Genomic DNA, 60948 nt, shown 5'->3' with positions numbered 1-60948 from the left:
CCCGACCCAACAGCACACTCCGCCCACCGTCTACCGTCACCGCAACCGAGGCGGCAGCGCCAGACCGGAGGGCGGAGCCGCCAGATCTTCGCGCGAGATTAGCCACGCGAATTCCCAGAAAGCCTCAGGCAAATCTTAATAGCAGCCAGGAAGCCGGTTTAGGGCGGAAGGGTGGGCGGGGCTAGGCCAGATATTTAGCGGCACTGGAGGCCACGCCCCAAATCGGAAGTGACGGAAACGAGCTAGCGCGTCGAAGATACCTCTATGGTTTTCCTCCCGTGCTTGAGTCGGGAAATGGCCGCTGTGTAGTTACAACGGAGATAAGTCCCGGGAACCGTGCTTTCGGCGTTTCAGGTAGGCCTCATGCTGCATTCAAATCACTCAAAGGGCAGTAAATACCGAGGATGAGTGAATTATTGTTGAATCTTTTGTGGGTGGTGACGGGTTGGCGGCTACAGGAGGACCCAGGAGACGTTTCGCCGTTATTTATGCGTTTCCCCGTCAGATCTTCTCAGGTTTTCGAGGCACTACAGGTCGAAAAGGTGGGGGGTGGGGTGAGTAGCGAGAACGGTGCGCGCGCGCGCGCGGTTGCGAACCTGGCTCGAAACCCAGAGACCGCGCGGCCTTTCCCTGCGCGTGCGCACATCTCCCTCTTCAACCCTTCCCCCATTTCCTCGGCCCGGACCCTTGCGCGCGCCCGACTGAAAGCTCTCCCGGCGCACGCGCGCTTCCTTCTTTCTCCGCCTACGGCTCCTGAGGCCGCTGGAGGTGCAGCTTGTGTTCGCTTCTTATTGGCTGGGATCGCCACCTTTCTTTCCAGGCTTTGGGCTTTGATAAGACAGCTATGACCTGCAGCAAAGTGCGTTGGGTAGGTTGACTCCTTTCTGCGTCGTCTTTAAACTCCTCTTTCCCGGTTTCACGCTACCCATCGGTTTACGCCTCGTTTTTTAAAATTCGGTTCTGTTCTGGGAACGTGTTCAGCTGTCCCCGTCACTGATCCCGGTATCTGCCTCCCGCCCTCGGTGTCGCGGGACAGTTTTCTCCGAGGTTAATCTTCCTGGATCGCCTTGGAAACCCACTGTATTTTTAAGCGAACCTGCACTCTTGACCCTTAAAGAGTTGGTGCCTGGTTACTGTTTCCTAGCATGGGGAGCAGGCCTTAGCTGATGGATCCAAGAGTAGCCCTGTCACACCCGGTCCCAAAAGGCAGTTCTCCAGTAGTACAAGCGAAACCACGTCCTTTTTTCGGCAAGTGATTCAGGTCTTTTGTCGTGTCAGAAATGTTGCATCCATGGTAGGTAGACGGTGGGATAAATGGGTGGGAGTGGTGAGCTAAAGTTAGGGACTTTGCCCTCATTTTAAGTCCATAAGTTGGCTTTCTTTACTTTGAAGACCTAACTTATTAGAATCAAGCAGCAGTACTACTGGCAACTACTTTTCTACGTCAAACTTTTTTTTTTTTTTTTTTTAAGCGTTTTAGATTGGAAAACTTAGGACTAAAGTTGAAGGCAGATGTAACCCAAACTGACGTTAGAGATGTGTTCAGACACATCTTTTTGCAGCAGCGCCTTTTACTGTTTCTCTGGTATTAAAAAGTAAGCCAAAATTCCTTAATCTTCGTGTAAATTGTCATTCCGTTGGACTTTAGTTGGAATGGGGCTACTGTTTAGACAGTAAAGGATCTTTACATAGGAAAAGCTGCTACAAGTTTGTTTGCATTTTTATGTGATTCTAGCCAATTGAGGATAATTTGATGAGAAGGATTGTGTGTCTAAACTCATAGCTGAACAACCCAAAGTTGAAAGGTGGCTTATAGCCATCTTGTTTTAAGGATCCCAGTTTACACTGTAACGTTGTGGTAAACTTGGAATCGCCCTCCATTTAGGTAATTAAAATGGTGGCATGGGATATTTTTAGCTAGAGCTAATTCTTATAAGAACAATAGTACTTTAGGACTTGGAGACAGATCTGTAAAACACCCTTGATAGGCTCAGGTCTAGTTGAATTTAACTAGCTGTATTAGATTTAACTGTATTCAGAAGACTTGTAGAAATAGAAGTCTCTTCAGTTCTATATAGAGCTTTGGATTGGGAGTTTCCGGAAACTACATTCATGTGTGTGTTTATTTATTTTGAGAGAGAGTGTGTGAGAGAGTGCTCTCAGTTGAGCGGGGGAGCGGCTGTGAGAGGATGAGAGAGAATCCCAAGTAGGTTCCATGCTGTCAGTGCAGAGCCCTACTCAAGGGTCTCATGAACACTGAAATCATGACCTGAGCCAAAATCAAGAATTGGTTGCCCAACTGACCGAGCTACCCAGGCGCCCCTCAAAAGTGCATTCAAAACTATTAGTTGAACAGTAGCTGAATTCCACTGTGTAATTTGCAGTGAGTTATTGACAAAGAAGTAGGTAAGGGAATCTAGAAGCCCAACGTATCTCTGGGTAGTAAGTGTACATGGTTAGGTTATACTTCTAGGTTATGGATTTGTTCCTTTTTCACACACAGCTTCTTACATAGTGGTCATTCGTGTGTTATTTCAGGGTCTTAAGCTTTGATTTTTTTTTTTGCCCCAGGACTGGAAAAAAAGAAAAAAACTAGTCTACAGATGTTAAGGTAGTAATAATTGTAGCCTACATTTGTATAATATTTTGTGGAGTTTTCAAACTTGATCTAATATTTTCCCACTTAGGTTAGAGACCAGGAAGGTAGAAAACTTACTTAAGGCTCCATGAACCAGGGAGTGGCACAGCCTGATCTAGAATGCAGGTATTTTTCTCATTTCCATGCTCTCTTTTTTTTTTTTTAAAGCAGGATGACAAAAGTGGACAAAGAACTAAAAACTTGTGACTAAATCATTTTTCAAAACCTTGCATTTATTATTTATTTATTTATTTATTTATTTAATGTTTATTTTTGAGAGAGAGAGAGAGAGTGCGAGCAAGGGAGGGGCAGAGAGAGAGGGAGATACAGAATCTAAAGCAGGTTCCAGGCTCTGAGCTGTCAGCATAGAGCCCAACGTGGGGCTCGAACCCACGAACTGTGAGGTCATGACCTGAGCCAAAGTCGGACGTTTAGCCCACTGAGCCACCCAGGCACCCCTCAGAAGCTTTTAATTATGGAAATTTTCAAGCACAAAAGCAGAGAAAATAGTGAACTCCGATGTTCTCGTTATTTAAGTTTAGCAATTAGCCATTTACCAATTCTAATATTATTTACTTATCTTTATTTGGAGTTTTTTAAAGCAAAATTCTCGTTATTTTGTTCCACATTTATAATGTTGATTAATGCTGTATCAAAAATATTATTTTTACAAGAATCATTTGAAGTAAAATTAGTGGATAACCTGTAGGTAAAGCTGTCACAAGCCAGGTTTAACAATAATGATAGCTAACATTTGAGTGCATAAGCTAACATTTGAGTGCATACCGTGTGCTAAAGGTTAGGCTGTTTACATTTATTCAGTTTGTGTAACATTAAACCTATGAGTTAGTACCATTATTAGCCTTATTTTATACCTGTGGAAGTTAAAGCTGAAGGCGAGTAAGGTAACTTGACCAGTGTTGGGCATCTAGCTAATGGTCAAGTCAGATTTTTGAACCTAGTCTATTGGAATAATAGTGTTAGGATATAATTTTTAGCGTTATTAAAGATGTGAGTAGCAATAATTTGTATCACAATTTGGAAGCCAAACTCCCTGAATCTGCTAAAATGAAGACTTGGTTCAAATATGCTTGATTGGGTTATCTAAAGAATCCATTTTGGGGGCGCGTCAGTGTTGTTGAACTCCATTGTCTGCTCTTTTCATTATTTGTGTTCTAGCTGATCATAATGTATTGCATAAAAGGTACACTTTGTTAAGGTATTTAAGAACTTTAAACATAAAGCTTGACTTACTCTCTTACATTCCTCACTGGTTGGTGAATCAGTTGGAAAAATGCATAAAGCAATTTATTCCCTATCTCTTTTTACATTTCTTTTTCTGATGTTAGTAAGTGATCTAAGGTTGTAATAAAGGGATGATTGATTTGGCATTTTGAATTCTATATATAGGTTATGGCCACATCAAGCACCTGTCAGTATATTGGAGAGAGCACAGGAGTTGGAATCAGGAGGTCTGGGTTAAATTTTGGATTAACCATTTTACACTCTGTGACCATAGGCATCCAAAAATGGCAAACTAATCTCTTGTTTTCTCTCCCAAACTTGCACATCACCCAGATGTTTGAGCCCAAAACTGAGAATTTAGGACCGCGGTTTTCTTTTTTCCCCCCTTCTTCTCTCTGATCCACACCAACAACCTGTGAACAAGTACTGGTTGACTGCACTTCCAAACTAGATTCTGGGCTTCTTTTTTCTAGCTTTATTGCTACTATCTTTTCCAGGTAACCAATTATATTGAATTTCAGCCTTGTAATTTATCTCCTTGATCTCTCCCTGTTGTTCATGCTGTTCACAGCAGCCATCTTAAAACGTGAATGCGATGCTGTGACTTCCCTGATTGCGGAGCCTTCCCAATATATTTAGATTTTACTCCGGCCTTCTTACTAGATGCAGTTTGCTCTGGTCCTTTCCTGCCTTTTCTACTTTATCTCACATCCTCTCCTCTCACAGTGCCTCAACTTAGTGTTCTTTCTGTCCTGAATTTGCCAAGTTTGTGTCTTCTGCCTAGAATGCTGTTCTTTCTGTGGAACCTTGAAATGTCCCTTGAATTTAACCTTAATGTTAGGGCCCAAGAACCCATTTTTGTAGTCCTTTATACTTCCTAACACATCATGTTCTGGGTTTTTCCCCCTCTCCCTTTCTTTCTTGTGAACATAATTTCCAAGGGAATAGGAAACTTAATGTTTCACTTAAAGTACACTATTTCCAGTGCTGGAATAATAGTACCTGGCATGTAATAGGCACCTTGTAAATTCAGATGAATTCTAAAAGTTTAGAGTTCTCTTAATTTGAGAGAAGAGGTTATGAGATTATGAGCATTAAGTGAGATGATTTTATTTAAGGTCACCTAGCATAATTCTTAAGTTGGTACTTAAGATGTCTTTGCTATGATTTGTTGATTTCTGTTCTTCACTAGTTAGTTTTTGGGGAGCAGGCACCTCTGCCATAGTCATGTTTCCCATAAAACTAGCACAGTGCTTTGTACATAGATTTTCATTAAAAAAAAGAATTCGCTGAGCTGACTATAGTCTTTGTACTGACTATGTTAAATATTAATGTTAAATGTTAAATATATTTTTCATTAAATATTATATATTAAATAGTATTAAATATATTATGTGTCATGCTTCACATATGATTTTTGAATTCTTGATATGGGTACTTGAATATACTTATAGATCGTGAACAAGAATATGTATCTATTAGTAAAACAGCCTTCAGCCCTTCCTCCCTTTATTATTTCTAGTGTATATTTTCTTGGAATTTCAAAAAAAAAATCATGACTTGGAGTAAAGAGGGATTTGGCAGTTGACTTTTTCTTCAGATATGCAGAAATTAAAATTAGCCTTTTAGAAATGTTTAGGGAAAGTGTTAACTAAAATGAGTCTTGTATCACTTCCAGTAATGAATCAGTAGTGTTGGACTTAGAAGGTCCAGAGTAAAGTTTCATACCAATACATCAATTTAGAAGATTAGAGTTTTTCTCTGCCCCCCCCCCCCACGGGATTCGATATTTTTAAAACTAAACATGCATGTACTTTAGAAATCCTTTTGTTTTTGTATCCAGTCTTGTATTTTTATTGTATTTTATTTATGTTTTTCTTAATTACTAAGTTCCTGTTCTTTGTAGATTGAACCTCAAATCTCTTAATTTTCCCAGCGGTAGGGCCATGGGTATTTAGGGGACAATATTCTTAACTTTTTTTAAAGTTTATTTATTTATTTAAAAAAAAATTTTTTTTTTCAACCTTTATTTATTTTTGGGACAGAGAGAGACAGAGCATGAACAGGGGAGGGGCAGAGAGAGAGGGAGACACAGAATCCGAAACAGGCTCCAGGCTCTGAGCCATCAGCCCAGAGCCTGACGCGGGGCTCGAACTCACGGACCGCGAGATCGTGACCTGGCTGAAGTCGGACGCTTAACCGACTGCGCCACCCAGGCGCCCCTAAAGTTTATTTATTTTGAGAGAGAGATGGAGAGGGAGTGGCGGAGAGAGGGAGAATCCCATGCAGGCTCTGCAGTGGCAGCACAGAGTCCAATGTGGGGCTCAAACCCACGAACCCCACCAACCTTGAGATCACGACCTGAGCTGAAATCAAGAGTCAGATGCTTAACCAACTAAGCCACCCAGGCACCCTAGGGGACAACATTGTTGATTGACCAGTTTAATTTTATCATTTCTTTTCCTTTGTATTTCTACTTTCATTGCATTTTTTATTGGATCTTTGGTAAGATTCACAGATTTTCATATTTATGTATATTTTTTTCATTAAAAGTGGTTTATGAATTTGTTGATTTTAGGCATGTATCAATCTTGTATTCTTTAGTTTCTGCTCCCTTCATGTTTTTTTTGAATGTCCTATGCACATGATTGGTAATCACTGAATGTTATTTATAAAGCTAACTTTTTCAGTATTGATAACTGCTTAATATTTTGTGCAAAATTTAAATTTATTTGTGTAGTAATAGTAAATTAGGAACAGTATTGGCTTTTATTAGATACTTGTTTCATTTACAAGTTGTTCTTTTGTACGTGTATTAAAATGCTTTTAGGTACAGAGCTAGGATTACTGTGATAGCTGTTCATATGAATTTTAGAAACCTGTTTCAAATGAAATTGTAGAAAGGAAGTGGCCAAAAGAGAATAAAGATTAAGATAAGTAGCAAAACATTAAACTCATAGTTTCGGTAAGTTAAGAGCATTATGAATACTAATAACCAATAGATGACATGTTTTGCTATTCCAAGAGTACCATATTTGGCATTATATTAGCCACTTTGAAATTTTTTTGATAGGATAACAGCATAGCTTCTGTTTTCTAAAGCTCAAATTGCTATCATTAAAATTCAAGTATTTAAAAAGTAAAGTGCTGTCAGTTTCATGGTGCACATCTGCATTCTGATTAAAACAAAAAAAATTTCTTAAGCTTTTATGGTCAAAAGTTTATTTCCTAAATCAGTCTCCCTTTCCCTAAAATCATTAGTGCCTTTATTGAGAGTTTATTTCACTGCCTAATATGATTGATTGTTGTGAAAAGTGGGTATTTTAATTTACCATAAATCAAACTCCTTGTGTGTGTTTTTTTTTTTTTTAATCTTTGCTAGGAATTTGAATTCAGAGTTTAATTTCTCAGAACGTTTTCTCCAGGAAGAATTTTAACAACATCTCAAAGACTTCACTTGACTGCTTAATCCTGCATAAAACCCAAGGTAAATAGCATTCTTTTTTCTAGTTTTCAGTTTTAGTTTGAGAAAATGTGACTACCTAATTCATAATTCTGTCTGAGTGATTAAAAGTGATGTAGTTTGAAGCTTTTGTGGTATTTGTTTTGGTGGCTTGAATGAAGTAAGCCAGATTTTAAAAGTTTTATGAGAAAGATTCTCTATCTTCTGCCTCTGTGTTGTGTGCCTGCTTCCATTTTTATACATCAATTTAAAGACTCAGAACACAAAGCCGTTTAAAAATAACAAAATAACTCCTTCCCTTATGCATATAAGAGAAATTCTATAACTTTTTAACACTTTTGCACTGATGTTAATTAAAGTTGATTGTATTACTTGTGTCAACTCATTTAGTACTCAGTACAACCACGAGGAAGGTAGTATCTTTACATATGCCTTTTTATGAGAAGATAGAGGTGATGTTTGTGTATTTGAGGATAGTTATGTTTTATTTTGAGATAAATATATATATTTGAAACCCTGAATTTGTTATTTTTTTAAATGTTTATTTTTGAGAGAGCACATGAGAGTGGGGTTGGGGGCAGAAAGGGGGGACAGAGGAGGATCCGAAGTGGGCTTCGTACTGACAGCAGCAAGCCCATTGTGGAACTTGAACTCACAAACCATGAGATCGTGACCTGAGCTGATGAAGTCGGACACGTAACCGACTAAGCCTCCCAAGTGCCCTGTCATTTGTTTTTTGATGAAGTATATGCAGATATGATGGTTGCTTTTTCTGTAATTCAACTCAGCGTTAGCACTTATAAATATTATTTCATAATACTGAGCAGAGCCTAGGTAGGTAAAGTTAAATGCCTTCAAAAATATTGGGTTGTAAGAGAATTGGAGGCTGTTGCAAGTTTAGTGAGTCAATTTTTATGGAAACAATGATTTCGGTAATAAGTTAGTTGAAATTTGGAAATAGTTATAGCATAAACAAACTTGGGGGGGCACATATACTTGGGAGGTACACATATAGGTTTAATTTTGTGAGTAGATTTCCTAAATCGTTTCGTCTTATTATGATTTCTGTACCCAATGAGGTCTGATTATTCCATTAGATATTAATGCAATATTAGAAAAAGTTAGAATACTTGTGCCCAACTTCTCTCTTTCTTGTAGTTCCACTGTCTTTTTTTGCAGCAATCTTTACAGTCCATTGACTTACCAGAGGGCTACAGGGTGAACTAGCATTGTCACATAAGTCCATTTTTCTAATGTAGTCATGCAGCATTATATGCATGGAGTGGTTAATTTAGTCCCATTTTAAGGCCATAAAGCACTTAGGATGACAGTCGCTAGGTTTATTATTATTATTATTATTATTGTTATTATTATTATTTTTAGTATTATGCCACTTGTGTTTTGTTTCAGGTTCCTTATCTGTAATACTGTGATACTTATCTTTTTTACAGGAGAGGTAGGCATTTGTATTGGTCATGGAATAACCTCTAACATGCTGCTGCAGTCTGATATTACTTTCTGGCTTCTGCAGCTGCTTCCTTTTTGAATTAAGGCATGTAGGTGCTGTTGTATCTACAATATATAGTACCTGTTATGCAGGTGAAGATATAGTTTTAGTCAGGGATAATTGTCTCAGTATTCATTTGAAAATGATGAGTAAGATCCTGGGGCGCCTGGATGGCTCAGTCGGTTGAGCGTCAGACTTCAGCTCAGGTCATGGTCTTGCAGTTCGTGAATTCAAGCCCCGTGTCAGGCTCTGTGCTAACAAACAGCTCAGAGCCTGGAGCCTGCTTCGGATTCTGTCTCTCTCTCTTTCTCTCCCTCCCCCCCCCTCCCCTCTCTCTCCCCCCTCCCCTGCTCATGCCCTGCCTCTCTCTGTCTCTCAAAAATTAATAAATGTTTAAAAAAAAGTTAAAAAAAAAAGAAACAATGATGAGTAAGATCCTTAGAGAAACTTGTGCCTTGTAAAATTCAATTTGTCTTCTGTGAAACTTCTTTAATTGAATGGTAGTTTTTTTGTTTTGTTTTTTTGTTTTTTTACTTTTTTGCTCTCTTATTGACTAGGAGAAAAGAAATGGGTCGCTCCAATTCTAGATCACATTCTTCGAGATCAAAGTCTAGATCACAGTCTAGTTCTCGATCAAGATCAAGATCACATTCTAGAAAGAAGAGATACAGGTGAATTCCTGTGTTTTTAATTCTTTTAATAATGATAGTCGTATTGGTTGATGTTCATGGAGTGCTTGCTATATTTAGACACAATGCTAAAGTCATTAATATATTCTCAAATAACCCTGTGAAATGAATCCATCTACCTTCATTGTAGAGTTGGGGAAATGAGAATTGTTTAGGTTGCAAGCTAGTAAATGGCAGAGCTTAGGTTTGATTTCAGTTAGTCTGACTTCAGATCTCAGATTCTTATTATACTGTACATGTATGGTAGATTTCTTTGAATTTACATTAAGAGATGAATAATGGGAGAACTATTTGACAGTAAATCATCTTTGCATATTATTTCATAGTTTCTCATTATTTCTGATTCTGATGTCTCAATATTATGTGTGCATTTGGCCAGTAGTATGTCATTGATGAGTATTTTTCCATGCCATTAAATATTCTTTTACTGTTTTACTATAAGTACCTGAATAACTTTTCTGTAATTTGTTTAGTATGTCCTGCTGTTAGGTATATCCATTTTTTCCCTTTTTTGTGTGCCTTCATTCCTAAGGCCTTTACTTTATTCTTTCAGTATTTACCTTAGTAATGAAACTTTGTTCATTGAAAACAGTAAACTTTACTTTTGTATAAATGAGAGGGGTTTTTTTTTTCGTATACATTTTTGGTTTGGACTATTTACATGTTATTTTCAACCAGAAGTATTTAGAACGGTAGAATAGAATAGTTTGTTTTTCTTACATTGATATTTATTTCATTTTTAGTTCTAGGTCTCGTTCCAGGACATACTCAAGATCTCGTAGTAGAGATCGTATTTATTCTAGAGATTATCGTCGAGATTACAGAAATAATAGAGGAATGAGACGGCCTTATGGGTACAGAGGAAGGGGCAGAGGGTATTATCAAGGAGGAGGAGGTAGATACCATCGAGGTGGTTATAGACCTGTCTGGAATAGAAGACACTCTAGGAGTCCTAGACGAGGTCGTTCACGTTCCAGGAGTCCAAAAAGAAGATCCGTTTCTTCTCAAAGATCCCGAAGCAGATCTCGCCGGTCATATAGATCTTCTAGGTCTCCAAGATCATCCTCTTCTCGTTCTTCATCCCCATATAGCAAATCTCCTGTCTCTAAAAGACGAGGGTCTCAGGAAAAACAAACCAAAAAAGCTGAAGGGGAGCCCCAAGAAGAGAGTCCTTTGAAAAGTAAATCACAGGAGGAACCGAAAGATACATTTGAACATGATCCATCTGAATCTATTGATGAGTTTAACAAATCATCAGCCACATCTGGTGATATTTGGCCTGGCCTTTCAGCCTATGATAACAGTCCCAGATCTCCTCATAGTCCTTCACCGATCGCTACACCACCTAGTCAGAGTTCGTCTTGCTCTGATGCCCCCATGCTCAGTACAGTTCACTCTGCAAAAAACACCCCCTCTCAGCATTCACATTCCATTCAGCATAGTCCTGAAAGATCTGGGTCTGGTTCTGTTGGAAATGGATCTAGTCGGTACAGTCCTTCTCAGAATAGTCCAATTCATCATATCCCTTCACGAAGAAGCCCTGCAAAGACAATCACACCACAGAATGCTCCAAGAGATGAGGCTAGGGGACGTTCTTCATTTTATCCTGATGGTGGAGATCAGGAAACTGCAAAGACAGGAAAATTCTTGAAAAGGTAAACGCTAAAGTCTTTAGATTATAATATTAATAGTTGTGTTCTTTGGATTCTGTTTGGGTATATAAGACTTACAATTGCATTGTTTTTACTCCTGACTTTTATAATTCCAAGTGGTTTTTACTACATTTGGTTAACTTTGGAAATTAAGTGTTTTAATAGAAGCTAATTTATATTTCTTTTCAATTTTAATCCATTTTCAGTCAGTCTAGAATTAATGTAAACAAAAAAATGTAGTAACATAAAGCATAACTAATAGTTATGTTGTAACAACTTAATTTTGTGTTAGAGCATTGAAAGCTTATTTTGTTTTCTTCACCATTATAACGTGGCCTATGTGAATAATAGTTACAGTACGTGCTCTTACTTTTGTGGTATTCTACATGCAACTGCCAATTCTTAATAAATCTGACTATAGAAAAGCTAATTATTTCTTGATCTAGTAACCTTTGAAATCTACTTTGTTTAAATTCTGATTTCAAGCATTGCCGAAGAGTTGCTAAAAAACTCAGTGAAAATTGGTTGCTAAATGTAGTTTGAGAAAATAGAACAGGCATGCTATTTATGGCATATTGCTGTATAACTTAGAATAAAATTTTTTATTGAACTAATACAGTTTCTACTTAGTATTGCCAGAAATCATTTTCTGCAGCAGAGTAGATGTGAAATATTTTGTGATTCACTTAGAGTATTAAATAATACTACTAAGTTTACTTTTGTGAATTCATTTCTTTTAGTAGGGAAGTGTAATAGTCTGAAATTTTGAGTATAATTATATGTAGAGTTCTGATAGATAGGTACATTGTTTATTAGTGGTTCTTAGCCTCAAAAATTAAAGTGTTGCATGTTATAGAATTTCTGGAATTGGATTTGTTCGTGCAGAATTGTGGCTATGACTAGAACAGGTTTTTGAGAGTGCTGTATGGCTGCTTTTAATGTTTTTTTAAAAGTAGAATTATGAAAAACAGTTTTCGGTGGTTTTTTTTTCCTCTTATTACTGGTCCTGCGATGTTGGGCAACATGTAGAAGTATACAAGTGATCCACAGTGAATGCAACCTAGAGTTACCATCCTCTTCTCTGCTTATTCACAGGTTCACAGATGAAGAGTCTAGAGTATTCCTGCTTGATAGGGGTAATACCAGGGATAAAGAGGCTCCAAAGGAGAAAGGATCAGAGAAAGGGAGGGCAGAGGGAGAATGGGAAGATCAGGAAGCTCTAGATTACTTTAGCGATAAAGAGTCTGGAAAACAAAAGTTTAATGATTCCGAAGGGGATGACACAGAGGAGACAGAGGACTATAGACAGTTCAGGAAGTCAGTCCTTGCAGATCAGGGTAAAAATTTTGCTACTACATCTCACCGGAATACTGAGGAGGAAGGACCCAAGTACAAGTCCAAAGTTTCACTGAAAGGCAATAGAGAAAGTGATGGATTTAGAGAAGAAAAAAACTATAAACTTAAAGAGACTGGCTACGTAGTGGAAAGGCCTAGCACTGCAAAAGATAAGCACAAGGAAGACGACAAAAATTCTGAAAGAATAACAGTAAAGAAAGAAACTCAGTCACCTGAGCAGGTAAAGTCTGAAAAGCTCAAAGACCTCTTTGATTACAGTCCCCCTCTACACAAGAATCTGGATGCACGAGAAAAGTCTACCTTCAGAGAGGAGAGCCCACTTAGGATCAAAATGATAGCCAGTGATTCTCATCGACCTGAAGTCAAACTCAAAATGGCACCCGTTCCACTTGATGATTCTAACAGGTAATTCCACATTGATACCCAGGAAGTAACCTGTGGTTGCTTAGTTAATATTCTAGTTAATTATCTTATTTTGTGAACACACTCCCATTTTCGTATTCAAACCAATGGTATATTTTGTTTGTTATGTGTGTGTTTGTTACCGATATGCTCCAGACCTGCTTCCTTGACTAAAGACAGGCTACTTGCTAGTACACTTGTCCATTCTGTCAAGAAAGAACAAGAATTCCGATCCATCTTTGACCACATTAAGTTGCCACAGGCCAGCAAAAGCACTTCAGAGTCATTTATTCAACACATTGTGTCCTTGGTTCATCATGTTAAAGGTATGTTTATTAGTACGAATTAAGTATTTCTTTTAAATGAAAGTGAACAACTAGGCTTTTAATAATTAATGTACTCTAGGGCTAGCAAGTAATATATAGACACCATGAGAAATTTGGAAAAATAGTTTAATGAAAGAGCTATCAGTTTTGTTAGCATTAAGACCCATAGAGATACTTAATACAAAGTGATTAAAACACTAAATAGAGTTAAAACACACTCTAAAAATCTGTATCGTGACAAAACTGATACATATTTAATGCAAAGTCTTTGAAATGTGTCATACTGTATTGGAAGGGTAGAATGCTTACAGATGATTTATCCTTGCATGCATATGACTTAACAATATACTCTTGCATAGATTTAGAATAAAGCAAGGCCATGGTGACTTGAGTATTACTGAGAGTAATACTTCAACTTTTAAAGAAACCCGATACCAGTGGAAAAGCAGTATTGTTTTTCTATCTATATTTTTGTGTTACTTAATTTGTTGTAATAACTTAGCTTTTTAAAATGACAGGTAAGCTGGAAAAAGAATTATTGGAAGTTTTAAAGGGGAAAGAGTTAAAGTGATTTAAAAATATGTTAGATGAGTAGTGATTACATGAATAGTGGATGATAATAACCTTTCTTTAAGTCCTAAAGATGTTACTTGTGTTCATTTTAGCTAAAGTAATGATGCTCTATTTTCACCCGTATGTAATTCTAGCTTCAAAGTTACTAATAATTTTCAAATGTTTTAGGGTATGACTTTTTGGGCAATTAGGTTGTTTTGTTTTTGTTATTTTCTTTTTGTGTTTAAAAGGCAGCTTACTATGAAATAGGTTCTTACCCAGGAAGCTACGTGGTTGTTGGTCTTAAAAGCCATTTTTTAAAAAAAATTTGTCTTTTTATGAGAACAACTCATTGTAATAGCTGAAACGTGTCATTAGCAAATTCTTTATGCAGTTGATGTCTCAAAACAGTGAATAGTTAATTTCTTTTTGACTGTAATTATTTAAACAGGGTAACAAAAAAGTTTTGTTATTTGGCTATAACTAGGTTTGTGAACCAGTTTGTGACCATATTATTGTGGTACATAAAATATGAAACATTAACATTTTTTCTTTTTTTTTTTTTTTTTTTTTTTTTTTGCCTTTTTTTGACCTGTCTCCACATTTTACAGTTTATTGCTGAATTTTGAGATCAGGTTTTGACAAATTTTTTCTTTTTCATTTTCTTTTTCTTTTTTTTCTTTTTTTTTTTTTTTTAAAGAACTGTAGTTATGTTTCATTATTGGTATTGTGCAACCGATCTGAACAGCTCTTTCTTAATTTAGAGCTGAAAATGCCCAGTGATGTTTTCTTTTTCATTGTAACTAGGTCCTGGAATATGTTTTGAAATGGCAAAATCCATGTTTCAAAGTAAAATAGCTGTTGAAAGATACAGGCAAAGTTGAATCTTCTGTCTTCCTGGCAAAAATGGCATAAAAACTGAGTTGCTAGCTCAAATTCCTGGGTTTCATGGAATTATGATTGAGGCACTACCCTTGTAGTGGCCGTTTCAAGTTTTAATGATTGGTTATGAGACATGTGCTGGATATTGGGCGGTAAGTTGACAAAGATGTATGTTGACCTGTTAAGCAGATAGCTTGCTTAGTAATGTAACATTTCATGACTTTATACGTCTTTCTATTTTACGTTTACAGCGTATCTTGAATGGTTTAAAAACTAGTATTGATAATACTAATTTTAAAATTTAAGAGAAGGACAAGAGAATAATAGAGAATGTGCTGTCAGGTTTGCCAAGATGCCAGATTTTTGGAGTAATTAGTGTTAATTGATTTGAAAAGTATTTTTTTCAATTGAAATGGTAGTATTCAGTTTTTTCTTAAATCCAGTTTTTGTTGTCAGTATAGTTCTTGATGAAGTAATTGTATTCACTAAAACCAACTGTGTAGTTATTTCAGTATTTTTTGCAAATGATTACTTGAAGTAACTTCCCTGGTTCATATTGGCAAGGTATAAGGACATTCACATATTATTCCTTTTGTTCTGTTTGAGGAAGTATTGTATGATTCAAATCAAGTTAGAGATTCGTAATTTAGTCTATTATTGTTCTTGGAATTTATGCAGCGTTGACAGGGTTCTCTGACGAACTTTGTATCAGTTACTTGTTGAGGTAGAAGAAGTTAAAAGGGACAGAGTAGGAGCTCTTTGTAACACTTGATTCTCTTCTGCTAGGTTTCTTGAGTATTTTTATTTTCTTTTCACCTGCTACATGCCCTTCTGTCACAAATGAAAATCTCTCTTGAAGTAAAGATAACTAATTGGGCAGTATTTCTCCTAAATCAACAGAGCAATACTTCAAATCAGCTGCAGTGACTCTAAACGAGAGGTTCACTTCGTATCAGAAAGCCACTGAAGAACATAGTGCCAGGCAAAAGAGCCCTGAGATACACAGGTATGTGCACTATTGAATGGACGTATAAAAATACTGTTTTGATAGGAAGACACCATGTCTTTTATTTATTTGTTTGTTTTTTTGGGAAGATACTGATCATATTGGAACTATGCTAGTGTCATCATGATACAAGATGAACTTTGGTTTTATTTTTTATTTATACCTTGAATAAGTATATTTCTAGCCTTGAGAAGTTTATAATTTACTGTTTCTTTTCAGTTTTTATTTTATTTGTTTAAACAGGTTCCTAGAACTTAAAATACTATCAACCACTCCTCAGTAAGGAATTAAATAGCTAACACATTTTTTTTTGGGAGGGAGTTGGATGCCTAGAGTAACCCTTTATTTAATCTCTGACCATTAGTTTTTTCCATCTACCACATAAGGACAACAGTGCCTCTTTTGCAAGGTGGTGGTGACAATTAGTATTGGTCATAAAGTATCTGAGTTCTTAGTAAATAGTAGGTAGGGTTTTGGTGGTGACCGCTGAAGAAGTGCTGAGAAGTTGCAGTTGACACTAGCTTTTAAAAGGCAAGGAGGGGCGCCTGGGTGGCTTGGTCGGTTAAGCGTCCGACTTCGGCTCAGGTCATGATCTCACGGTCCGTGAGTTCGAGCCCTGCGTCGGGCTCTGTGCTGACAGCTCAGAGCCTGGAGCCTGTTTCGGATTCTGTGTCTCCCTCTCTCTGACCCTCCCCCGTTCATGCTCTGTCTCTCTCTGTCTCAAAAATAAAAAAAAAAGTTAAAAAAAAAAAAAAAAAAAAAAAAGGCAAGGAAAGGCAGGGATAACACCAAAGATCCACTGAATATGTGAAACTATTGGAGATACTTAAGAACAAATAACCATATTCATGTGTGTATTAAAGATATGGAGGTATATAATTGTATGATGGTTGCCACTTAACATTCAATTTAATCAAAACACATTTTTTTGATTAAAATAAATTTGTTTTAAAAAGTTAAACTTCTTTATATATAAAAATATCTGAAGCATTTTAATTCACCTTTAATGGATGTAGTCTTCTTAATTGTCTACCAGGAATTAGATTATCTTATGCTAAAGTTGATTGGGAGAGAAATAACTGGACATTATAAAAATGGACAGTTCTGAGGAATTTTTGGAACAATAGTTACTGTGACTACAAATATTTTATTTTACATTAAGGAGAATTGACATCTCTCCAAGTGCCCTGAGGAAGCATACTCGTTTAGCAGGAGAAGAGAGAGTTTTTAAAGAAGAAAATCAAAAGGTATGTTTTGAATGGACTTCTTTTTACCGTTAAGTTGGGCTTAGTTAATGATATATGCTAAGTATAGTTTGTGTAGACAAAGTATTTACAGAGGTTCTCTATTTTTAACTTGTAAGTATATGAATATAAGGTAGTGTATATAGCGCTCCTTTATAAAAGAAATTAAGCTATGTATCTTAGTTAAACCAACTTTTTAAAATGCTAATGAAAGTAAGAAAGTTCTAAGTAGACAAAGGAAAATTACAAAAGCAAAGATAAGAATTATAGTAGGGTTTCTATATAAAGTTTTGAGGTGAAATAGATTAGCCAGAGTAAGTATTCCTTGATTTATATATGCCTAAATTAATATCTCTAGGTTTTTCACAGTGAGAACAAGAAGTAACCCCCATGCTACTGGGCATTTTTGGTCTGGACTATGAAATAAGTGTTCTGAGAAGCAATTTACAAGTGAACAGTTGGAACAGAAACTGTCAGGATTGAATTCTGTGGGTTGGGGAAGGAAGGTTTTCAGTGTGAGAAAAGAACCTGTGAATGGTGGGGGAGGGAGGTCTATGAGAATGGAATGTGTTTGTTAAGGGGACTCTGATACATGCTGATGATTTGAAACTGACATTTTCTAGGTAGACTAGTCCATAGGACAAGTCATATGGGTCTAGTAGAAATGGGACAGGTAGAAAGGGAGCAACTGTCTGTTGTAATGAAAAGGGCAGGGGACTTGGAAATGCTGCTTGGTTCCACTTTTGGCTATAACCAGGTATTATCTGTATGATGCTTGGAAAATAATTAGTCTCTTGGACATTGGTTTTGTAATCGGAAAAATGAGACTACATATGTTTGCAGAGTTGGATAGTTGAGGTATTATGAAAACGTTGGCACTTTACTACCAGAAGCTGTTATTAATGGTTGTATTTTACAAATATTTTAATAGGGCTTGCTATTAATTTACTAAATGAGAAATTTAGAGCTTAAAAGAAAGTGGTTTCTTTGTGTGGGCATACTGATCTTGGAAAAACAGATTCTGAGAAGTGAATACTAATCTTGGCTTTTCCTTTCAATATCTTGGGTTCAATGTTGGTTTATTTTTGCCAACAATTTAGTCTATCCTTGTGCTCTGACAAGAGTGAGTATCTTGTTTCTTTCCTCATTACTCAGACCATGTTTTCATCTAGAGGAGAGAAAATAGTGATTACTTACGATAGATAGGGGAGGATATGACATTGCTTTTTATCCTTTGTCTTCCGATCTGAATGAATAATATGTGTTATTATTTAACGTATTTATAGTTTTGGAGTTTACAAAGTAGTTTTACTTAAATTATCTTGTTACTTGTGGGCTTGGTAATACCTCGGTGAGTAAGGAAGGTTTTTACTCTTGATTAGTCTTTTTTTTTTTTTTTTTTTTTTTTAAATTACCCAGGGAGCAAATAGGTGAGTAGTTGATACCATTTGGAGATATATTTATACTTTTTTTTGATGAACGGTTATATTATAGCTAGATTTCCCAGAGTAAGTACTTCTTATTGTTGAATACTAGCAAGGATGTCCACATTGCTTAGCATCTTACTGATGTATAATTTTTCTTCATTCCTAGATGCCTCTTTCCATCTTCCTAAATTATATAGTATTTGAAAAAGCAATGGAACAAGAAGGAGGTGAATTGTGACCCAGTTAAACTAATGTCCGTTGCAATACCTGAATTGAGAAAGGGCAGTATGTGGCCCAAAATACTGAGTACAGGATTGGGAATAATATCTTTCTGGCTTTGTTTCTACCCTTATTCAACCTTACTTGGTTTTGTTAATCATCTTCCACTTGCATGTTATGGAAATTACAGAATTCTTCCTTTTGAAGTGGTTTTTATTGGGTTCGTCAACCTAATTGGGAACAGCTTGATGATAAAATGAGGCTTCAGTAATGAGAACCATTACTTTAGGATCCCTTAACTTTATAGGTAGATGGCTATACTAAAACCACAGTTAGACTGTAACTTCTGTCATTGTTCAACTGTTTACAAAAAAGCTTTTTGAAAAGGATGAGTGATGACAATGAGGATGTGCTGAGTGGAAAAACAATTATTTTGTTCTGCTGTACAAAGTTTATTATGGATTGCTTTGAACAAAAACCTATGATATTTTCAAGATAGTTAGCTTTTCATAACTTCCTAGTTTCATAGTCCCGTTGCACTGTGTATACAAATGTTGAGTCAAAACAACCAAGTGTGTTTTTTTTTAACAAAAACTAAAACTAAGTATGGAAGTAGTATGCTATGATCCACTCATTTCTGATACTAAAATGCCAGATTAAAAACTGGCATAAAATTTGGGTATATATCTTTATATCTTTATTTTTTTTCACTCCTGAAGTCTGTATTTTACGTTTGTCTTTATAGGGAGATAAAAAATTAAGGTGTGATTCTGCTGATCTTCGGCATGACATTGATCGTCGGAGAAAAGAAAGAAGTAAAGAACGGGGGGATTCCAAGGGCTCCAGGGAATCCAGTGGATCAAGAAAGCAGGAAAAAACTCCAAAAGATTACAAGGAATACAAATCTTACAAAGATGACAGGTAATTGTTAAAACTGTCTGAGTTAGGTTTTAGCTTCTAATTAGCCTTTAATAATTGTCAGCTTAATTGCTTTCAATTTTGACTGTGTAATCGAATGTTTAAATTTAAACAATTAAAATTATTTGTTTTACAGCAAAAATGTATTTGTCTTTTACACGGCTTATGGTGGATGAGGACAAAAACTTTGGAATAGCAAGCTAACACTGAAAAAAAAAATGACAAATTAATGTGTCCTATTATCCAGGCTACATCAGGAGGTTGGACTTCAATGCAGTGCATTTCTAGAAACAGTTTGTGTAAGAACTTTGGTTCGTTATGCTTGATTCCGCACTTTTTCAACTCATAACACCCAGAGTACAAGAATTTTAAACTGATATCTAGTGGTTTAACATGGGAGAGATGGGGGGGAGGAAGGACTAGTTTTTATGAAATAGCAATGTGTATTAATCTTTCAAAGTAATGTTTCCATGGATACTGTTAGCAGTGGTAAGAGTTACCGCAGGTATGACCTTTCCGGGTGTTGTGTTAGAACCATGTAAAATTGATCATCGTAGAGTCAAATAAATAATAGGAATATTAAATATCATAGATAATCGTTTTCTTGCTATTCATTAGGTAAATGGTGGATTTTACTCGTGTTTTTTAATTTATTACCGGTATTTGTATGTCATATGCTTTTATTTCTCTAATGGAGTAATGGCCCAAACCATATCAACTGTTCTCACCCCGAGTGTACATACTGAAGTCATTTTGAAACTTGACCTTAAAAACATTCTTACTTATTCCTACTCTTCTTTTCCTTTCCTTAAAATAACAACAACAAAAAGTTAAAAATACTGAAGAACTGAACCTTATTCTTGAAGTTTCCAGACTGCTAGTTTTTAGCTGGCAGGCTATATCATGTTTTCAGTAGTTATGTAAAACAAATATTGAAGGAGAATGGAAACAGGCTGTATCAAAGTTTAACACCCAATCGTTTTAGTTATGTAATCATTTTTAATAGGGGATAGTTTTTTTTTTTACTTGAAAAATATCCCTTTTATTATAAGATTCAACAGGGTCTTTGTCTTTTTAAAAATAGCACATATTTTTTGTTTTCTCTATTTATTTTGCAGTAAACATAAAAGTAGAGAGCAAGATCATTCTCGATCTTCATCATCTTCAGCGTCACCTTCTTCTCCCAGTTCTCGGGAAGAAAAGGAGAGTAAGAAGGAAAGAGAAGACGAGTTTAAAACTCACCACGAACTGAAAGAATACTCAGGCTTTGGAGGAGTTAGCCGACCACGAGGAACCTTTGTAAGTAATAGAATTACCTTTGATTGTTGGTAGGGCTTTACTTTAGAGCACTGTACGTAAAGTAAAATTCATGATTTAGACATTGTTGCGAGTCATTGCTTCTGCAGTTAGAATTAGTCTTGGAAAGTGAAATTGTATTTGTATATATTAAGATATGCCATTTAAGGGTTGGGAGGAAGGGCTGCAGCTGGGATGATGCTTTCTTTGTATACAGAGTAAAAAATGTTTCTGATTTTTAAAGAGCTGTATGTATATGTATATATATATATATATATATATATATATATAATTATATATATATAACTATACACACAAACACCCACACATATACATATATCAATTAGATACTTTTTAAAATTTTGGAATCAATAACTGTACATGGTGCATGAAGACCCAAGAGTCAAGTAAAGTTACTGAGATCCAGTTCTTTAATCACTTAGTTTTTGAATAGATACCTTAAAGCATTAAAAAAAAAAACCCTAACGTCTGTATCACAGCTATTTTTATTTTGCCTGTTTTGCCTTCCAGTCCTTGTTTATATGTGTATAATCATAGAAATCATATAGCTTTTGTTTTTATTCTACATAGCATACACATTATCCCTATGTTTGCATAAATTTGTTACAATTATTAATTACAACTTCACAGTAGTGCATCTTCTTGACTCTTTAATTTCTATATTCAGATTCCTACCTCGAGTGAGTATCCAGTCAGTTATTAGTAGGGCTCATTAATTAGATCATTTGTGAAAGAGGAGCTTTGCTTATATGGTGATAGGTGATAGTTGAACAGTTGGGACTCCTATAATAATTCAAAGAATTAGACCACTCTTTTGGGTAGTAAAAGGGGAAAGAACCAACTTGATTATTTAAAAATACTAGTTCAGGATATGAAATTGTAGTCAGTATGCTAATACTTAAATTGACTGCATTTCTTAACTTATTCAGCTTTCAGTGGGCAGATTTTTTTTGCCTATAGTATAAAATGGCCACCCTTTCTGTCCTCAGTGGCTGTGAAATTGAGATTTAGGAAGGAAAGTAGGGAATTTGTTTTTTGTTACTGCAGTAAAATTAGAGTTTGCATGTAACTAAATACCTTTTGATTGCATTACTAAACAGCTTTGTTAATGTTAATCAGTTTCGAATTAGAGGCAGAGGAAGAGCCAGAGGAGTTTTTGCTGGGACAAATACTGGTCCAAACAACTCAAATACTACTTTTCAAAAGAGACCGAAGGAAGAGGAATGGGATCCAGAATATACCCCAAAGAGCAAGAAGTACTTCTTGGTGGGTGTTAGAAATCTGTGTTTATTTGGTTTGCATTAATTTTCAAAGCATACTGGGTGAATACATTTGAGTACAGGTATCCACTACTATGAGGAGTTTTTGCCATAATTTAGGAAACCTTTTAAAAATTCACTACCCAGATGATTTGAAGTTTTGAAAATGTGGGTCCCTTTAGTCCTGTTTATATTTTATTGATGTCACCTGTAGGCTGATCAGGGTAAACTAAAACCATACCTGATTTGATAGCCACATTCAGAGAACATTAACATAGCTTTCACATCTGTCTATAAGACAATGACAGTTGTAGAAACATCTCATTAAGATTTATCTTCCATCATCACAGCTGTTTGTTTAAATGAAAGAAGAATTCTTTCACAGAACATGTAATTAAGGATCTCAGGGAGGCTGTGTACTTCCTCTGGAATAAAAGGAGGATGAAAAATTCCATGTGGAAAGTTGATGGCTACACTAATTTGATGCTTCTTTGTGATACTTTTTCCTCTGAAGTAGTTTTCTAAGGGGTGAAACTAGAGGAGGTGGGTCCTGAAAGAGTTTCTAGGTAAAGATGGAGATTTTCTGTAGTTTGGCATGGGAGAAAAGGGTCCATCCAGCATTATAGACACTTAGGAAAATACCAGAACTATTACCAGAAGTATTTATTTCTTAAATAGCTTTTCAGAGATCAGTTCTGAAGATTAGTTGTTTTGCAGAAGCAAGGAGGAAGATAGTACTAGATTTATAGAATTGTGTCTTCCATTTAGTTTTTTATGAATATATTTGAATACACCTGAATACCCATGACCTGTCTGCTAAGTGAGAGGAGAGAGCTAAATGATGAAGTAGATCTATGTTGTTTGAAGAATGGGCAATCAAAAATTAGCTTCTGTTTGATTCTTTTGAGTAGTTTAATGAACAAAGTCCGAAAAAGTTTTTAAAGGGTATTAATGCATACTGTTTGCTCAACATATGCTCCCCTAAGAGGAAATTTATACTTGTTTGAATTGCTTGAGTTGACAGCGTGGACAGTAAAAGGCACTTTATTCAGTTATAGGAAAGTTTAAAAGATCTATCTTCTTTTTGATTTTCAGACTTTATATATTCACAAACTGCTCTTTACACTAGGTACCATGAATGCAAAGACATATATCATTTCTTGGCTGGAAAATTTTAGAAACAAAAGTTCTAAATATATGTGTAGTGGATTTCATCCAAGGCAGGAAATGGAGGATTATTTCAAAGAGAGTGATTAGGAGAGCCTTCACAGAGGAACTGGGATTGAATCTTGAGCTTAAAAAATAGGTATACTGCAGATTGTAGGCGTGCAACATCCTGAGATAGAACTCTTTGGCTAGGTGGTTGGTGTAAGTTTGGTAAAATTAAGAAAAAGCAGAAACCAAGTTGTGGGAGGCTATAAATAAATACGGATTTTAACCAGAGTTTAGAAAAATCATGGTTGTACAGACCGATCTGAGAGTTACTGAGTGTCTGGACTAAGAGGCTAGGTAATGGAAAAGTTAAAGTAATATTAATGAGGACTTACTCAGGCATCTTGTATGTAGTTGGATATTGGTAGTAAGATGAAGGGATCTCTCTAGGATAGGGAATACAAGGGAAAGGATCCCATTTGAGAAGATGAAGTTCTGTTCTTGAGGTGCCTGGGAGAAATTAAGTGCAGATGTGCAATGGAAAGTTGCTAATGTGAATCTAGAGAAAAAAAAATTTAGGAGCCATCATCTTTCAGGACACAATTAAAGCCCTGTTAAGATCACCCAGTCAGAAGAGATTAAAAGGCCCACCCTGTTGAAGGTGGGGCGAGCAGTGGGTGAGTGATAGTAAAAATATCACACTGTTAAAAAAAAAAAAAAAAATGCCAGAGAAGTAGACCAAATGTTATAGGTCAAAAGATTAAGAGGGAAATGAGAGGTGGACAAGTAGATAGTAATTAATACTTTGAATCCTTTACAAATACTTAATTTAGGCCACACCTTCATTTTTCTACGGCATACTTTTAGAATCCGGCATACTTTTAGAATCCGATGTTGTAATTTTTTCTTGTAATGGGACATACCATTTTAGTTTGGCATTTAGGTAGTAGTTTTACTAATTAAGAAGAATGTTATTTTAAGATTTTAGGAACTTAGAAGTAGCAAATAACATTTTATGTGTTGCTATTTTGGGCTGTATTTAAAAACCTTCATTTCTATATAAAACATACACTTGGATTTGTCACAGACTAATGTTCACCAGAAGTAACTTTTTTTTTTTTTTATGTTTTATTTATTTTTGAGACAGAGAGAGACAGAGCATGAACAGGGGAGGGGCAGAGAGAGAGGGAGACACAGAATCTGAAACAGGCTCCAGGCTCTGAGCTGTCAGCACAGAGCCCGACACGGGGCTTGAACTCACGGACCGTGAGATCATGACCTGAGCTGAAGTCGGACGCTTAACCGACTGAGCCACCCAGGCACCCTAGAAGTAACATTTTTTTTAAGCTTTTAAATTTTATTTAATTTGAGAGAGTGCACGCATGCGCAGTGGGTGGGGGATGGGGGGACGGGGCAGAGGGTTAGAGAATCCCAAGCAGGCTCCTTGCTGTCAGCACAGAGCCCAGTGTGGGTCTCCATTTCAAGCTGAAATCAAGAGGTGGATGCTTAACTGACTGAGCTGTCCAGGCACCCCCAAATTAATATGTTAATACATTTTTTTTTCTTACAAATCAATTCCCAGAGTTAATTATTTTAGTTCTTAATGAACCATTGAAATGACAGCTCTGGTTTTTACATGGATTTTTAAATTTGAAAGATTTTGCTTCTTTTGCAAATATATTTTATAGACCGCTATTGTTGAGACTAGAAATATAAACAAAAATATTCATAAGAAATGAGGTTGAAAACTTTTAGATGTTCTCCTAAGAATAATTGACGAACATGGAACTTTTGACTATATATATACACACGTATATATAATATATATATTATACGTGTGTATATATATATACACACATATATATATATACACACGTATATATACACACAGACACACACATATATATTTTTTTAAGTTTATCATTTTGAGAGAGCAAGAGAGAGAGTGTATGCATGCGTGCAAGCAGGGAAGGGGCAGAGAGGGTGAGACAAAAACCCAAGCAGGCTCAGCGCTGCCAGTACAGAGCCCAACATGGGACCAAACCCAGGAACTGCGAGATCAGGACCTGAGCCGGGATCAAAAGTCAGACGCTTAATGGACTGAGCTGCCCAGGCACCCTGCTTATGCCCATATTAATGAAACATTAATACTAGTAATAATAATAGTATTTATTGAGCATATGCACTGTGCTAGGTTCCTGTTTTACATGTATAAATTTATTTCATGCTTACAAAAAATCATTTCGAGGGGAGTCCTTTATTCTACTTTTACAGATGAAAAACATTGGGGTGTACAGATTAAGCAGCTTGACCATGGCTAGTAGAATAGGACTTTGGATTTGAACCCATGCCTTGGGCTCCAGAACTAGGGTTCTGAAAGCATCCTACCGTTCTTTCTCCAATATTGAGTAATAGTAACATTTGTTGTATTCTTTTCTGAAAATTCTCATCTCAACACTTGGATTTATGCAAAGATATGGTGATGTTTTCAATAACAAGTAGGAAAGATAGTCTATCTTAGAACCTGAAATTCTGTGGAGGGGTGAGTATGTGAAGAGTTGGAGCAAGTAGGAAAGTACTGGAGTGGATAGGTTCTCAGTGTAGAGTTGATGTCTTCTGAGGAAGAGAAAATCTCTGGTGGGGAAGGAGTTTCAGGGTTTCAGAGTTTTAATCAGCCCTTTGAAACATGATCATTCTGTGGAGAAGAGATAAGAGGATTCAGGAGGTTTTGTTCTAATATGGCCTCCTTTGTTAATGTGTTTTTGTGCATTACAAATAACTTCTCTGGTCCTTTATCATGTGAAGTGATTCATTTTAAAAAATTGTAGTAGGACTAATATCTTAGAAGTTAGAACTTGAAGATTAAGAGTTAGTTTGCTTAGCATTAAAATGTCCCCTAGCTGCCAGGATACTCTGAAAAATACAATCTTTTAGCTGCTGTTGGGTATTTAAAGGTGATGGCTTGTTTAACTTTAGTGCCTAGCTTTGCCTCTGCTTTTTCTATTTCTGTAGCTGTTAGTTGCGTTATGTGGAAATCATTTACTGCCACCAGATACTTGGGAAATGTATACTGTGGGTGATGGCTGAAGGAGTAGTGGAGAGAACTAGTTCTATGACCTTGGGCAAGTAGCTCAGTTTTGCTGTGCCTCAGTTTCTTTAGATCTAAAGTAGGATTAGTTAACAGTATTTTATAGGGTTGTTTGAGGATGAGAGGAGTAAATACGTGGAAAGTGCTCAGAACAATGTCTTACCCTTAGTAAGCATTATTAATACCACTCTTTGCTTGCTTGTCATACACTGGGATGGGCACTTTTTATAGATCTTCTGTGTGACTTCATGGTTATCTCCCAGTTTTTAAAATGAGAACGTAAAGTCACAGCTTCTGTTTAGATTTAAACATGCCTCTGACTCTCAAAACCTGTTTGCTTCTTCCCACAAATAAGTGGAATACTGTGTAAATGCCACAAACACAAACTCTTAAGTGGTGGTTTGTGCCAATACCAAAAGGGAACCTGAAGTTATGTAGTTGTGTGGGTATCATTTTGAGTGAGAGAATATTTTAAAATACTTTATTTCAGGTTTGTAATTAAACTTTCTGACATTCTGAAATCTACACTTTTGATAGTTCCTCAACTCGCTCTTTTTGGAGTCATACACACCTCTAGCTTGTCATTTTTCATCAGCTTGTTAAAGATAGAGGATTAGAAATTGGTAAGTGCTCTTTTGCTTTGTGTGTTACTTGTGTAACTGAGCTTTGCAAGTCATGCCAGGACGGTGATCTATATTACACGAATATGCACAAAGGCACATTCTGTGTTTTGAAAAAGGTGCTTATACCACATAATACTCGAGAAAAAGCTTTGATGACTTTTGGACAGCTGGTCAATACCAGTACTTCACAGGTTATGGAACATTATTTGCATTATACCCAGTATCTTATTAAGGGGCATCATTTTGCCTCTTTCTCCATTTTTGTAGGTGACAGACTTGAGAGTTTGAGGTGGGCAACAATTAATTAAATTATATTACAGGCGAACTTTGGCTTTTTGTTTGGTATTTTGCGATAATACTCCTCTACTTATCCACAAAGTGAAGGGCTTTTCAGTTTGTAGATTGTGTTTGATTAATGGAACAATTTGTAATTTGGGGAATATCTGTATTGGGGTAGAGTTAATGAAAAATTAATGTTCAAATGTAATAGAAAACTGTAGTACTGTGTTGGTGAAGAAGAAATGTTATTACTCTAGGGACCATGCTGTCATGATTTAGCATGTGAAATTCTCTAGCCTAGAAGATTGATGTGCCATATACATTGATTTAGATTTAAATCTCTGTAGGATTTTAAAATCTGTTCCTACATGTATGGTATAATTCATATCATTTATTTTATTTAATAAGTGTTGCATAACATTTTTGTGACTGTTACGTCTTTATGACTGGTAGTTTGGGGGAAAAATAAAGGTTATTTTATCTCATTTGCATGCAGTATATTAACAAGTGGACTTAGATTGAAATAATGGAAAGCAAAAAAGTCAAAACTATGAAAGTTGGCAGTAATTTAGCAGTTGAGGTTCTCCAAAGAATTGTCTGGACAGTTTGCAGTGCTTGGGTTATAAAGCAGTAAGATGTATTTATGTGATTTCACAATGGAATACATTTTTACTGTAAAATTCAGTGTTACTGGCTTTGGTTTAATGTGTTTTAGACATTTACCAATGTCCCATACCCCAGTCTTCAGATTTTTACCATGACTTAATGGGGCTATAATCATTTTACTTACAAGAAAGACATTTTAGTGATGATTGTTTTTAACCTCTCTGTAGCATGATGACAGAGATGATGGTGTGGATTATTGGGCCAAAAGAGGAAGAGGTCGTGGTACTTTTCAACGTGGCAGAGGGCGCTTTAACTTCAAAAAATCAGGTAGCAGTCCAAAATGGACTCATGACAAATACCAAGGGGACGGGATTGTTGAAGATGAAGAAGAGACCATGGAAAATAATGAAGAAAAGAAGGACAGACGCAAAGAAGAAAAGGTAGAAAATTTCATCTTGTTAGTGATTCTAATGGATTTTCTTCATTATGGGTTTGGTGGGCCAGTTAGTTCATTATTTCATTTTTAGGAACAATGATTATTACGGATCATTTTCACTCCACATTTTTGCTAATCTTTATTTTCTCTTTGTTTTTTTAGGAATAGTAAATCTGAAGTGAGATTGCAACAGAGAGCAGAACTTGCACCCACCATTTTTTTACCTGATTTTTGTTTTCAAATAAGAATGTAAGCATTTTACTTAAATTTTACTGTTTGCAAGTAGTCAATAGAAATTTTGTTTTAAGTCTTCAAATATCTTGAAAAATAGTAGACTGTATGTTGAAAATTGTACTGAAATAAAGTAGAAAATTGTTACGTACCATATTTGTAACTATCAACTTTTAAAAAAATACTTTTACTGTTTTTGTTACATGCATTGTAATTCGCTTTGTCTATAAGATATGGTCAAGTACAGCTCTGTGAAAGTTCTGATTCTCTTCCTTCCCTGTTTGTTAATGTTTATTCTGAAGTAAACGTTAGCTCTACATACAAATCCCTGGACAGAAGTTGTTTATAGAGACCACACTAATTATTTTAACTATATACACCTGTTTAACATTCTCCTTAATTCAAACACACTACATTGTAGGGTGACTAATTTTTGAGGTGTACCACAGGAAAGGTTCTTACTTTGGCAAAACTAAGCTAATTTAACACGTCAGCAAATGTTTAAAAAGAGAAAAAAGCTTTATCAATAGTTAAAAAGTACAAGCTATTACAAGATTGAAAATTACGAGAAATTTTTTTTTTTTTTTTTAATTGAAAGCAAGCAGTGGCCTATAAAACCATTCTTAGGAGCCTTTACTTTTGGGGCTGAAAATTCAATGTTTTTTCTATTCTTATTTGAAAGGTTGAGTCATGGTCTTAGATATCAGCTAATCTTTGAGAGAGGAACAGGTCTGTAATAATACAGATGAAAAAATCCATTCTTACTGATCATCTTTAAGAAACAGAACAAAACCTGTAATCCTGGTGTTGGTGTGGAAGAGGATTATCCTGCAGAATAAGTTGATACATTAAAAAGATGTACCTGATTTCATATCTTACATATTTATTTGAGCTTTTGGACAGCTGAAACATTAGTTTGTAGTCTAACCATAAGGAAAAATAGGCAAAAAAAACCCATTATGTTAATTAGTATTTTAAGTAACTTGTTTTTCAATAAAAAGTTTTGACAGGAAGTTTGTTGCAGCATTGGTCTAACTTGGTTTTTACTTTTTCCCTATTTTCAGTTGCAGTTTATAAAATGGCTTTTTCTTTTTCTTCCCAAGGGTTCTATTCTTCAGGTAGATAATCTTTCAGATGTGGATTATCTTTTTGTTTGTTTATGCTGATAGCTCTTAAGATGAAAACTCAAAATAGTAAATTTCACTGTCAAGTCTCTGTCAGTGACCATCTGTAAAAGTAGTCAAATTTCATTTGTTAATTCAGGAACCAAGTTAGTTGTATATGTTTGCATTAAAAGGAGGAAATGCTTGTTCTGTTAAGTGTAAACTTTTTCAAAGATCTTAATATATGGATCTTTCATCTTTCGTGATTTGCAGTGCTCCTAGCACCTTGATTGCAGCCAAAGGCATTTGCTAAGAACTGTAAGGGAAAAATAAGAAAACAAAATTCAATATACATGATGTTTATGGCCCTAGGACCCTTAGTATTGCATGATTTCTCCTATTAATTTTGTCTTTTCTGAAATCGTTAGAGCAGAGGAAATACTGTCAAAGCAAGTTTGTTGTTATGTTAGGACACAGCTAATCTCCTAGTCAGAAGAATACTTAATTACATGCAAAAGCAACATGGATTTAATCTTCAACACAAGAATTTTCATAACCATTTTATTTTATACAAATAAACTTAGCTTTTATTTTAAGTTATTATTTGGTTAGATACTGGATCTCTGTGCATGACTATAAATGTGCAGTTTTGTTTTTCCACTTAAGACAATAGGAAAAAGGGAATTTGCTGAGAAATTATTTAATAGGGAGTGGGAATAAATCTACCCAAATTCTATCACCAGGTTATATTTTAAGTGCAAATGTGCTGATTTAACCCAAATAGATACATGATTCGGTTACTTTTATTCTATTACACAAAATTGAGGAAAGAGGATTATACCAGAATTTATTAAGAAGGGTGATAGAACTCTGCAGTAGGATGCCATTGTGGATGTTCTCTTTTTCAGAGCCAAACATATGAAAAGCCTATGTTGTGTTAAGCCACATTTAACTCCACACTTCATAACATGTTACAAAGCTGAATGGTAAGGGTATTTGTTTACAAATGACAGAAAATAACTCTTTGATACCTGCATTAACAGACTTCCTTTTGCCTAGAGAAGGAAAATAAAAATGAACCAAAGGATATTTCCAGAAAGGATTAAGAAACCTGTTTAAGAAGGCCATGACTCAGTCTTTAGGTGTGTATACCTTTCAACATTCTAGGAATTTTAATATAAAATAGCAAAATATGTTTTTCCAATTGCAGCCTACTTTAAGGAATTAACTATTGTTCCCTTTTGTCACAGTTAAAATCAAGTGTTGGGAATTAAATTATAATTTGAGTAAAAATACTACCCAATACGAACGAATGTAGATGGCTAAACGATTCTTACTCAGTGTGTTGTATATTGCAACAGGGACCCTTGTAAATTGTCATATGCCAATAAAATGTCATAAGTGGTAATAGCTGTTGTTTGTTTACCTGATTTTGAGACTATTTCTGTGTCTGATCTATACAGCTGATTTCTGCGACCTATTTATAGATTTTTGAATACCAATTCCTCTGTTAGTAAAATTACTGGTATGCTATGGCTTTTTTGGGAGGTTGATACATACTTCACAAAACTCAAACCCCATATACTGTTATTTTTTTGTTTTCCCTGGTAATTCCAAGCTGTTATTAGAGAATACAGGAATTCCAGATTTCTAGTCTAGTTCTCCTGTTCTTGTGTTAATACAAGAACTTGCTAGCCATAATATTATGGAGAATCAGCATTACTTCTTTTTTTAAAAACTATAGTAGTCCATTAATAACTAAAAAGAGGTTGGATTTTGTTTTGTTAGACTATAATTTTGTGTAAAATCTGGTGTAATTCTCAGCATGCCCCTTTTAACAAAGTGGACCATTCTGTCAACTTGAAAAAAAAGCATTTTCACAGACATTTGTGTGCTAAGACCTATAGTGTATATTTTGACTAATAATATATTAGGAGGCAATTGGAGAAAAAAAGTTTATTGTCATGGGATTGTATTAGTCTAGACTTAATAGTCTCTAGATAGAGATCCTGATACATCCTTTAACAAAAATTTAGAATGTTATCTGTTACCATATTAGGGTTATCAAATAGTTAAAACCATTATTACATCTGAATGTCAAGGGCTATATTAATGAAGTTTTAAGCCAACAGGATTTGTTATTATTCAGTTTCTTAGAATCTCAGAGATATATGGAAATTTGTTGTATTCCATTGTCTTACTCAAGAGCCTTTGATATTGTGTAGGTTTATGAGCTGGACTCCTTATATTTCTGAAACATTCAGTAATGATAAGTGTGTGTTGACTATGCAGATGAAGCCAAAGTTCTACATTTAATTAAGTCTTCTAGTTCTCTTTATATTGTTATGTCACATCATACTTTAGCCTTTAAAAATGGATCCCATTGGTTAAAAAAAGAGACAGACATTAGGATCTGTGTTTCCCACTACTAGAAAAAAACTTCAAATAATGTTTCTTAATTATAATCTCTGCGTAAGAAAAATATTCCCCCTGCCGCCCAAAAATATTTTTCCTACAGATATTTTGGATGATTTAAAACAGTTGAACCTATTGGCAGCACTCTTAAGATGCAGAAGATAATCTTGATTCTTACAAGTAGAAAAGGATTGGGCAAGTGGATTTTAATGCTACTCTCCTAAAAATCAAAATGAGATTTTTCATAGTAATCTCTTGGGGTTGCCCAGCGTCCTGATGCAGTAATGAGTACTCCTTTTAGTAAAACTAGATGATAATTAAGTACACCTTCATATTAAATGACTTGGAAGGATTTTTACTACAGCATGACCTGTGTATTTGGCAGTGATAACTTCTTGGTACTATCATTGTAATTGCGAATTTCATGGAGTGCATAAAGCCATGGAAAAAGAATACCATTCTCATCCTCCAGAATAGTTGTTTACTTGCTACCTTATCTAGCCCTTGACTATGGAAGATTGTAATTTTTCTGTCTTAATGTACCAGAAAGAGAAAGCAATAAACTTTTTATTAGGGTACTTCTAAAGCTGCCATTGGGGGAATGTTAAGTACTCTTTCAGTTTTTTGAAGGATATTGAATATCACACCAAATGGAAGCATGAAAAGAAAGTTACAATAAAATATAAAATTTAACTGGTTAATGTCAGTATATACTTATAGTGTGTGCATACATTTGGTGGTGATACTTCTACTTCAAAATCAGAGTGTTGATCTGCTTTTCACCCCTCTAATACTGTGGTAAAGATACCCCCACTGCTGCAGTAGACTCCTGACTTGGACTTAAATTTCATCCTTTAGTTGCCGCCTGTGGGATATTTTTCAGCCGTAAACTTGGTGTCATTTTTAGCTGAAACCCTTCGATGTCTTCTCTTTCCTAAATATTAGTCAAGATGAACAACATGAGCCAGTTTTTACCTTTGTGCTTTACCCACTTACCCACCCCTTGTTCACTTACCTATCTTAAAATCTTACACCCTAGCAAAAATTCCAAATTCTTTTTATGTCCTCATTGAATGTAGCACATTCTTTTAGGCTAGCAACTCATTCCATTTAAATGTCTTTCTTTGCCAGAATAAATGTTTAGCAATTTGCATTGTGTATGGCATACATACATAGGTATGAAATAAATGCTCCTTGAATGTATAATGAAAGCATGATATAATTGTATATGTATAGAGGTTTGATTAGCATAAGCCTTTTTTTTTTTTTTTTTTTTTGTGGCTGCTGCTAAAACATAATACAGTCTAAGCTCCCTTAAAATGTGCTGAAGAGACGTCGGATTGCAGTGAACAGAAGAGTTAGATCATTAATTTTTTTTTATATGTGGCTCATGTTACTCTTGTGCAGTTCCATGTTTTTAAGAGTAAATATATTTAAAAGGAGAGGGACCAGAAGCTTGATGTCTGAAATAGTGTCATGTGAATAGTTGGAATGTTTGCTGTAGAGCAGTGATGACTGAGATGGGTCCTTGCGAGCAGTCCTCAAGTATTTTAAGGGGTTTCCCTTAAAAGAGGAAATAGTTAAAATTCAAATTATATATAAGGATCAGGATGGACATTTGATGTTACTTTGTCCAGCCTCATCATTTTAATATGTTCTGTATTTAGAGGACAACCAGAGCCAGTAGATAAAAGTCATAGATATGTAGACTTTTATTGATTGACTCAGTGAGCTAATATTTGACATGTACGTACTTAAAAAGAGTAGTTAGCTTGTAAATAGCAAGTTTTCTGCTTGTAAAAGTATTGAGAATCTGGAAGTCTTTGTCAGGAATCTGTGTTATCTGAAGCTGAAGTTTTTTCCTAGTTCTCTGGATTACTTAATTGAAGTTTAAGAGCTACCTTTTACTCTCAGGTGCTTGCTTTATTGTGTGTTACCATCTGAGGGTACCAGTCAGTGATAATTAAAAAGAAATGCTGCATATTGCCACTTTTTTTTCAATGTTGCAATAGGAATGAATTTAGTTTTTTTTTTGTTGTTGTTTGTTTTTGTAAGACTTAGGTCATATTCTTTACGATATATATCAGATCTTTGGATGGCAAATAATTTGTTACTAGTTGTAAGATGATCCAAATCAGTTACTTGGAATTTTTATGAAGTAGAATATTTTTATTCCTGTTACTGGGACCATGACAGTATCAAATTATGAGTCGATTATTGCTAAAAATGAAAAGGCCTAAATGCAAACATTAGTAGCACTGATATATATCTGACTGTCTGAGTGATCCAGAAGCGGGATAAGACTAGAAGGGCATCCTTTAACTATTTTTTCTGTGTTCTAGGTTTTAACCAACTCTTTTTAACTGATTCACAAGAGTCAAGGCATTCCTATTTGTGAACGTAAGATTGTATCAGAAAACAGAGTACAGAGTCTATGAAGTCATATGAATCTTCTAAAAAAAACATGGAACCAGAAAAATCAAGCAGCAGTTCACCTTTCTGCCTTTAGAGCGGTCTAGCTATAGTAAACTATTTTTGTTCGAACATAGTATGAGTATAGACACATAAGACCTTTGGATTCATACACTAAGCATAACGTAGTTTTTCTTTTGTATAAATTTTTTAAAGGCTCAAGTAAAAAGAAATCCTGCTTTTAGACTATAAACATTTAACTTTGGTTTTATAATTTTAATGTAACACTACAAGTAAATAGCAATTTATAGTATAGATATTACTACAGTTTAAATAGACCTAGAAATATAGTTAATAGGTCTCTTATATTAACTATTTTAATTGTCAATACAAAGCACATTTTTAGAATTTAATTTGAAATATGATTTTAGTATCAGGGAAAATTTTGGTCTAATTGCTCTCAAATATTTAAAATTTTTGAATAAATAATTGTAAAGGTTTAATGAATTTTAAGAGGTGTTTAATCTTTTAAATAGTGCTGGTTGGTTTAAGTGTACTGTATTAGCACTACCCCTGAGAGGCTTCAAGCATAGGCAGAATAGAAAGAAAAAGGGCCTAAATATTTTTCTTTTTGAAATGTAAAATTTAAATGAACTTTCTGGGTTAGCACCTCTCAATGTGGAGATCACATTTACATATGAACCCTTATGGTTAACATTGGAGAGGCTATTTCCTACTTTGTTAGAAGGTTAATTTGTATTCTTTCCCACTGTTTAAGATAACTACAGTAACTTGAGTTCATCACCAAAAACAAACTTAGGCTTGTGGCATAGGCTAATGGGGCTCTGCTGGGTATTTGGCAAAATTGAGTGTACACATCTTTCTAGCCTTTGTCTAAACCAGCCCTCAGCCTCTCACCTTTCGTTTATTCACTGAAAAAGTATGCCTGGCAATGGGTGTAAAGGTGAATAAAACATTCTTGGTGTTGGGGATCCAGAACATAGTATGATGATTATCTATAAAGTGTTAGTAGTTCTGGAAAAATATATTTGGATGGCAAAACCAAATACCTATGGACAGCATTTGGAATTAAACTAGGTGATGAACCTCCAAATATCAAATGGGGAAAACCATCAACCTGCCTGGTATTGGTTTCTATGTGAGAAGGAAGAGTTGGGTTAGGGTCTGGCAGACTTGAGAAAAGGAGAATCTCAAATTACTCAACTGAAACTTGTATTTTGTCCTCTCCATAGTGAGTGCAAGGTACCCAAAGGAAGGATTGGAGAGACTGGGACAGTTTTCCCCATTGAACTCTCAAAACACCAGCCAAGACAAGACTCCCTTTTAAGGACAGGACTGGACCCCACACTGAGAGGAAAGTAGCAAAAGTAGAATCATTGAGTGTAGAGACCATAGGAGAGGGCTTAGATCAAACTGGGGGAGGGGAACACAATCAGGAAAATCTTAGAAAGCAAGCCACCGTATTTCTGAACATTACTCAAAATCAACAGAAAAGGTAACTGAAGTCAAAAAAGGTTTCCTGAATCTTGCATCATTCTAAAAGGCCAAGAAAATAATTTCATGTAAACGAGCAATTGAAAAATACTGTCAAATCTCAAAAGGTTATCAAGATGTGGTATGTATGAGTGCTTTCGTAAACAAAATGGAGGAAAGATCTCTGAAGAATGTTAGGGGTAAGTTGTCAGCAAAACATTCATGGAGGGTGTAGCGTGCATGGTGAAGGTAGCTTTAGTGCTGGTTCCTATTCTAATATTCTCCGAGGAAGTGTTGGTCTGGCTGTGATGTGTGCTGATTGATATCAGACTGGAAAGGGAGGTGGCTACAAGATCATGATTTATATACTTATGAGGGCAAAAGGAAAGGACAAGGTACTTGAAGAAATTGTGACTCACTGATTCCAAGTAAGGTGGCTAACCCATTTGCCTTCACTTACACCTTGTCCAACAGCCTCTTCTGCCTTTTCATCCTTAACCTAGTGTGGACTACTGGGATATTCTGCCAGTTACTTAGTTACAGATCATTTCTGATGTCTGTTTTCTTTTGTCCCATATCCAGTTATCTTACTCAAGTATTGATTGTTCATTGTATATAATAGACACTTTCTAAGAATTTTTAAATTTTATTTTTTTGAAGTAAGCTCTACACCCAATGCGTCTGAATTCCTGACCCCTCATGAGGTCAAGAGTTGCATGCTCCACCAACTGAGCCAGACAGGCGCCCCATATACTAAGCACTTTTCTAAAGCACTAGAGAAGCATCATGGTTCAAGCCAAAAGTACCTGTTCTAGAGATTACATTCTAGTTTGGCGATAGCGGTAGCATGAATATACGTGGTGATAAGTGCTATAAAGAAAAGTAAGAGTGGAAAGAGATGGGGTTTAAAAATGCTCAGGGATAGCCTCTCTGACGTCTCTACTAGAATGTAATCTTCAGGAGGGTGAGGACCTTACTGGTCTTGCCCGTTACTGCATTTCCCATGCTCAGAATAGTGCCTGACACATAACACTCAGTGTTGAATGAGTAAATGTGGACCATAGAGAAATTAGTTCAAAATACCCCATTTTTAAAAATTTTATTTTAATGTAGGTCAGCAGCAGGTACAGTTGATCTTAAATTGTCATGTCATTCCAGTGCATCCTTGGCTGAAGTAGGAATAAAGGTGTTGCTCTGTCTTACGAAGCCAGTAAAAACCAGACCAGAATTAAAAATGGGTATCACTTGATAGGATTTAGTCCTTACTTAACAATACTCGGCCAGGTTAACGTCCGGTCCATATTTGGTAGCCTGGATAACCAGGAGCGTTTGGTGAGTGAACATTGTAAGTACTGCAAAGGTGCACATCCCTCGAAGACTGCTTAGGTTCTGCTAATCCCACAAGCAGATAATGTTTGAATGGAATGATCAGACAACAAATAGCGACTTCAAGGGAAGAGGAGAGCGTGGCCCCGCTTAGCGTCTGGGTGTATAGGGGACGACACTGCGAAAAGGGACGAATTCCGGATCGCGGGCCTGGCTCAAGACCCTTAATACCTTCATGACACCGTGTGGTAGACACCAGTAGTTTAGCATGTAGGAACCTAAGGACGCGTCAGAAGCTTGCGTCACCATCTTCGCACCGCCCCCCCGTTCCACCTGCTGTCTCTAGGCTTCTATTGGTTTCCTCGCAGAAGGCCCGCCCCCTAGAGGAAGAAGGAAATATCCCAGTAGACGGCCCAAATAACCGTAACTAGCCTGACGTCATAACGCAGCCAATCAGAAGTACATATGTTTAGGCTTGTCCAATGAGCTCGGAAACTGGCTTGGCCCGCGGAGTTTGATTTTCGTTCAGGGACGCGGAAGTTGTGCCCGGCCTCCGGGCGAGCCGCAAGGTGGGTGGGAGACCGGAGGTAAGGGCCAAGCATCCTGCGGAATTACCCAGGTTGAGGGAAGGGGTTTCGGTGTCCAGCCCCGGGTCGGTGGGGGGCGTCGTTACCGTCTGTGGCTTGCAAACCGAGGCGCGCGGGCGGACAAGAGTCGACGTCCGAGCGCTCCTGTAACCAGGACGGGCGCACGTAGGGCGTCGCTGACTGCGGATTCGAGGCAGCGTTTCTTAAGGACCGCAGCTTGGTGTCCCGGTGGTTGCTCGCAGGCTCGGCTTCGGAGGAAGGTGAGCAAGGCGATCATTCTGGGTTTGGAGAGCCCCTGAGGAAGCTTGCGGCCAAGGCGACTGACACCACCGGCGCTAGTCTCGGCCTGTTACTCACTTAGTTGGGTGACTGAGTCACGTCGCGTATCTGGGGTCCAAATTCCTTGTCTTTAAAATGAGCGAGGAGGATGGATGGTACCCTATTCGTTTGTGAGGAAGAGCCGCTGTTCATTTGTTAAAGCGTTGGGTCGCCCCCCTGCCTGCCTTCAGGAGCTGAACTCATCCCTCTCCTCAACCCAGAGCTTCCAGGAGAGCGGGGACTTCGCTGTCGCAGCTAACCTAAAGGCTTCCCTGCTAAGTGTCCAATTTATTGTTGGTTGATATTTATTAAGGCTGAAACATCTTATGAACTTTTAGTGCAATTTAACTGATAAATTGAAATTTCCTTTATCAGCCCTTCCCCACGTCTTCATTCCTCTCTCTCTTTGACTTCCTTCAAAATACTGCTGGCCAAAAGAGATCAGTTGATGGTGTAATGTGAAACGAAAGGATTCCTCCAGGTTACTTAATACAGTTTTGTGGCAATCGTATTTTTTGTTTTTTGTGTTTTTTTTTGGTCAAGAGTAATATTTTCTAAATTGTTTTTCCGGAAGGTATCAAGAAACTGATAATGTTTCCTTGAATTCGCTTATGTATTTGTTTCATCAATGTCACTCATACTGAATATCTTAAGAGAGATGCTGGAATATTTCGGTGTTCCCATAGACCAGGTAAATGTCTTTTAATGGATTTGAATGAACCTGTTGTATTTGTTTGTGGGTCTTACTTTGAAAATGATCTATATATATGTAAACATTTAATTTAAGGCAAGATTGTTACTTTTCAGGTGTAACAGAGCTGAGTTTGCAATAGTGTACCTTAGGTAGTTTGCGTTAAAAAAGGGGATAAAATTAAGGGCGCCTGGCTGGCTCAGTCGGAAGAGCATGTGACTCTTGATCTCCAGGTTGTAAGTTGTGAGTTAAGCCCCAAGTTGGATGTAGAGTTTACTTAAAAAAAAAAGGGTGGGGGGAGGGGGTGGGGGGAGGGGGAGGATAAGATTATTAGCAACCTATTTACTAGATAGGTCAAATGCCAGCAAAAGGTGCACATGCAGCAAAATATAGATATGACCTTCACAGGTAAAATATATTTTAATTATCCAGTGGTTTTATTTAAAGTAATTTAAGTTTGGGGGCGCCTGGGTGGCTCAGTCAGTTGGGCGTCCGACTTCAACTCAGGTCACGATCTCGCGATCCGTGAGTTCGAGCCCCGCGTCGGGCTCTGGGCTGATGGCTCGGAGCCTGGAGCCTGCTTCCGATTCTGTGTCTCCCTCTCTCTCTGCCCCTCCCATGCTCATGCTCTGTCTCTGTCTCAAAAATAAATAAACGTTAAAAAAAATTTTTTTTAAAAGAAAAATAAAATAACGTAATTTAAGTTTGATATTTGGGTATATACTGGCAAGTTATAGCTCAACAAATTCAGAATAAATCTGGAGAGAGGATGACTTAGGCCTAAGAAGTACAAGCAAATCCAATTTTCTCTACTTATGGAGCATTACCATATCCAACACAATATGCTTGGTTCTTTGGGTGATATAGAGCAATACACGATCTTGTATTCATACTGCTTAAAATACAATATGACAAATAAAAACATACAGATAACTATAATACAAGATTGAATATAAGAAAGAATAGTTGGGGAGTTTATAGAATGGGCAAATCATTGCTATTTGTTGGGGTGAATTAGAAGAGAATAGCCAAGGACACTTTCAAGATTTTAAACAAAAGTAAGTTGAAGAGTGGTTATAAATTATAAATAGGCAATTATTATATTATAAATAGGCAATTCAGTATGAGGAACTAGTTTGAATCAGGAGGTGAAGTGAGCCAGGTGTGCTGTTGGATTATATAAATACAAATATCCTACAGATAGAGAAATAGTTCTAGAATGTAGGAAAAAGATTTCAGATTTGTGGTTATCTACATTCTTTTGATATTTGAATTCAGGGACTTTGGTGACATAATGGAAGATGTTGGGTGTTACTGATGCATTTTGAATTTCAAGAATACATTGAAGATAATGAGGACTGAATAGTAGTTAAAGATTTGCTTATTATTGGATTATTGATACCTTTAGGGATTTGTGTAGGTGGAGTGGCGGCTGTAGTATAGTTTGAAGAATAACTAAGGAAGGGTAGTGGCATCAGCAACTTTCTTTTGAAAAGTTTGTGAAAAGAGATCAAGAGCCATCAACTTGAAGGAGTAGGATCGACATTTTTTTTTTTTTCCAGTGTTAGAGATAACTTCATGTTTGCAAGCATTGGAGAAGAACCTCATAGACAGGAAAAAAAAGTTAAAAATTCAAATGAAAGAGCGAGTGATGGAGCAATGTCCCGGAGAAGGTAGCTGGGCAAGGAATATTAATAATAAGTCTTGGAAAGAAGACAGACAGTTGAGCAGGATAAAAGTGAGAGATGGTGGAGAGGTTTGGAATGGAGAGAAATAAAAATTGAGGTGTGTTAAGTTGGAGTCCTTGGTTTTCTCAGTAAGAGCAGAGTCAAGGCTTCTGCCAGGTAATAAAAATGGTGGCTTTGGGGATTTCAGAGATCGGTGATTGCTTTGGGCAAGACAGTAGAGAACAACACATGCTCTGAAGAGGTCGCAGAATATACCTGTGCAGAATACCCAGCTGAAGTCAGCATGGATTTGTAGTCTTTCTAAATATTGTTGTTTTTGTAATTTATTTTCTCCAGCTAAGAGTAGTTGGGGTAATTTATCCATTAGTAATACGAGAACACATAATATCAAGAGGATGAACACTTTCTGAGTGGAAATGAACCTATCACTGAAACAACTTGAAAATCTCTGCTTGGTAGGAAAGACACATCAGTAAAGTCCAGGTCGCCTGGGGGGCTCAGTCTGTTAAGCATCCAACTTCAACTCAGGTCATGATCTCACCGTTTGTGAGTTCAAGTCCTGTATTGGGCTCTCTTCTGTCAGCACAGAGCCTGCTTCAGATCCTCTGTCTCCCAGTCTCTCTCTGCCCTTCCCCTGCTCATACTCTCCCTCTTTCTCTTTCAAAAGTAAAATAAACACTTGGGGCTCCTGGAAGGCTCAGTTGATTGAGCATCCAACTTTGGCTCGGGTCATAATCAACATCTTGCGGGTCTGAGCCCCGCATCTGGTTCTGTGATGACAGCTCAGAGCCTGGAGCCTGCTTCAGATTCTGTGTCTCCCTCTCTCTCTCTGCCCTTCCCTTGCTCTGTCTGTCTCTCTCTCAAAAATAAATGAACATAAATTAATTTTACCTCTTTCTACTTTTTCAGATGTAGCTACTAGAAAATTTGTCTTACGTGTGTGGTTTGTGTTTTTTTTCTTTTGGAGAGTACCTTCTGAAGTGATTGTAGGTGTAGGTGATTGTGATTTATGGTTAAGAACTACTACCCTGTAGGATTGAAAAGGAACATAAACACATCTCTGCCCCTGGAGTTGACAGTCTTAATGGAGCAGAGAGAACACTGCAAATGAAACAAAGTTCCGTGTAGTTAGGTATCCTGTTGTGTGGTGCTCCTTGGAACTGGTTTAGGAATTTAGAGCCTAGGAAGCTCCCGAAAGCAGAGTCGAATTTGTAGAGGAGTGTGAATCTGACATTAGAAGACAGGTAAAAACAGCTGGTGCCAGGGCTGGAGGTAGAGTGGTGCCCTTTGGGCACATGCGTAAGTGCTTGGCAATTAGGATAACATTGGCTTGTCTTCGAGACCATGAGGAAAATTGCTATACGCAAAAGAGCTCGTGTTATTGACGTAGTGAGTGGGTAATTCAGTCGGATAGAACGAACTGGGCCAAGTGGCAGAGGACTTTTCGAGTGACTGGAGAATAATACAGAATACATGGAGGATGTTGTGGAGACTGAGATCGCAGAATTGATGGAAGCTTATGAGGCCAGTAGATGTAATCTGTTTAAAAAGATTTTTCAAATTTTTTATTAAACATTAAACAGAGAGCGCGAGTGAGGGAGGGCAGAGAGAGAGGGAGACACAGAATCTGAAGCAGGCTCCAGGCTCCGAGCTGTCAGCACAGAGCCCGACCCGGGGCTCGAACTCACAAACCGCGACATCATGACCCCAAGCTGAAGTTGGACACTTAGCTGACTGAGCCACCCAGGCACCCTATGATGTAATCAGTTTAATGTTTTAATGTTTCCTCTACTTTCAAATAGTAAGGTTCTGAACTCAGGTGTTTGGATGTGATCGGATACATTCAGAATCTTACTATTTGAAAGTAGAGGAATGGCATTTTCTGTGCCAGTGGCTTCCGGATCTTCCTCTCTAGCCCCAGTTTTTCTCAACTAGTCAAATAGCTTTAATTTTTACCTATCATGTATTGTGTCTGCTGACGATTCCCAAATCCATCTAAATCCCAGATTTTTTTCCTGAGTTCTAGAACTGTATGTCCATTTCCAAGAAGATGCTGTTAGGATGCTACCTACATCTGTTGCTTGTAATAAACTCTCCTTGTTATGGGATCTTAGGAAAAATGAAAAGTCCAAGTTTTAATGCTTTTTGAAGAAAGTGCTTTCTTTGTCTTGAAATCTCTGCCAAAAGCAGAAATATTATGTCATATTTTTGAGGAGGCTTCTGTGGGAATTGTTTACACCAATCTGGAAAGCCCAAGCCAAAAGACAAGATGTTATTTGAATTATAGTAGCGTATTTCATTTCTATCATCTTTTTAAGAACTGACTTCTGGCAGATATAGTTCACTGTAAGTAAAGAATTCTTAAATTGTCTAGTGCCGGATTAGTTTATTCCCCCTCTTTATTTCACCTTTGAAAGGAATTACATAAGTGCACTCTGTATTACCTCATTGTTTGAGAAACTGAAATTGTCAATTTTTGACTGGGCCAAAAGGTGTTTAGCTGGGAGGAGAGGAGGCAATTTTTCTGGATAAAGTTCCCTAAAGTTTTTGTGTTTTTTTTAACGTTTATTTATTTTTGAGACAGAGAGAGACAGAGCATGAACGGGGGAGGGTCAGAGAGAGGGAGACACAGAATCTGAAGCAGGCTCCAGGCTCTGAGCTGTCAGCACAGAGCCCGACGCGGGGCTCGAACTCACGGACCGCGAGATCATGACCTGAGCCGAAGTCGGCCACTTAACCGACTGAGCCACCCAGGCGCCCCTAAAGTATTTTGTCATTATCAGAAATAGGACAAAAATGAATTTGTGGTCCTTTTTTTTTTTTTTTTTTAATGTTTATTTATTTTTGAGAGAGAGAAACAGAACATGAGCAGGAGAGGGGCAAAGGGAGAGGGGGACACAGAATCTGAAGCAGGCTCCAGGCCCTGAGCTGTCAACATGGAGCCCGATGTGGGGCTCAAATGCACGAACTGGGAGATCATGACCTAAGCTGAAGTTGGATGTTTAACCAAGTGAGCCACCCAGATACCCCTGTGGTGCTTTCTTAAGAGACCTTTCTTTCTGGAATATTACATAGGTTAACTCCCATCCTTTTTTTTTTTTTTTTTTTTTCTTTTTAGGACAAATATGAATGAAGTTTAATTTTTTTTTTAAGTTTATTTATTTAGAGAACTAGCAGGGGCAGGGGAGGCAGAGAGACAGAGAGAGAGAAGAGAGAGAGAGAGAGAATCTCAAGCAGGCTCTGAGCTTAGCACGGAGCTGGACAGGGGTTCCGTCTCAGGACTCTGAGATCATGACCTGAGCCAAAATCAAGAGCTGGATGCTTAACAGACTGAGCCACCCAGGTGCCCCAAAGTTTAATTCTTTGAAAAAAATACTTTGAGTATGCCCTTCTGTATTTTCTTTTCAAAATAAGTGTTAGTGCATCCTTTACATCTACTTTTCTTCATGGATATATAAACATGGCTTTAACAGAATAGTGTTTTTGTTTTTTTTTTTTAATTTTTTAACATTTATTTATTATTGGGAGACAGAGAGTGACGGAGCATGAGCATAGGAGGGGCAGAGAGAGGGGAAGACACAGAATCTGTAGCAGGCTCCAGGCTCTGAGCTGTCAGCACAGAGCCAGACGCGGGGCTCAAACTCGAAAACTGCGAGATCATGACCTGAGCCGAAGTTGGACGCTTAACCGACTGAGCCACCCAGGCGCCCCTAACAGAGTAGTTTTTAAACAGTGTTCTATGTGTAAATAGGTTTTGCAGATTAGAGAAAATAAAGACTATGGATCAGCTCGGAGTATTGTTCGTCTTATTGGGAAAATTCTTCCTCTAGAACCTTGTCCCAGGCCTAATTTTGAGGTAAGTCAGTCAACATGCATTGTTCAAGCACTGTGTATACAATAATCCCAGGTACTTCTAGAGATAGAGTAGAACAGAAGAAGAACTGTTTCCCGAAAGCCAAAAACCTCTTGCATGTTTTTGTGTTTATTTCTTTAAGTAATTACCTTCAAAGATGGGCAGACACAAAGCAACACTTGAATAGCTTATTTTATTCTTCTAGTTTGTGTTTTATGACAGATGACATTAACCAGGGTAGAGAATATTGCTACATGTTTAGACTTTAGATAACATTTTCCTCAGTATTTTTTGCCCTGCTAACAGGTGCATGTTTTTCTGTTGCATATCCTTTTTCCTCTTAACTCAGGGATTTTTAATTTAGGCAATTTCCATGGGCATGCATGTGTTCTACCCCCTGCCCCCCACCCCAGCAAAGCTCTGACTTTTTTTTTTTCTTCCCCTTTTTTACTTCAGTTGATCCCTCTATTGAACTCTGTAGACCCTGGTAACTATGGATCTGTAGTTCCGTCTTTTGCTGATACTTTGCGTGTGGCAAATGATGAAGAAGGCAGTTGTCTCAGATTTCGGTAATTTTACATACTTCCTGTGGAAGGTGGGATATGGGCTGTAATCTTAATTCTTGCACGTGTTGAAGTTCGATCATACTAATTGAATCTTGTGTCTGTCTCTGTACTGCCCTGTGACCTACTAATAGCTTCCTAATAAGGATGATATTTTTATTTCCCATTTCTCTTAATGTAGGCCTAGGAAGGAATGATATTAAAAGGGTGTCAAAATCATTGTGTTCATTTTTAGGAGAAAGCTGTTTCCTATGCTAGATACCATATTTGGTTATTTTTTACATATTTAGCCAAAACTTAAATAGTGTTTACTGTGTACCAGGCAATGATGTTAAATAAATATATTTGAAATTTGAATGTGTTACTGTTCGGGAGTACTAACTTAAGTGTTAGTATATTCAGATATAGGCTATAAACACAATAAGGGTCAATTATCCAAATATTCTGGCTAAATTTATTATGTATCAAAGTGGTTTATCTATTTAAAAAAAAAATTAGAATACCATAAACTTATCCCTGACATAATGCTTAGTATAAGGCCATTCAGTACCATATATTCAGAGTATGTAGAATTTCTAAGTAAATCCACTTTATTTCTAAATAAATCAATTTGTACAGTGTTTAAACCAGTTAGGTAGAACAGTTACAAGACAATTATTTTTGTTTTACAGTCTAAAAGCAAGACGTGTTCCTTCATTCACTGACCACTTATTGGTCACTTATTAAAGGCAACTGTTCTTTTCTAGATATTGAGAATACAAAGTTACATAAGCTGTTGTGCTTGTCCTCAGTGAGTCTGGAGACAATGATGAGATAAAGAGAGCTACTCTGATTTTTGTTTTTGTGTCTTTATTCCTCTTTGTCTGAAAGAATTTATTTCTTTGGGGAAATTCCACCTCCCCCCTCAGTTTTTCCTTCCTTCTACCCACAGAAATAGCATATGGAAAAATGAAGAAGAGAAGAAAATGGAATTTTTCCATCCTTTGCCACCAGTTTGGAATCCATTGCTGCCTGCTCCAAGACAGAATAAACGAACCAAAAACGATGGGCCTGTAAATGAAGCTGCAATTAAAAAAATAGCTGCCCTCGAAGATGAGCTGACTTTTCTTCGCACTCAGATCGCTGCAATTGTGCAAATGCAGGAACTGAAAAACCGTGCAAACGCTGGTGAGTGCCATGCTGCGTTCTGTCTTAGATGGTGCTCACCTACCATTTCATTTCAGTCAGTACAGTCCCAAATGAGAGCATCAGATGCTAATGTGTCTTGTGAATGACATTAAATATGTCGAGGATATCGAGGGTGTAATATTGCTACGTCTGATGTTTATGTAGAATAAATGGAGACACATTTGCGGTGAGGGGCATGGCTTTGGTTCCAGCTGTACTGCTGTAGATTGTACTTTTGTATTGAAAAGCTGTTTTCTAAGTAAACTTTTCTAACTCTTCAGAAAAGCATTGATATTTATGAGGAAGAATATATTAATTTGAAAGAAGATGAATATAAGGTCTTCATGTATTTGTAGTTTGAAGTTATTGCTGCTGTTCTTTCACTAAATTCAGGTTGAATAATGTTTTCCAGATGATCCTTTTCTAAATTTTTAGAGATGTGACTGGTTTTTTTTTTTTTTAATTTTTTTTTTTTTCAACGTTTATTTATTTTTGGGACAGAGAGAGACAGAGCATGAACGGGGGAGGGGCAGAGAGAGAGGGAGACACAGAATCGGAAACAGGCTCCAGGCTCTGAGCCATCAGCCCAGAGCCTGACGCGGGGCTCGAACTCACCGACCGCGAGATCGTGACCTGGCTGAAGTCGGACGCTTAACCGACTGCGCCACCCAGGCGCCCCAAGATGTGACTGGTTTTAAACAACATACACCCACATACATAATATATACATGTATCTGTACACATCCATATACACACATATAATTTATATATAACATGAAATGTTTATACAGTATTGTATATTTATGTATTTTATGCATAAATATTATACATATTGATATATAATAATAGCAATTAAAATGAAATAGACACATACATTATTTTTTTTGTTTTGTTTTGGTTTTTTTTATTTTTTTCAACGTTTATTTATTTTTGGGACAGAGAGAGACAGAGCATGAACGGGGGAGGGGCAGAGAGAGAGGGGGACACAGAATCGGAAGCAGGCTCCAGGCTCTGAGCCATCAGTCCAGAGCCTGACGCGGGGCTCGAACTCACGGACCGCGAGATCGTGACCTGGCTGAAGTCGGACGCTTAACCGACTGCGCCACCCAGGCGCCCCTACACGCACATTATTTTTAAGCAGTCGTGTTAAAAAGTCTTTTGGGAGCAAATCTGTTGTGAAAAAGTTAAGTACTCAGTATCCGTCCTAGGCCTTGCCTAGAAAATATATGCTTGGGCATTTCTACAGTGTCATCATAGAGTGAATATACCAGTTTGAATGTTTCTAACTACGAATTGTTGATTGTGTTTTAGCTTTTTTAAATAGAGGATGAAATTCAGACTGTATGTTAATTACTGAAAAAGCACTTTTTGATTTCTTTTTAAAATGCATTCTCACCCTTCCTCCCTTTAAAGGCCTACCCAGAAAATCCTAATTGGATTAAAAATAAGCTTATTTTTTGGTTTGACTCTTATAAAAATTACTAAGCAGATGGGATTGCTTCTTTTTCCTGGCCACATCATTATTTTAGTAGCATTACTGAAATTGTTCCTTTTTTGTTTCTAATTAGTATTATGTGTTTTGTTGGAGAGAATTTTGCATGATTTTTTCAACAGACTACTTTGTTTTTAGGCCTCTTTGACTTGAACAGCGAACCTACCAGTTTGGGACAAAGGCCATCGCCAGGAACTGCTGAACTGAGTGTCAAACCAGATCCATTGTCAAGTTCAGTGTTCTTCCCTCCACCTGCTCCTCCTCCTCCAGTGCCCCCTCAGCTTTCTTCTCCGCAACGTCCATGTTCACTCACATGGCCAGGAACTAATAACACATGTAACTCAGATAACTCAGCAAATGAAGTGAAAAGACAGCAGTCAGGTGATAGTAAGACTAATGACAGTCATCGTTCGAAAAGCCAGGAGAATAAAGATGTTCCGAATATGTTGGACATTCTAAAGGATATGAATAAGGTTAAGCTCCGTGCTGTGGAACGGTATGTTGTCATAACTTGAGAAATGAATCAAAATTCTATTAGTGATGTTGTAATAATTTATTATATGTTTATCAAAGTAAACATAGACAGGTCTTCTCTCTGATTCTTCTTCACTCCAAATGCTTCTCCCAGAAAGAATCATTTTCAATTTTTTTTTACTGTTTCTTTTAGTGTCTTATCTCCATATTTTTGGAACAGTGTACTACTTCCTTTTGCTATTTCTTGATATTTTAACTATATTTATTTCCGCTTGTTAAAACTCAGGAGTACATCCTTTCAGACATTCTACCGCCTAACATGTACGCATAAATACACTTATTCTATCTTCCCAATATAGTTAAATCCATCGTCTTTACTTAAATCAGTATTCAGAATTTACATCCTTATAACAGTAAACATTCACAGGTAAGCCATTTCCTTATGTTATGATTACATTTTGCTTGTTGAATAATTTTATTTTTTATTGCAGCTAATAATTGTCTCTCTGAGTTTCTTTCTTTTTCTTTTTAAAATAATTTCCCCTGTAGGAGTTCTCTGTTCTGCTCCACTGTCTTGTTCCCCCAAGCCTGCTGCATTGTTACCATGCCAAGGATTTCCTTGGCCATCATTATGGCATTCTCTACCCTGTCTCTTGTGTTGCCTCACCCATTTCTTGGGTGTCCTGTCTTCCCATACCTTTCTGAGAAAGGGTCTATAAAAAGATTATTTTAAGGCTTTGCATATCTGAAAATTATGATTTTATTCTAACACTTCATTGCTAGTTTGGCTGGGTGTACAATAGGCAGAAAACCATTTTTCCACAGAATTTTGAAGACATTGTTCCATCAGTTTTTAGCTTCTGTTCCTGTGGAGAAGCTGATGTCATTCTCATTCCTGGCTATGTATCAAATCTATTTTCCTTATTCTTGAAACATTTAAGATCTTCTCTTTAGTCCTGGTTTGAAATTTCATGACGATGTTCCCTGGAGAGTTCCTTTTTTAATTTCTTATGCTGGGCACTTGGGGACTCAGTCTTGAGTTTTACATTTTATTCAGTGTGTAGACTTTTCCTCAGTCCCTTCAGGGGAGCCCCTTCAGGAAGGCAGCTCACCCTCCACTATCTTCACTGTCTTCCAGTGTTTTGTTGCAATTCTTACCCACTCTCTCGTAATTTCTTTGTCTTTGTGGGTATGTATTTTTTTAATTTCTTTACTGTCATTTTAGTAGGATTTCACAGAGATCTGCCATGTTCATCTGGAAATCCCTCAATGAGGTTTTTAGTGAGAAAATATATTTTCTGTATAATAGTGTTAGGGCAGACACATCATTTCATTATTAATGAGGGTATGATTTGACCCTTGTGCGAGGAAGCTGATACAGAGAAGAATGTGGCTGAATGTGCACACTTGTTCCAGCTAGAGGGCTTATTGGCATCACCGGGCCCAGTCAGTGTAAGACAGTGACTGACTGTTACCATAACTGGAGACACAGCTAGGAGGCTGGTAGAGTTTCCCTTCCACCCCCAGTATCTCATTTTTCTACAACTAACCGTGCATTATACATTACTACAGAGTCAGATAAGATTTGCCACATCTTCACAGTTATAGTCACTGTTCGTGTTCTCTGCCTTCTCTCTTGTTACTGTGAATGAAATGCCATTGCTCATGTCCAGGATCTCCCCTTGGTGACTAGGTCTCCTTTTCTCTTATCTTCTCAAGGATTTTACCTAAAATTATCCCTTCTGTCTTTTACATCATCAAATTTTTCTTCTCTACTTTATTCTCCCCATACCTGAGTATTTACCATCTTTAAAACATGTATATCCCCAGCTATTATTATTTCTCTGCTTCTCTTTCTGATATAAATTCTTCTCATCAGAACTTTGTTTGCATTTCTCACCGCCTTCTTTTTTTTTTTTTTTTTTTTATTATTTTTTTTTTTCAACGTTTATTTATTTTTGGGACAGAGAGAGACAGAGCATGAGCGGGGAAGGGGCAGAGAGAGAGGGAGACACAGAATCGGAAACAGGCTCCAGGCTCCGAGCCATCAGCCCAGAGCCCGACGCGGGGCTCGAACTCACGGACCGCGAGATCGTGACCTGGCTGAAGTCGGACGCCCAACCGACTGCGCCACCCAGGCACCCCCTCACCGCCTTCTTCTACCCACTGTAATATGGTCTCTGTCCCCATCACTCCACTGAAAACTGTGCTTTGTCAAGGTCACCAGTAATGCTGGTACTAAATCTAATGGTCCATTCTTATTGTTCCTCTTACCTGACGTCTTGGCAGTATTTGGTACTGTCTGTGGTCCCTTCCTCCTTGGAACACTTTCTTCCTTTGGCTCAGACCTCAGTCCCCTTCTCTCTGTATCCACATTGTTTCCTTTGGTGATCTCACCTAGTCCTATGGCTTAATGAAAACCTGTTTTGCCCTAAGTCTTTTGCATCTCAGTAAAGGCAACAACACCATCATCCAGTTGTTCAGTCCAAACATCTAGGAACCAGACTTCCTGGTTTCTTGGTTTTCTTTTTTTTTTTTCTTCTTCTTCTTTTTTTAATGTTTATTTTTTTGTGGGGGAGAGAGGGAGAGAGAGGTGGGGGGGGGGAGGGCAGGCAGGTAGAGAGAGATGGAGCACAGAATCTGAAGCAGGTTCCAAGCTCTGAGCTGTCAGCACAGAGCCCTACGTGGGGCTTGAACCCACGAACTGTGAGATCATGACCTGAGCTGAAGTCAGACACTCAACCGACTGAGACACCCGGGTGCCCCATCGGTTTCTTGGTTTTCTAATTCCTAATTCATTGTGCCTTCCAGATTCCTTATTCCTTGGCAAAAATTTTCAATCTCTTGAAGAATAATTAGATTGTAATTTATTATGCTTGTATTTCTGGCATGTTTGTCAACAAGGAGCTTAATTACACAAGGCTTTAATTCATTTTTTTTTTTTTTTTTTAAATAGGTCACCTGGAGGTAGACCCATTCATAAGAGGAAAAGACAAGATTCACACTGGGATCCAGTGTCTTTAATATCCCATGCACTTAAGCAGAAATTTGCATTCCAAGAAGATGATTCCTTTGAGAAAGAAAATAGGTCTTGGGAGTCTTCTCCATTTTCTAGTCCAGAAACTTCAAGAGTGAGCTATAATAACGTAAAGTTAATTTTTTAATTTTTCAAAAGCGTATTGTCCATGATGTATCTCTGCCTTCAAGTTCTCTTGAAGTTCTTGCGCAGAATGGACCATACAGTTATTTGCTGGTACCGCTAACGTTTCTGTTGTTTCTGTTAACTTTTACATGCTCCTTTTCTGCTTGTACCTTACTATGAATTTTTTTAAAATAAAACACTTGATTTGAAAAATACTTGTGCATAAGTTTATAAAGGCTTGTCCTGGATGGGTGCTAACTTGATGTTGCTGTCTGCTGTATGAACGAAGTCTGAAACTTAAGTACTCCAGTATTTTTCTCAGGCGAATATAAAGACTGGATTATTTAGTTAAATAGAATGTTAACAGTGCTCTTTGAAAAGCAAATGGGATCATAATTACCTTCAATGACAATGCTTCTTGGTTGCTTAAAAGGACGTTTTCTATATTTATATTTGACCCTTGAAATTGCTCCTTATTTGAAGTCTCTTTGATTTAGACATAGCTTTAATTTGGGGGTTGGTTTTCCCATATCACAGCTCAGTTGAGGTAGTAGGTACAGAAGAATAAGCCTTGGGAATGAGAGGGTTGGGAGGGAGGCTGGGGTCTAACGGCAGGTGCATAGCTCTGAGGAGTGGGGGGTGGGGGGTTCAGCAGTGGACACGGAACAACTGGAAAGCAGATAGCAACTCGAAGAGCGTAACAGAGTGGGGGAAATTGTCCCACTTGTGTTCCAGCGCGGGCAGGGCTGTCTCTTGAGTTACTTGTGGGTGTGTTCATCATGTTGACTCTGGACATTCTTAACTGTAAGAGGGCCAGAAAGTATGGTTTACTTTAGAATTATTACAATCAAAAATGCCAATGTGCCTGAAAATAAACATTTGACATTTGTGTAGAAATGTATAACTTGCCATGTACTTTTCTGCACGCCTCGTTTGATCTTCACAGCAATGTCCTAAAAATAAAAAAGCATGAATAAGTCAGGCCAGTATCACCTGTCCCTCAGAGTGCTGAAATAATCTGCCTGTAACCCCACATTGGATTGGCAGAGCAGTGACTAGAGCTGGGTTTATTAAAATTTTGGATATCTGAAAACCTTCAGTTATGTAAGCTGTTCGCTGTGTGGAACATATTTCCCAGTGATGGTGGATCAGCGAGGAGGTTCTGGGTTGTCTTAGACACTGTTCAGTGTTCAGCATTTTATCTCCAACCAACTACAAGCAGTTTAGAGAAAGAACCATCTCTTTTTGTAGATTTTACGGCACCTCACTGAGGGCTGGACACACGGGGACTCAAATTGTAGTTGACTGGGCATTCAGTCTCTGCAGCTGAGACTCCTCACTTTCGTGTGCTCAGCTCTGGGCACAGTGCCTGAGAGACACATAGTCCTGTCTCAGAGAACTATTTATTGTTGGATGGATTAAACCTCCAGGAGTTGTTTGGTCATTGCATTATCATCTGCTTTTACATGAGAATAATTTCCGGGTTGAACGTTTGCTTTATTTCAGTTTGGCGTCCTATTTCACAGAACAGTGAACCAAAGGAAGAACTGACAAACCCCAAAGATGTTGACCAATGTGTGAACAATGTCAGCTGAGTCTACACTGGCAAGGAAAGGTCGCTGAAGTGTGCCCGCGTGCCTTTCACTACATGCTGAAGGATCTCAGTCCGTTAACAAAGTTGAATGAAGTCTGTGCACTGGAATATATCAGTGCGGGGGTCTAAAGAGTCTTGACTCATAAGAACACCTGTCTCTGTTCTTGGAAGATCCAGCAGGTAACTGGCTACTCACGATAGTGGTTAGGTGTATGGCCTTCTTTCTGCATGTATATTGCTGTTATTAAAAGCTGAATGCACGCTTTGGATGACTTTCCTAGGAGCTAAGTAGTAAATGACTTAATGTTTCTCATTAGAGAAGAGTAGGGTCCCACCCTAGGGTAATCATTTTAATAGATTAAGAAATTAATGTAAACTGGGGCACTTTAATAGATTAAGAAATTAATGTAAACTGGGGCACCTGGGTGGCTCAGTCGGTTAAGGGTCCGACTTCAGCTCAGGTCATGATCTTGCGGTTTGTGAGTTCGAACCCCACGTCGGGCTCTGTGCTGACAGCTTGGAGCCTGGAGCCTGCTTCGGATTCTGTGTCTCCTTCTCTCTGCCCCTCCCCCACTTGTGCTCTGTCTCTCTCTATCAAAAATAAATAAATGTATAAAAAATTTTTTTAAAGAAATTAATGTAAACTAAGTATGTATTGTAGTACTCAGCAAATGATAGTATATTTCGATTTTTTTTTTAAACATTTATTTTTAAGAGAGAGAGAGAGTGGGGCGCCTGGGTGGCGCACTCGGTTAAGCGTCCGACTTCAGCCAGGTCACGATCTCGCGGTCCGTGAGTTTGAGCCCTGCGTCAGGCTCTGGGCTGATGGCTCAGAGCCTGGAGCCTGTTTCCGATTCTGTGTCTCCCTCTCTCTCTGCCCCTCCCCCGTTCATGCTCTGTCTCTCTCTGTCCCAAAAATAAATAAACGTTGAAAAAAAAAAAAAAAAGAGAGAGAGAGAGAGACCGAGTGTGAATGGGGGAGGGACAGAGAGAGAGAGAGAGAGAGAGAGAGAGACCCAGAATCCGAAGCAGGCTTCAGGCTCCAAGCTGTCAGCACAGAACCCAATGTGGGGCTTGAACCACGAACTATGAGATCATGAGCTGAGCTAAAGTTGGATGTTTAATTGACTAAGCCACTCAGATGCCCCTAGATGTTTAAAATCAATTTCTTAAAAGCATTTATGACTTCCTAATTTAAGAGTTTTTGAATCTTAGAAATTGGTAGTGAACTGGTTTACTTGACCTCCAGGAACTTGGAGATTTTCGAAGAATACAAAATACAATTTTTTCATTAGAATAGTTATAGTTTGACTCATATAGCTTGAGTCTCCTAAAAATTCCTCCTGAGGTGATAAAGCATTATTCTTAGAAACTGACTTTGTTAGAAGCAGAAATATTTAAAGAATCTTGGTAAGTTTTACCTACACGTCTATGTAAATATGAATGCCTATCATTTTACTTCCTTTTTTCCTTTTTACATTGATACTCTGTACTTTTGTAAATAAATGTGGTTTTTGAACTTGGTTGTGTTTTGTAGCAAATCAAATTCATGTTTTCTCCTTACTGTGTCATAACCATCTGAACCTTTTTATTTTTTTGAAAGAGTTTTGAAGGGAGAATGCCTTGGGTAATAAAAATGAAACACATGTATGCTTGGAATAGGTATTTTATTCCTCTTCATTCATATACTACAGAGATGTGGAAACTTACATGTTCCCCTAGATTCTTCAGCCTACACAACAGCTGGGAGCCTAGGTTCCATTTGAATGGACTCGGCACTTACCCATTTTGCCAGACTCCTCCCCTTTCAGAAAAGCCTGGTTTGCCCGGTTTTCCTGTTGCTGTGCTAGACAGTTCATTGCCTGGCTCTCCGTCATTTCCAACCCTTTTCTCCCCAGCCACCTTCCGGTTAGGAGTGGCCATGCCGCAGCCATCTTATGACCATGAGGAACAGGCTTTGGATCACAGAGATGTGAACTCTGACATCACAGAGTTGTTGAGCCAATACTAGCAAGGGCTGTCTGCAGACTTCCTGTTATTTGAGAGACATAAGAAAAACGGGCCTTCTGGATTTTCTGTTACTTGCAGTCCAAAGCATTCACGACACAGCAAGTGCAGCAGGGTAGCTTTGACACTTGCCTGTCATTCCTTCTATGTAGTTTACTGATACTTCTTATCCTGTTACCAGCTGTCTGCTCTTGCCCCTCATGTACATTTCCCTCATCTGCCTTTTCTCCTCCATTGTCCTTGCAATTAGAGGGTTTTTTCCCTCTGAAATAACTGCTTTTTAACCCCCAAGGGAGTCTTGCGTTTTCAGTTTTATAGTTTCCTTACTCAAAAATACATAACGAACAATCAATCCTTCCTCAACAACTAGGAGAAGAAACCTTTGGAAGATGCCATTCTCTGCCAAGGGAAGTACGTTTCTTGTTAGACTTCAAGGTGATTTTATGGGGGGCGGGGGCGGGCTTTTCTATTTCAGGATGAATTTCCTACCTACCCAAAGCACATTTCTGCACCATGACACGGGGATTGAGTTGGCCTTGGGCTTCCCTCTGTTCAGAAGCATGACTTCTGGTGTCCTGGAAGTCATAACCACATGCCCTGAAATCCTTCAGGAAGCCTCCCAAAGGGCCCACACTTGGGCTTCTGGTGACTGGGGTTTACTGTGGAGTTCCTGAGGCTCAGGGATTCTGTGTAAGCCTTCATGAACCCTGTACATACATGATCTAATACTGTGTGTTATTTATAAAATCATTTGCTTACCTCATAAACTTGCCTAAACATGCCATGAATGCTGAAACTCTTCTTACAAATTATATAAAGGCTAGCTTAATTTCCTGACTGAAACACTCTCCCACTTGCCCTAGAAGAGACCCTCTCTCTCCCTCTTCCCCAGATGCCTTAAACTGGGTTGCATTCTTCCCAACTGGCTACTAGTCAATCCTATAACGTGTTTGAGCAAGGGTATTTGATGAAGGATTTTAACACGGAAAATGAAGAAAAAGTGTTGGTTTTATAATAGAGACCATAGGAATTTAATACTGCTCAGAATCTTGCCTGGTTGAGACGTGCCGATGACGGCAGTGGTGCTGGTGGGGGCAGCGAGGCGAGAGGCTTTGCAGGGGTGTGCCGCAAAATCTGGGGCCCCAAATCAAAACCAGTGGCATGGGACCATTGTGGGGAGTGGGGTATCTATCAAAGGGCCTTTGCTTTTACAATGCGAGTATCTTTGTGTTTTAATTAGGAAGTTTAAACAGGAATTGGGTTGGGGGAGATGCAGCCATTTATATGATCGCAATAAGGAATGAGGATTTCTGCTGGATATTAAGCAGAGGCCCTCCTTAGATTGGAGAGGTTGAGTGTGTAATTGGATTTGTTTCAAATTGGAAACAAAACCAAACACTGGTCAGAGGAATGAAGTGTAAGATTTTCGTATCAGAAAAGGGCTGTTACAAGTGGGGTTCTCTGTAGACTCAGATGTAGGGAGTCTGTCTAGGGGTTCTCAGGAGAAGACCCTGCAAGGGAGGAAGCGGGAGTGGGTGCACGAGAAGCTGGGGTGTGATGCAGCATTAATGAGGGCGGCCCTTGTCAGATCCCATAGGGAGCTGGGATAGCCTTCTGGGGGTAGTCTCCCGTTGATCAGAGGATGATGAGTCTCTGTATTCTCTGACCAAACACTGGGAAAGGGGGCAGGGTGTTGAGCAAGGGTGATTTCCACAGAGGTGTGTGAGTTCTAAGACCACAGTGATGCATCAAGTCCGTCACTGAAGACATGTTTCCAAAGGTGTTGCAGAACCCAGCCTGCCTTCCATTGCAGTCAGCTTGAGTAGTACTGGTTGCCCAGAATGCCCAGGTTCCCTGTCATCCTTCCACCAGGCTGGTTCTTATGCTTACTTGCAAGAAAATATTTGCATTTAAAAAATTCGGGGGTGAGGAGGGGCAACCTGTGGTTGGTCAGTCATAGCTTTGGCCTTCTCATGGAAATTACTTATGTTTCTAAGGACTCAGAAGCATTAAGCGGTTATCACATCATGTTGCTTTGGGGACCAATGGAAGAAGGGCTGGAAATGTGCCGGGAGAACTGCGTTATCAGTTGTCTGGGCCCCAAGCTCTTCAGTTGTAAAATGAAGAAGCTAAAAGGAGTGTGCCGAGGTCCAACATACATATGAATATTCTATGACCTACTTGCTCCTGTGAAACGAGACATAATCATAGCTCAACTTAGGTGCCACTTCAGTTTCTGTACTCCCTGCTAAATACTCCTACCAAGGGGATGCGGTCTTGGGTTGGACACAGTGGGGGGAGGTGGCCTGTGGATCCCTGAGAACTTCTGTTAACACTGTACTTGGGAGTGAGCTATAATGGACCTTTTTGGTGATGGCAATAGATCTCATTTTTAGTGGCAGTCATGTATCAGTTCCTATTCTTAGTACTTAGTACTTTCCATATTGACTCATTTAATCCTCATAACAGGACTGACTACTATAGTTATCCTCATTTTACAGATGATGGTGTTTGTACCTAAGTAAAAGGTTTTCACGTGTTTTTAAGTTTTTTTTTTTTTTTTAACGTTTATTCATTTTTTGAGAGACAGAGTGTGAGTGGGGGAGGGACAGAGAGAGAGGGAGACACAGAATCCGAAACAAGCTCCAGGCTCTGGAGAGCCCGACATGGGGCTCGAACTCACAAACCGTGAGATCATGACCTGAGCGGAAGTCAGACGCTTAACTGACTGAGCCACCCGGGCACCCCAGGGTTTTATGTTTTAAACCCCTAGGCAGTACTAGCCATTTATACATTTTTTCTTATTTAGTTAGATTTTGCCTTATTCCAGAAAGTATTTAAGGCGTCGTACAAGGATATGTAAAGTCAGGCAAGATAATGTAACTGGAAACTCCAAGAAAAACCAAAGCAAACCAAAACTTTGCGGCTGCAGTTTTCCATTTTACCACAAGAGGGAAGTATAACATCGGAAAGCGTGTAGGCTGATGTTAAGACCCCTAACCCCACCTTTGGATACCAAATTTTTAGAAGTTGTAGACCACACGAAGTTAGATTTGGTATGACTTGCAAAAGCAGATTTCTTTAAAGGATATGCATGAATTATAAATGGCCATGTCTTTGATAGATTTGAGATTATCCATGTCATCAGGCTTATTCAACTCTTTTCCCAACAAATAATGAATATTTATACAATTCAGTGATAAAAGCAGGAGATAGTTTTGCTTAATTGTTAAAGATTCTCATAAGTTCCTCAGTTGGAATACAGCTATTTGTTTTACTATGAGAGAGAAGCCCAAGGCTTATTATAAATAATAGGATTAGAGTTTTGGCTTTTAATCTGGTAAAGATTGGCATTATTAACATGGTGGAATTTTTATTACACATACCATAACTGACACATGCAAGTATGTGTTTCCGAAGATATCGTAATTGTTTAAAAGATCGTCCTGCCTGCCTTTTCCCTCCCTCCTATGTTAGTCTCACGTCTTCTTGCAATAAACCGTGTCAAAAACTAATCCAGAGAGGGGTGTTAATGATTTCAGATCCAGCTGTTGGGGTATGGAGTCTATGGTGTCGTCGCTCAGGAGGACCTCCTGAATGGGATGGAACTGTGTGTCCCATGTGATTTCTTCAGCTTTTGACTAGGTTTCTGCCTGGCCCCCCTACTGAAGACCTTTGAGTTCACCTGCACGGGAAGGTTTTCAGCCTTACCCCACCAGCTCCCAGCGAGGGAGCCTGTGCTGTGTCTGCTCCCTACGCACCCTGCTTCCCTGGAAACCAGACCATGTTTTCTGCGTTCCATGGTCCTGCTGCCTATGGTTAATAATGCTGGTAATCACAGTAGCTAAATTCCTTGAAATGTTAATTGTGCTAGTCACTGCACTAGGTCCCTTACAAGTATTCATTTAAATCATACTCCCTTTTTACCGATGGGGAAACTGAGGACGAGAGATGTTCCAATTTTTAGTATAGGTGCTGCCGAAGCGAGCACAGAGGACGAGAGGTGTTAAGTACCTTACTCAAGGTCATACTACTAGGAAGCTGCTGATCCAGGAGTCAAACTCTGAGTTCCAGAGTCCAAGTTCTTGACTTGGCTGATAAGCCAGCCCCTCCCAGTGGATCCCACCACCACCTCATCTAAATTCCAGAAGCAACATGAAACTTCAGGTCCCTGGAGCGCTATACTGATGTAATTCTGTATCTTGGCATTTGCTGTTTCCACCACGTGGGGAGTTTGTACTCTTCCTTCAAGGCACAGTTTGAAGAGCATTTTCCTCAGAAGCCTTTTCTGACTCTCCTTCTCCCACCTACCCGCTCCAGTATTTCCTGCTGTGGTTCGCACAAAACTGTGCCCTTCTCTTCACTGCTGGATTTATTTATAACTGCTTCCCTGTCTGTCTCTCCCCAACTCCACTGGGCTCTTGAACAACTTGAGGTTAGAACTTGGGTGTCATTCATTTCCTCCTATACGCAAACAATGGTCATAGTACTTTGTTATGTTATTATGGGATGTTAATTAATGGGCACTTTGAGGTGTTAAGAATGATGCTAAGTAGGGGTGCCTGGGTGGCTCAGTTGGTTAAGCGACCTACTCTTGATTTCAGCTCAGGTCAGGATCTCAGCCCTGAGATGGAGCCCCTCGTCGGGGCGGACAGAGGCTGCTTAAGATTCTCTCTCCCTCTCCTTCTGCCCCTCCCCTGCTTGAGTGCACGCTCTCTTAAAAATAAAAAAAAAAGGATGATCCTAAGTATATATAGGTCATCTCATTTAATCACAACCATTCAACAGAGGTCTTTTTAATCTTCATTTTACCAATGAAGACAACAGAGCTCATGGAACCCCGGTCACTTGTCTAAGGTCAGTTAGTTGCTACTTAGTGGAAGGACGGGGATTGAACCCAGGTCTGTCTGACTTTAGAGTACGCACATGGTACTATTAGACTCTGTCTTCCATTGACAAATGTGATAAAAAATAGACTTGATGTCAATTTACTTACTTATTTATTTAAATTTAGACCCGATATCAATTTATTTAGTTAAAACCTCACCTATTATTTAGTAACAGACTTTATCCAAAAGTGTAGAAAATAATGCAAGCTAACTGCTCAAATTCACACAGCTAGAAGATTTCAGAGCTGGGATTTAAGCCAGGGCTGCTGAGGCCAAGGGCTGTTGCTCTCAGTCTGTGTGGCCCGTGTTTGGAGGGAAAGATTTCTGTGAGGCCAGGCCTCCTTGGCCAGATGGGTCAGGCTGAAACCACTGACTGCCTGAGCCATCCTGGGGATGGTGAGGCCTTTGGCTTTCACGGGACCACCACCAGTCTTGGGGACCTGCTTGACATCTCTGACCACACCGTGGACCCCGGTGAGCAGGTCTCTGCCCAGCCCAGATTTTCCTCCCTTCCTGCTAGTTCTCTGTCCCAGCATGTGTCACGGAACAGCCTGCCCAAGACTTGGCTCAGAGTCTTTGGAAAACTACTTCAGCGAGAGTAACTATTTCTCCTTTAATGATGAATTTGACTTCTGGAAATAGCCAAATAAGTGCCAAAGCTAATGAATGAGTGGGTGACCAAGCTGGGTGATATCACAATTGGTCACAAATGAAGTGCGACCTTCAAGTAATTCGAGTGATTCTCTTGCCAGGATTGTAATCTGGCTCTGAAGGCATTTCCTAAAGACTGGTTCCAAAAACATTTTGAGCAATGCCTACCCACATGGGATGTGTTACCCAGGATGATGTTGGGAAAGACAATACTTACTTTATTTATGTTTTTATTTATTTTTGAGACAGAGACAGAGCACGAGCAGGGGAGGGGCAGAAAGAGAGGGAGACACAGAATCCGAAGCAGGCTCCAGGCTCTGAGCTGTCAGCACAGAGCCCGACGCGGGGCTCGAACTCACAGACCACGAGATCATGACCTGAGCCGAAGTCGGACGCTCAACCGACTGAGCCACCCAGGCACCCCATCACAATACTCATTTTAAATATAGAATTTCTGATAGAACTGTCAGTAAATAAGTCATAGGACTTTGACATCATCAATATGTTTTGTGACTGATTATTGGCCTGGATCCAATATTTTAAATTTAGTTTTAACAGATGATAG

The 60948-nt window shown here is 38.1% G+C and overlaps 2 protein-coding genes across 8 annotated transcripts; both read left to right on the top strand.

The window, feature by feature from the left end:
- Positions 1 to 217: 217 nt before the first annotated feature.
- On the top strand, positions 218 to 31028 carry BCLAF1 (BCL2 associated transcription factor 1). Of its 5 annotated transcripts, none has more exons than XM_045499737.1 (13): positions 218 to 354; positions 7266 to 7370; positions 9411 to 9524; positions 10286 to 11197; positions 12290 to 12955; positions 13109 to 13278; positions 15613 to 15718; positions 16881 to 16965; positions 19354 to 19529; positions 20645 to 20825; positions 21963 to 22109; positions 28078 to 28290; positions 28449 to 31028. In XM_045499737.1, exons 3-13 carry the CDS (start codon positions 9421 to 9423, stop codon positions 28452 to 28454), a joined length of 2766 nt encoding a protein of 921 aa, XP_045355693.1. In that variant the 5' UTR covers positions 218 to 354; positions 7266 to 7370; positions 9411 to 9420; the 3' UTR covers positions 28455 to 31028. The 5 variants fall into 5 exon arrangements, with proteins under 5 accessions (XP_045355693.1, XP_045355694.1, XP_045355696.1 ...); XM_045499738.1 differs by having other exon boundaries at positions 223 to 354; positions 10292 to 11197; XM_045499740.1 differs by lacking the exon at positions 21963 to 22109 and having other exon boundaries at positions 223 to 354; positions 10292 to 11197.
- Positions 31029 to 38003: 6975 nt separating this feature from the next.
- MTFR2 (mitochondrial fission regulator 2) lies at positions 38004 to 51457 on the top strand. 3 transcript variants are annotated; one of them, XM_045499743.1, is made up of 8 exons: positions 38004 to 38114; positions 38548 to 38653; positions 38747 to 38863; positions 44303 to 44407; positions 44861 to 44973; positions 45899 to 46134; positions 47765 to 48122; positions 51057 to 51457. In XM_045499743.1, exons 3-8 carry the CDS (start codon positions 38801 to 38803, stop codon positions 51262 to 51264), a joined length of 1083 nt encoding a protein of 360 aa, XP_045355699.1. In that variant the 5' UTR covers positions 38004 to 38114; positions 38548 to 38653; positions 38747 to 38800; the 3' UTR covers positions 51265 to 51457. The 3 variants fall into 3 exon arrangements, with proteins under 3 accessions (XP_045355699.1, XP_045355698.1, XP_045355700.1); XM_045499742.1 differs by lacking the exon at positions 38548 to 38653; XM_045499744.1 differs by having other exon boundaries at positions 38024 to 38653.
- The last annotated feature ends 9491 nt before the right edge of the window (positions 51458 to 60948 follow it).

This window comes from Leopardus geoffroyi, chromosome B2, assembly GCF_018350155.1.
Source record: "Leopardus geoffroyi isolate Oge1 chromosome B2, O.geoffroyi_Oge1_pat1.0, whole genome shotgun sequence".
NCBI lineage: Eukaryota > Metazoa > Chordata > Mammalia > Carnivora > Felidae > Leopardus > Leopardus geoffroyi.
Note: the sequence above shows the minus strand (reverse complement) of the source record. Positions and strands in the feature narration are given on the sequence as shown.

Excerpts from the sequence above, each read along its gene's own strand:
- BCLAF1 (XM_045499737.1), top strand. The coding sequence starts at position 9,421 with ATGGGTCGCTCCAATTCTAGATCACATTCTTCGAGATCAAAGTCTAGA. Across the intron at positions 11,198-12,289 it reads ACAGGAAAATTCTTGAAAAG|GTTCACAGATGAAGAGTCTA; the intron begins GTAAACGCTAAA and ends GCTTATTCACAG. Across the intron at positions 15,719-16,880 it reads AAGAGCCCTGAGATACACAG|GAGAATTGACATCTCTCCAA; the intron begins GTATGTGCACTA and ends TTTTACATTAAG.
- MTFR2 (XM_045499742.1), top strand. The coding sequence starts at position 38,801 with ATGTCACTCATACTGAATATCTTAAGAGAGATGCTGGAATATTTCGGT. Across the intron at positions 44,408-44,860 it reads GTCCCAGGCCTAATTTTGAG|TTGATCCCTCTATTGAACTC; the intron begins GTAAGTCAGTCA and ends TTTTTACTTCAG. Across the intron at positions 48,123-51,056 it reads AAGCTCCGTGCTGTGGAACG|GTCACCTGGAGGTAGACCCA; the intron begins GTATGTTGTCAT and ends TTTTTTAAATAG.